We start from the raw sequence: 72,089 nt of genomic DNA, 5'->3' as shown, positions 1-72,089 counted from the left end.
GTACGTGGTAAAGTGAGACAAATAAATATTTGGGTGGTAAAGTGAGAATCAACTCAAACTTTTAGTGGTAAAAACACAATTAAGACATTTACAATTTGCCTTTCTATGTGGATACTCCAGGATCTGGGTCCTACACATTATGGGGTTATTTTGATTTTTGATTTAGAGACCGTTCGTGTTGTTGATCGTGGAGAAGAAATTTATCATTTATGGTGCAACACATGGATTGGCTTAAGATCCATTTATTTTCTTGGATTTTTCTTATATCATTATCATGATTAGTCATCATTAGATATTCTAAATGTTTAAATATTTAATATTGTGGAGAGAAATAGCATTATACCAATAATGCTTGAATAATTCAATGTAAAAATTTAAACACAAAGTGGGAAATGCAAATGATTAATTAAAAAACCAAACATTCTTATTCTAAAAGATCCCCAATAATATTGGAGTTAAAGCAGTATAGCACCGAAAAAAAAAAGAAAAAAAAAAGAAGAATTTATTCGATTTTTTTTTGTGTATTTTTTTAAACTTTTTTAATATTTTATTTAAATTATTTGAATGGGTCGTTGAATTTAGAAAGGGAGTATAATTTTGACCCAAAAAAACAAGAAAAAGAGAAATGGAGTATAATATAGATGTTATATAAGATGTATCATGCATGTGCTAAATAGAAAATTACCAAAAAAAAAAAAATTTCAACAGTCCAATCCAATCCTGTGTTTCCACCAAATATGGGACACAGTCCCATGTTAGGGCTTTCCATTGTCTTGTCCTGTCATGTCCTGTCCCATGGGACACAATCCTGTCCCCTGCAGTCCTGTCCCGTCCTCCAAACGAGTGTGGGACTCCGATGCAATTGAGACCTTGAGGAAAAAAAAAATTGAATTAGGTTTTGATATTTAATATTATATTAAAAATATTAGTTAAATCTTATCAAGAATGTTTAAGGCTTTAAGCACAAACCTATAAGTAATTAAATATATTTAGATAATTACAAATAAGTCAATAAAACATTTCAAAATTACAAAAAGGTCAATACCAAATTTTCTATCACATTTTAGTCAATCATATAATTTCATAAATTACGTTTTGATCAATAGCCCTGCGGGCCTCAACCCATTACTAGTTTTTCTTTGAATTTTTTTTTATTTTAATGGCAGTGGCGATAATTTCTATTATTTGCTATGTATTCTTTTGTATAATGCATAATTTCATTTAATTCATTTTAATCAATGGTTATTATTTTGCGATTTAGGAAATGTTTATTGACCTATTTGTAAGTTTGAAATGTTTTATTGACTTTTTTGTAAATAGCCCTTAACTATTACACCTACCATTCTTTTATATTTATGTTTGACTTTGTATTGCAAGAGCTAGCATATGGCGGATTTTACAGCAAGTTACTATATTATCCATATGCATTAAATGATAGGCTGAATTTGAAGATCACCTTTGATCTTCATTTGCTGCTACCCTAATAGGAATATGAAAGAAAGCTTAAACACTACTTTAATGGGGTTTGATTAAACTAAGGCATAAATTCAATTTAGACACATAACTATATATGTCATTTTAATGGGGTCCACGAACTTTAAAATATTTCAAATATACACCCGATCTGCTATCTAAATTGAAAAATGGATTTCCGTCCATTGATTCGTTGAGAGATAAGTTAAATATCAACTTGGCTTTTGCTGACCGGGATTACTTGGCGATGTGGCGCCATCTCAGCAAACTTTTCCTGCCAAATGAGTTACACAGTGATACATGTTCACCTAACTCCTGACACGGGCCCACAAACTCATCATCTCTTTCTCGCTCGTCGAACACATGTGGAGGATTTATATTCGAATTTGGGAGAAAACGTGATGTTTTTGGGAGACTAAATGGTCAGGAGAGCGTTCGACGAGCGGGAAAGAGGTGATTGGTGTGTGGGCCCGTGTCAGGTGGACATGTGTTGCTCATTTGGCGGGAAAGGTATGTTGAGTTGGCGCCACGTCGCCAATTAATCCTCGTCAACAAAAACCAAGTTGGCATTTAACTGATCTCTCAACAAATCGATGGACAGAAGTCCATTTTTCAATTTAGATAATAAATCGGGTGTATATTTAAAATATTTTAAAGTTCGTAGACCCCGTTGAAATGACATATATAGTTATGTGTCAAAATTGAATTTATGCCTTAAAACAATAAACACAGCAGTTGCCTGCTGTTGTGCTACTACTAGTTGAGGGTTTCAATGTCAGATTTGGGGACTTTTGAATTGGGAACCATTGGAAGGGAATTGACGCTACAACATTATCTAGCAAAGCTCACCAATTTTTTTTTGTAGGTATTGATGCAACTGCCACTATTGCTGGTTTGTATTGCCCATTGCCACCCTGCAGTCACTATAGAGCATGTTGGAGGTTGTTGTTGGGGTGGCAAAGGAGCTAAGGCCAGCCAAATGTAGGAATGGTGGAAGAATTTGACAAAAACTGTCATGACAGTCTGACAAGGCAGCTGCTCACTAATGCTACAGTTAGTTGGATTTTTCCCTTCACCATTAGATATAAGGTTGCTGTATTGGTGTTAGAATTGATATCATTAAACAATGTCTCCATGAATTTTGGTGACTAATTAATTAAAATTCAAAATACATTTTCCCACCAAACATATCCTGCAGTGGAATTGAATCTTACATTAAAACTCATTCCATGCAACAAAAGCTGGAAGGGGGCTAGCTATTGTGCTAGGGACGGACCTTCTTTGAATCACAAAGAAGAAGAGTAAAAACGTACTTAGAAGTTGGAACCAATTTTCTTCAATATTCACTAATTCTAACAAATACAACCAAACATTATTTTACAGGAATAATACAAGACAATAATTCAAATAAACAAAACAATACTAATATTTCGGGTTTGTGGGATAAAGAACAAAAAAGAAATGAAGAGGATGAGGTTGTTGATTAAAAAGGTGAAGGATGGAAAGGAAGAGAGGAGAAAAGTGCAAATGAAGAAGGAGGTTTCGCACTTTCAAGCTACTAGAGGTCCGGTCCTCAATCTTCTTCTCAGCTTCTGGAGGTCCAGTCCTCTCCCATGAGGTTCAGTCCTCAAGTCTTCTTCTTGGTCTTCTTGTCCTACATCACAACCAAGCAAAACCACAAAGTATAAACTCACAAGGGAAATAAACATAAGTTAAAAAGGAATTTTGTTTGGTCAAAATTGAACATAAGGAAAACCATATTTTGGAGTTATAAACATGCCATAATCGAAGTTATAATTAATAGAAGTGAAAACATACCTTTTGATCATTACCATAAATCTGCAGCAATAAAGGAGAAAATAAAAAATATGAAAGAAGCTCACCAAAAAACCAAGTAGCATATCAGAACATTCAACTTGTTGTATAGACTCAATCAACAAGATAATATTTAACACTAAATAAAATCTAAAGTTGGATATATTAGTGATACCAAAGAAATACAACTAACAAGATAATATTTAACACTAACAATATAATAATAAATAAGGTGAACAATCATAATACAAAGAACTTGAAAAATAAATGGAATTGATACCAAAGGAATGACCAAAAGTGGTTGTAGATACTTTAGGGTTTGATTTGGGTTTTTGATTCATCCACAATCGGAGTCATACATGTGCACCAATGGAAGGGCCATGATGAGAGAAGGAAAACCTAAAGAAGATCGCTGGAATCCGCCGCCCATATCGCCAGAAACGACGGAGGAGCGCGGCTGTTAAGGTTTCGAACCACCACGTGCAATGGCTGGATGGGCTAGGTATTTACACCATTGAACTCAACTCACCCATGGAAGATTTCGGGACCAACTCAACAGCAAGAGGTTGCAGGAATTAGTGACCTATCGGAGAAGAAAGCCGGATCAGGTTCGGTTTGAATCCATGTTTTCATTGGGTTGTTAAGCAAACAAAAGGCAGGGATAGAGAGAGAAGGAAGAGACTAGTTGATTGGGGTCCATGTCGCTGGCGTTGGCTGCCAGACGACGAAGAGATGGCCGAAGAGGGCTCACGGCAGATGAGAGATAAGAGAGAGAAACAAAAGGTTATGTGCATCTGCTTTTGAAGGCAAATGAGAAAAAAAGATGCTGAAGTTAGCTTTTTATAGTAAAACCCTATCTGACGAATTTACAAAATTGCCTTTTAACTTAAAATACCCAAAACTTGATGGTCGTAGCTCCGTTTCACGTCTTATTCGTGTCTACGCTCTCGTAGTCCCGAGCCCTATCCAACTAGACCAAAAACTCATTTAAAATCTAAACATTTAATTTTGTCAAATTAAAACCTTAAACCAATTTAATTATAAAAGCATTTCTTTTTAAAACAAAAAATTTTATAAATTCATAGAAAAATAATTTTAATGAAATATTTTATAAATTCATCCCTAAACCCAAAATGTCAATTGTCACTTTTTCAACTTTAGTTTCAAAGAAAAGAGGTCTTGTGCACAACCACCATTATAAATTTAGTTTGGGTTAGAGGTGGGAAAAGAAAAATTATCCCACTAATTTTCCAATTTGGTTACTATGTTTATAGAGCTACCAAAAAATCAACTATCTTACAAATTAGTGGGTCCTAAGGCAACTATTATCTCCACCATAAACATAGTAATCACTAACAATAAGTATTAGTGACCACCTCATTTGTCAATAGGCACCCTCTCATCTATGGGTGCAAAAAATAGAGGCATTTGGCCATATTTGTTGTAGTGTGAGAGTGGTTGAGGGCACATGGCTGGGACTTCGAACTCGCAATGTCCTCCTTTACCATCACTAACAATCCTCCTTCACCTCATAGCACCAGCACCACCTACACTGTAATCGACTCCAGTAGTGCCGATGACCAAAACTCTAGTTATGGAATGCTGTTGCGGTCGAAAAGATGGGTGGAGGAGGGGGGTAGGGTTCCTGATTGGGTTGGGGCTGATGGGTTCCTCCACTTTTTTTGGGTTTTTGATTTTTTGCTTAATTTTATTTAAAGGAAAAATAAGACTAAAGATATTTTTTATTTTTAGTTTTTTTTTCTTTTATAATTAACTATAGTTAACACCTATAACACGTGTCAATCTTTTAACATGGTGGTGAGGCTCACTACCTAAATAAGGCGGTAACCAAATTTGCTCTCTATTGTCTTCCTTCATATTCCTATTACGGTAGCAACAAATGAAGACCAAAGGTGATCTTCAAATTCAAGTATTCAACCAATCATTTAATGCATATGAATAGCATAGTAACTTGCTGTAAAACCATATGCTAGCTCTTGCAATACAAAGTCAAACTTGCTGCATCTTTATTACCTTGTGGGTCCTCTAATAGTGCATGAGATTTGAACCAATCTCAACAACTAGTTCACTTTATGTTTTACTTTAAATATATCCCAATAGTAAGTTAGTTAAATTAATATTTTTTTGTCTAAAATAACAATTATTAATCTCTTATAAAAAATAAATTCTAAAAAACCTATGTTGAATTGCTCTACAAATTTTCAGTACTTGCAAGCATTGCTCTCTTTGAATGTAAACTATTGTTTCCCTAAACAATGGAAAATGGTCTCGATGAGTTTGAAGGCTACAAGTATACATTAATAGGGGTGGGTTCGGTCCGGTTACCGAACCGAGAACCCCAAACCGGCAACCGACCGGACCCCCCTCGGATGGCCCTTTTGGTTATCGAGATTGGAACCGAAATGCCGGTAAACCGGCACTCGGTTGACCGGAATTTTCGGTCGGCTCGGCTCGGTATGGGCCTTGACCGACACGGTGCAACGAATGGGTGGCGAGAGGGCAGCGAGACAAAGAGTTTTCAGTTTTAAGCAACAACCCAATCCACTTATATAATTAGATGGAGAATGAAGAGAGGATAAACTTTGATACTTGGGTCGACGGAAAATACTGCCAGAATTTGAAGAAATCCGGCGAGGAAGGCACGGCTTGGAGCGGTGATTCCGTCGCGTGGGGAGGCCGGCTGAGCTGGGTGGCGGCTGGGTTGTGTTGGCGCCGGCTTGGGGAGTCGACCAATGGCCTTGGATTGCTGGGAGGTGGCCGGCGACGGTGAATCTTGGCCGGGCAGGGTCGCGCAGGGAGAGAGTGACAGAGAATGAGAGAGGAAATGGTTTTAGAGAAAATAAAGAGGAAGGTGGGGCATTGGGCAGTGCGCAAGCACAGAGAAAGAAAAAGGGGTTTAGATGAGGGCTATATAGGTCTGTTTCTTTTAGAAGTGAGCAAATGTCAATTTCTAGTTGTAGTTGTATGTGTCAGTAATCTTTATGGGAACAAACCTTTTTGGTTTAGAGAAGTATAAAAAAGAATGGGGAAGAAAGAGAAAAGAAAAAAAATTAGTATTTTAGTAATTTAGACATTAGGGTATTTTGGGGTTTGGAATTTGGAGTTTTGAGTTTTTACTTTGTATTAAATATATTTTATAATTTATATAAAACATATTTTATATAATATATTTCTATACTTTAAACATTTATATAGATTATAGTTATTAGTTATAGACTATTATCATATTATACCATACTAAACATCTATATAGACAATAGTTATTAGTTATATACCAACTATAAATTATTGAATTATTATCAATTATAGTCTTATGGTATATAGTATATCAGTATAAGATATAATAAGCCTTATAAGATATAAGATTTGATAAAATACACAATAGCGTTTAGGGTATGAGATATAAGAATAGGATATAGGGTTTAATATTTAGTTTATAGTTATATGATATAAATTGTTTAGGATATGTTATAATATTAGTTTAGGGTATTTTTAATTAGTTTTTATATAGAAATATATTATATAAATTAAAAAACATATAAATTATTAATTATAGGGTTTAGGGTATAGAAAGGGTTTACGGTTTAGAGTTTATAAATTTATATATTTTTTATATAAATTATAAAAATGTATATAAATGTATATAGAAAGGTATTTTAGAATATAGAAATGTATAAAAATGTAATATTTAAATTAAATGTTATATATTCTCGGTTCGATTCGGTAAACCGACGGTTTTAGGATCTGAGAACTGGAATCGGGACTGAACATACCGGTTCGGTTGGCAAACCGATATCTAGGTACGGTTTCTTTCTGGTATGATTATTTTCAGCATCAGTTGAAACGATTTCGGGTACAATCTCAATTTTTCGGTCAAACCGATCCAGCCCTAGTATACAACAAGCAAGGTTGAAGCAAATTCAAATTGCAAGCATTGCTTTTTTCCAATGATATTTGTGTCGGTCTCGACTCTCGAGTCCACTACTTTAGTGGCGTATAAGCCGTTGTAACGAGACCCCAAAAAATGAGACCAAGAAAAAAAACCCAGACCCCAAAAAATCAGACAAAAAAAAAAAACAACCAGATCCCAAAAAAAAAAAAAAGTCGTTGTAAGTTGTAACCACGTCATTAACGTCAATTGTGCAGCTGTGCCAGTCCAGTCGAGTGAGTGCTCATAGTAGCTGGCTAGCTGCTAGTCCACCGACTGCTTCAGCATATAGCATATTATAGTACGTTCAAGTACTTCTTGAATCTTGATCATGCTCTGGTGTTTTTTCTCTTTGATTTTAATTTTAATTTTAAAGCAAGCAATTAAGCTCATCAGAAAAACTTCTTTAACCATGACTAGTGGGCCCTCCTCCATCTTGTGGCTCAGATGATCGTGCGGCTGTGATGCAATTAGAATTAAGACCAAATCTGTGCCACCGCCGTGGATTTCCTTTTTTAGATTAGATCTAGTAATGCTTTGGTGCTTGGATTGGTCCGATTGGATCTCACTCCCAAAAGGCAAAAACTATAATCATATAAAAAAAGACAAATTTAATTTAAAAAAAAAAATGAGATTTGGGAAAGAGAAAGCGTCGGTGGTTAAGGGGAAAAGACCAAAAGAGTCTAAAAATATCTTAAGGACATACAGTCAACCAATAAAAAAGAGTAGTAATGATTTTCTTATAATTATTATATATAAAAATTATAATTTAAATTATCAGTCATTTGAGTTAAATAATTAAATTTAAATGATCAAGAAGCATAATAGATCTTATATATTAATTCAAACGTACATATATGATTTAAGGAATAAGATGCTATTATCGAAGAAGTCAATTTATTTATTAAATGGAAAATTCATAATTTTGATATTTTCTCTGTAAAAAAAAGCGTACGTGATAAATCGTGAGGACGTGAGGTTGTCGGGAGGTCCCGCATAGAGTACTGAGAGTAGCAATAACCTGATGGAGAGGAATATGAGCATGTGCGTGATGGGGTTGTGGTGGGGAGTCACCGTGTTTGTGTTTTATTTATTAATTAAGAGTTGAGGTATTCCTTCTTTGCCAAAATAAAAATAAAAATAAAAGAGTTGACGCATTCTAGGCCCAAAAAAAAAAAAAAAAAGTTGAGGCATTAATTATTAGGACAAATTACAAATAAATCAATAAAATTTTTCAAAATTACATATTAGTCAATGCATTTTTTTATAATTTAATTTCAATCACCATTGACCAAAATGAAAAATGATAAATTACAATAGATCAATAAACATACATTACTATGCAAATTTAGATGAGGATTGCTATTTGCACACCTCTCCTAAAAGAATAATAAAAACCCAAGAGAAAAGACCTAATACCTCATCTTTTTTTCTTTTTGCACACCCCTCATAAAAAAAAAAAATTAAAAAAAAACACATCACACTTACACACCCCATCTCCTCCCTCACCCCGACTTGGAAATTTCCAAGAAAAACACAGGCAAATTCCTTGGCAGTGCCAGTGGTAGCCTAAGCCCATTATGATTTATGATGCGTTCATGTGGAGGTGTACACCAAATAAGCTTTTTGAGTAAATTAGTACAACAAATAAAATTCATAACACCAATTTTAATGGTCTACACCCTATCCCCTCCCTCACCCCGACCACCTCCCTCCCCACCTCTTCTCTTTCCGGCACACACCCCATCCTCAACTATGCCGAGCAGCCTACCATCGTCAAATCCCACCACCACTGGCAATCACCCCACCCCTTGCAATTTTTTTTTTTTTAAGTTTTCGGCTGCGGCTTGGACGATTTCAGCGGAGCAGTGCCGAACTGTCACACCCCGAACTCTGGGTATGCAACAGATGCACCCACCTTGAATATCCCAAGAGATTAATGTCACTAATCAAGCATTAATCCACAAAGACACCCAAAGCAGGTTGAACATTTTTAATTAATGGGACTGAGTTGGATCAGAGATAATAAATAACGGAAATATGTGAAGTAAAAATAAGACTTTTTTATAAAACCAACCCAAAGGTTACGGTAGTTCATTGTAACATTGAAGAATTAAATAAATTCAAAATACATAACAAGCGTAAAATAAAGGTTTCAAAACTACACAAACATATAATCAAAGTAAACAACTCAAAACCATCACCAATCAATGGAGGAAAAATCATCATAACATACTCGATACGAGATATCAATTAAATAACAACACTAATGGAATCTAGGAAGTTGACAAGTCTCAAGATGCTACTCTGCTCGACCCTTGTCCAAGTTCGTCTCTTTACTGTGTTCGTACCTATAAAAACATCTAATAAATAAGGAACAAACAAACAATGTAGGAGGTAAGCATTTTATACGATCATAGCTTTCCTTAGGGAGCCTTGCCAGGTTTGAAAACCACAAAACCTTTCTCAGTGAAAAACATAGTGTAAATATTTTTTCGTCGGATTCTTAAATCATCCAAAACAAGTTCTTCAAACATTTCCTTTGAAATCTTTTTGTTAGTTTTTAGGATTTTGAATTGACTTTTCCTTACCAAAATCAATGTAATTATTTTTTTAATTATTCATTCACAAGCTCTAGGCTAGAATTAAGGTTAATAACATTTGAGATGAAGAAATCAAGATTGAAGTTGCAATGCAAAAGGCTCTAAGGTATAATGCATTTCATACATTTCACGAAATCAGTTTTATGTCTATTTGACTAGCCATTCACTGATCATAAGGACAGTTTTCTTCACACGAGCACTGCACATGCATTTTCATCACTTAAATGACTGTTGATACTTCAAAGCCCATTTCGTGAATTGGCTTTTAAAGTCCATTTATTTTTCAGCCCATTACATGTGTTAAATTGTGCTGAAGTTGGACCAGTCATACAATGCCATATCTGCAAGCCCAACTTCTTTTGAATAAGTCATGTGACTTGCACATGTTCTCACTCACATGTTTTTAATACATCTCACATGCACTATTCATCATTCTCTTCACACACTCACACACACAGTTGGAGACACTCTCACAGCTGAAATTCTTGCTGCCCAATGTTATCTTTTCTCCACATTATCATTCTTATCAACAACCAACCTAGGATTCTATTCTTGGATATTCTATTTGCTGTCATTTTGTTTTTAACTCAAACCAAGTAGAATCCTCCACGTGTCCAAGAGTTGGTGAGATTGGTTTTGATCAAAACATTGGGTACGACACACACTTCTGTTCACCTATTTCATTTCTGAATTTATGCCTTGGGCATTTTTAGAGAGAATGTGTTTTTGATATACCAGTGAGGAAAAATCATTTTTCTTATGAAAATTGTTTTCTAAAATCTGGGTTTTTGTTTCTAAAATCTGAGTGGATGTTGAGTGTTCTTTATCTTCATCAAACACTCATATAGATTTTACATTTTGGATTCTCCATCAACTTCTCTAAGTTTTGTAACTTTAGGAGGCTGATTTTTAAAGAATCCATACTTGCATTTCATAACATTATCATTAGAATCCACTTGCTTGGTTGCGACCGGTGCCGTGCGTTGAAGAGCTCAAGGAAGAGCTACCAATGACATAAATGATTGATTGCTAGCTTCAAGTTGTTTGTACAAGGATGCACAATGGTAAGAAGCTGCCACTTAGTATTATGACTAGAGTGATTGAGTTTGTTGTGTGATTGTTTGTATTAAAACCCTTGATAGTGGATTGCTTGATCAGTTGAAAAAGACCCCTAGTTTTTTAACCGTTAGTAGTTTTTCTGGGTGAACAATCTTGTGCCTTGTTCGTTGTTTATTTTCATTGTGTTGCTTATTATTAATCTGGAAATTCTATCACAAAATCACACACTCCACTTTAGCATGTTAACTTAACCTTTTGAATGCTAAATGAAAATTTAAAAATCTGCTCACACACCACTTTAGTTTTTGATAGCATTGAGATGCCTACACTGATGGATCCTTTGAGTGCATAAGTTGTCACTTAATCCTTGTTTGTGTTGGTTGAAAAATTTGTATTTTTTTTTCGAGTGTCAATCTGTAGCTTTAGAGTATTTCTTGTTTGATTGGTCGTTAGGTGCACGAGTAGAATACTTTCTGTTGTGGTCAGTTAATCAAAAATTGGGTCTCATCACTAATCGTGTTTTTAAGACCAATCTTCAATTGGTATCAGAGCACTACTTTAAAAGCAAATAGAGAGATCATAGGGTGTCATTTGGTTTTAGGTGAGTCTAGATAGAAAGAGATCGAGTTGCAGGGTCTTGTAACCCTTCTTTGATAGCTGCAACTACGCTATTTGGAGAGAGAAATTTGAAATTTTTCTTGATGCCAATGACGAGTTGTCATATGATCGAATACCTCACCATTGAGTGGATTCCTCCCACCAAAATTGTAGATGGAGTTGAAATTTCTAAGCTTAGGTCCGAAGGGTCTGTACCCGAAGTCACAGCCTCTAGCTCCAATAAAAAGGCTAGAAATCTATTGTCACTGCACTATCTTCCTCACAATTTGCACACATACAACATTGTGTCACGGCTAGGCAAGCTTGGAACAAGCTTAGGGTTGTTCTTGATGGGGATAAACAAGTTATGTCACTTAAGCTTCAAATGGTTTATGCCAAATTTGAAGAAATTAGGATGAAAGAGTCTGAGCCCTTTTCTGAGTTCTATGAAAGGTTGGAAGCCCTTACAAATGAAGCCATGTCCTTAGGGAAACCTTATGATGAGTCTACCATTGTCCAAAAGATCCTTACCAAAAAGGTTTCAATTTAAAAAACATGCAATTCAAAAAGTCAAAAACTTAGATGAACTTAAAATTGGAAAATTAGTTAGAAAACTCAAGATTTTTTAGATGGAGCTCAAAATGGATGAAAGGAACAGCAAGAAATCTAAGGATATTGCCTTGCATAGTGTAAAAGAGGTAAGTGAAAAAATGGCTGAAGAATCATCAACGTCTGATGATGAGGTTGACTTGTTTGTCAAAAAGTTTAGGCGAATTCTTAGGAATAAAGAGAGAGAAGCTAGGACTGGTGGTATCAATTCCAAAGACTACAAGTTCAACCCTCAAGGAAAGAATTCATTTGAGAGAAAACAAGAGAGGAAGCTTAACTTTAGAGAAGGTAGAACCTCCAAGAGAGATGTGAAATGCTATACTTGTAGTGGGGTAGGTCACATGGCGGTTGAATGTGCTAATAATAGAAAGAATTACTCCTCAGGCAAGAATAAAGCTATAAAGATCACTTGAAGTGATAGTGAGAGTGAACACTCAAATGATTGTAAGTCTTTATTCGACAATGAGGGTGATGAAGTTGCATTTGTTGCATCAATCAAGGAGATTGATCATGTTGAAGGTGTGTCTGACTCAATTTTGTTTTGTCGAGTCCTTTCTTATTCTTAGAGAAGGTTTTTCGCTGACTTTTTGTTAATAGAGATGAACTCTAGCCAGTTTCTTGTTGTTATGTTTTCAGTTGTTTTTAGGCTAAATGGTGTTTTCGATCCCATTTTGGGGGTGAGTGGTGCATGTACGATTGTTCATGACGGAGAGGTTGTAGTGGTTATGACCCTCCCTCTTGGTCGTATTGCTTCCTCCCAACAAGTAGAGATTGACGTTTTTGCACGGGATCTGATTTGTCTTGGGTTTTGGGTTTTCTTCTATTCTCTTGGAGTTCATTCGATTTCAGAATATGAAGGAGGATTTAGCTCCTGACGAGCACCTTTTGGAGGAGGCTAAGAGAGTTTTGGATTCAATTGTTTGAGGTTTGTTGTAGTTAGGTATGTGTCTATAATTGTAATGGAACAATACATGCTCTTTGCCTGTTTTGTTTTACATTGTGTTGATCTTTTTAGTTGGGTGGGGAAAACTCTTGTATGACTTCAACAACATCTTCAATTTGATTGTAACTCTGTTTAGTTTTCTTCAATAAAGTATTTTTTATTAAAAAAAATAGTTAAATTTAAATGATATAAACTTTTCATGTAATTAAGGCACATAATAAGACACAAATTTGAGGATGCATAATATTTTTCCTTATAAAAATGATCTTTTATTACGTGTAATTCCATGTGAAAAATTAATACATGCACTTAAGTTTTATAATTTTGTTTGAAACTTTGTTAAAATATTGTTACTTAGGGACTAACAACAATATTATGTCAAAGAAAAAGGAAGGGCATATATATCACTTAAAAGTGGACGGTACAGGAAGTAATATGTGTCTTTAATTTGTTTTTTTTTTTTAATAAAAATTATTGAGGTTTGTTTTAATGGACATTTACAAATAAATCAATAAAAATTTTCAAAATTACACATTAGTCACTTAACTATTTACAAAATCTCATAACACTAACCAAAAGGGAATACATGAAATTATAAATATTACAAAACATGAGATAAGAAAAGACAATATTATAGCCTCTGCCACTACTTTCTATGTTGTTGATGACGTCAACAACATGTGGAATTTATCAAATTCCAAATAAGTCAAAACCTACCATATGCTGACACGTGTCAAAATGTAATAAATTTTTTTTTTTAAAACACCATTATTAGTTACTTTGCCTTGTTCGTCCATTTTTATCTTCATACATTTGCAACATTTTTTTTAATGTGAATCACATTGTATGTTGCAATATATACATATATATATATATATATATTGTCTTATCTATCATGATTGCATGACACTTACTGAAATGACAATCATTATTTGGGCATTTAGCATATATTGTAATTTTTTACTAAGCCTTATTTGTCTCTTATGATTGCAGGACACATATTAAAGTAGTCACCATTTATTTTGTTTTTTAGAAACCATATACTACATAAATTTAGATATTGTCAGATAGTCACAATTATAAATTCATTTCACATACTATATAAATTCAGACGTTGTTAGACAGTCACAATTATAAACTTATTTTTTTCCAAATTAGTGACTGCATCACATTGTATCTAAAACTAGAAAGAAAAAAAAAACTACCACACAAACTTTAAAAATATTAACAACAAGTCGTGACTGTATAAAAAATACAAATTCTATTTCAAAAAAATAATAGTAAAATCAGTGAAAAATTTAAAGAATCATCTAAAACTTCATTTATAAAGATAAACTCATTAATTAACTTTTCAACAGAGACTAAAAATTTCAAATCATAAAATTAATTCAACACTACTAAAGAACATGCAAAACTAATACTGCACAGTTTCATATATATAAAACTAATTCAGTAACTTGCAAAAGACACTGAAAAATTCAAAAATTCAACCAAAACTTCATTTCTAAATACAAACTCATTTAGTAACTGTGCAAAAGAGATAGAAAATTTCAAATCATAAAATAAATTCAACACTAATAAAGAACATGCAAAACCAATACTACACAGTTTCATATACATCAAGAACTAATTCAGTAACTATGTAATAGACATTGAAATTCAAAGAATCATCCAAACCTTCATTACTATATATATACTTAATTAGTAACTGTACGACAGAATATGAGACTATGTAAATATAAAACCAATTTAAAATGACAATGAAAACATACTATATATTAAAAAAATGAAAAGAGAAGAAACAAACCAATTCTATTTCAAATAAAATCCAGAGTACAAAACACCATTGTTAAGAAACCAATGTAATACTAGAAGGCATGTAAATTTTTGAATTTGTGACTGTACAATAATATTTGTTTTGTGTTTGACTGCTACGCAGCAAAACTGCTTAAGGTTTAGCTCCCGGGTTATGGGCTCCCGGGACCTAAACCCTAAGCCATATGCTTCAAACCCCAATCTAAGTCCTAATCCTCATTTCTAAACCCTAAACGTCATTTATAAACCTTCAACCCCAATTATAAAGAGACTACCATGCATAATTAAATTTGTACTAAGTTTGTGTTTCACCTAAACCCTAAGTCATAAGCTCCAACATGGAGTTATTTACACTTACATCTCCTGAGGTTTATCGTTTTTTCACATACACCTCCTAGGTTTCAAAAATTACACATACACCCCCTGAGGTTTCAAAACTGTTGCACATAACCCCCTACAGTGAGACAAAAATGATGAGAAGGTATGTAAAAAGGCATGCTAAGGGGGTGGAATGACCTAATAAGATTACTCAAGGTATAAGGTCCAACCTCAATACAAATATCTTATTGTTTGTTTATTTATTGTTTTCTCTTGCATGGGGTTATATGCAACAGTTTTGAAACCTCAGGGGGTGTATGCAAAAAGACGATAAATCTCAGGGGGGTGTAAGTGTAAATAACTCTTCCAACATGCCTATTCTATACCCTGCACAACCTACAACCACCCTTAAAATTCTTATAAACTCAAAATGAAGATAAACTGAACTTAAAATAAAAAGAAAGAAACAAATTAAATCTGAATTACAAACTAAATAAAACAAATATTATCCGACAGTCATAATTATAAACTCATTTCTTTCAAATCAGTGACTGTATCACAGTGTTTGAAACCAACAAATTAAAGAGCACACAAACTTCAAAAACATTAATAACAAGCCACGACTAAATAAAAAAAACCAAAACAATGATTGTATGATAGTGCACGAAAACAACGAAATCAATCTGTGACTGTGTGACAGTATGCGAAAACAACATAATTACACATACACTGTCAGATAGTCACCAAAGGTTAAATAGTGGCTAACAGACAATATTTGCAAAAATATAAGCTTTGACATGCATATTCTACACCCAACACCACCCTTAAAACCTTTATAAACACAAAATCAAGATACATTGAATTTAAATTCAAAGTAGCAAAACAAAGTAAATCAAAATATGTAAAATAAATGAAACATATACTATTAGACTGTAAACAATTTAAAACAGACACAGTCAAACAGTTTTTGTCTGAGCAATCGATCATATAAAGTTCATTCTAGATCTAACTCCAACCATCACCTACATAACAGAACCATCACCAAATCCACCAAATTAGGCACAAAAAAACATACATAAATTGTTTGATATAAGGCAATCGATTGAAATCCTAACAAAAAAAATTGAAATTGAGCTATAAATATAGAAATTACACCAAAATAAAAAAAAAATTAAAATCTTGCTGAAGTGGATGATCAAAAGTAGGGAGGGTAGCAAAAGTAATTAGTCAATAAAATAATACATCAAGCAGTTACCTTAAGGGTTCGTTTGGTACGTCGGACTGTACTGACTAATTTCTATCGGATAGTATTAATCTGTTCCGGAGAGTACTGACTGTTTATTCAGAATATTATCAGGTGTTTGGTACTGTTCTGGATAAATAGTCTGAATAAGTTGTACTGTGTTTGGTGTTGTCGGATAGCAAATTAGACTATTTTTTTTTTAAATTTTTTTGATAACTTAGTGGAAATTGAAGAAAAACACTGCCCAAGAAAAACTTTGAAGAAAAAATTGTAACCTAATTTCCAAAAAAATGTAATAAACGGATCTATTGAATAAATCTAAAATAAAGGATAAAAAAAATAATCAGACACCAAGTATAAAAAAGGAAATATATAAAGAAAGAGAAGATGAAGAGAGAAGAACAAAGAAGAAGCAAGAAGAAGCATATTGGAGAGAGTATGAGAGAGAGAGAGAGAAAGAGTGAGAGAAGGATACCTAGAGAAGAGTAAAGAGAATAACCTGTGGAGAATATAGCAGAGAAGAACCTTAGGGAGAAAAGGATGAAAAGAGCATCTGTTGGTTTTCAGCGTGTTTTTGTTTTCCCAATTTTTTATAATTAAGCGTGTATTATCTAATCCTAGGTGTGTGAGTTGTATTAGTTAGTCAGGTAAGAAGAGTATTAAAAGCCCAGTCCAGTTTACATAGTTAGGTAATTAATTAATACAAATTGACACCAAACAACTAACATAGACTATTTACTCCTATCCATAGTCTAATACGAAGTACCAAACATGCCCTAAGTGTCTAAAGTGTCCAAGCGTGCAAACACACAACGGCACATATACTCTCATATGGAGAAATGCATATTAACTGTCTGAGAATTACGAAAAAATATATAAAAAGAAACTAGAAACGCAGAGAAGAAAAGAACTGCCTTTCTTCATCGTAAGTAACGATCCATCAACTACATGAGTTCAAATAAAATTAGAATAATTAAAGATTGCATTACCAACTCAAATTGCTAGTTCTCTACTTCATGAACTACCAATTTTTAAACAGATATTCACGGCTGCAGGTGTTACCACACCACCAAAAACCATCTTTTTTCAAAATTTAGGTGACTCTTCCTTCTAAGAAACCACAATAAATTCGACGCAAAAATGTCCTTGATTTATATTATGCGAAAACTATAATAACATCTAAGGGCATGTTTACTTATCCGTAATCGGAATGGGAAGAATGAGAAGAATGTGAGTAATTCTCATTCATGTGTTTACTTACATTTGAGAGTCATTCTCATTCCGATTCTCTTGTTTACTTACACATATTGGAATAAGAAAGAGTGTGAGGCCCACATGAAATAAGGAATTGAATTCCTTCTCTTGGAGAAATTGAATTCCATAGGGGGTCCAGATTAGAGAAGAGAGAATGATAATAGAATTTTTCATGCCAAAACTACCCTCACCCTTACAAAATTGCCCTCAACCTTAAATAATTTTAATTTTTTTTCTTCGCCATAAATAAAAGGGAATTGAGGGAATAATTGAAGATAATTTTAATTTTTTTCTTCGCCATAAATAAAAGTATGAAAAATATTTTTTATTTAAAAGTTTTGCAAAATATTTGAGGTAAACTTTATTTTTAGGCATTTTAAAAATTGTGAGTATCATAAAACATATTTAATTTTGTGTAAGGGCATTTTAGTAATCAAACTGGTTTTGATTATGATTCCTACAAATAAGTAAACAAGTGTTTGGAAATCATGTTGTTTCTTATTCTAATTCTTGACAGTTAATAAGCACGTTAATAGGAATGTCTGACTCTGATTCCTGCTCACTCCGATTATTCTTCACTCCGATTCTAATTTATGCCCATTCCGATTACGGGTAAGTAAACGTGCCCTAAATGCCACACCATGTTAACCATAAATTTAGAAAAATATGTAAAATTTGTAAACTATGACAATACGACCAACTACCGAAACAAATAATTTTGAGCTCCTTAAAACTACTAATTACTTTTGCCAAAAACTACTAATTATGGAGGGTAGCAAAAATTGAAATTGAGCTCTAAATCTAGAAATTTCACCAAAATAAAAAACATTTTAAACCTTGTTGAAGACGAAGATCAAGCCCTCACTGAATCTAGAATTTTGATTGCCTTCCGAGAAATAATAGGAAGAAAAAACAAAAATTTGAGCCCTAACTTTCATTTTCTTTTCTTTTCCTATGGTTTTTCGGCAATCAAACGAAGCTTATGGACATGCTCCACCAAGTGTTACAGAGATCGTTGTTGCCGACGACGACTCTGAAGCCCTCCGGCAACTAGGTAGTGAGGTGAAGGAAAGCAGTGTGTGAGAGAGAGAGAGAGAGAAAAGCGTAAAATTTCCGGTGTAAAAATAAGAAAAATAACATAAGGGCAAAATAGTAATTGAACACAATGAATATTTAAATTAACTAAAGCAATGGGCTAGGCCATTGAGTGTTATGTAATTTATGATAATATGCAATTGACTATTAAGAGATATCAAATTAGGTATTGACTAATATATAACTTGCAAATTATTTGTAATTTTCCATTATTTTAATAATCTTGTATATTTATTTATATTCCTGCATTCCTTGAGGAGTAGTGCACAAGCTGTATAGTCTGATCTGTCTTCCCAAAAACTCTTAGAAGGGGTTGGTGTGTGTTTGGTGAGGTGCGGTCAATGGTCCAATCCTCCTATCACAGTCCACTCGTTTGAATAAACAACTTTTACTTTTATATGCCAAGAAAACATAGTAATCAATAATTAAATAAGAGATAAGATTTGGTAATTATAGGTCATCATTCTAATTGAAAGTGCACTCACACCCACATCTACAAAAGCTGTGGAAAGGAAATTATGTCCACAAAACCACATCTATTGGGTTGGTATGCATGAAATGACCAAGTTGCCCATCACCAACCCACAAAGGAACAAACCTCCATCTCCCCAAAACTCAATCTTTTTTCTTAACCAATAACCAATATCTCCTAACACTCACCAACGCCTACAATGACATGGTGACAACATCATCATTTCATTCATACCTTCGCCCAAAAAGAGTTCTCTTCTTTTTACACTGATAACACTTAGAGCCAGTTTGGTATTATTGTGAGGAAAAATAGCTGTGAAGTAAAACAGTTGTGAAGTAAAGTCAGCTGTGAAGTAAAGCAGCTGAGTGTTTGGTAAAATATGTTTTCAAAAATGCTGTGAGTGCAAAAAACAGTATCAAAGTGTTTGGTAAATGTTAATGTAAAAGTGATGTGACTGTGTATAATTATTAAAATAGACATGATACTAAACGTGTTTTTCACTTATTTGTTTGGTAAAAATAAAATATTTTTTACTTGTTTTTTAAATTTTTGGCTACAAATTTTTATTAGCATTAATTTTTCTAAGAACAACATTATTCAGTAAGTATGCCTATTATTTTTTTAGGTATATTATAATTTTAATCGTACAAATAAAATATCATAATTAATTATTACAATATAAAATATAACTAACAATAGACATATTTTTTAATTTAAATAAACAAATTAAAAATATAGAAATCAATGAGGGTATTATGAGTAAAATAAAATATTCATTGTTGCTTTGATTCACTGCAGCTTTCAAAAGCACCTAGAAACCTGCTTTCTGTTTTTGTTGTGGGGAGTTGAGAATTGTGGGAAAAAACAGTTTTTAATTTTTTTACCAAACACCAAAAATGCTGTAGGTGATTGAGAATTGTTATCCACAGCAGCTTTTGGGTCCTCCACCACAATCCCAAACGGAGCCTTACACATGTTAGTGCACTCATGGACTACCAACTACAAAATCATACCTTTTCTCCATAGTCCAAAAGACATGCTCCCCTTGATCGAGAAGATCATGTGGCATTCAAGACGTCAAGTTTGGATTTAATTACGAGATGTTGGAATTGAACCAATCTCACCCATCTGTCATTTGCTTATCTCACGTACCCTAAGTTATTTTATTATGTGTCTTTTGAGTATCCTTTAAATGAATTCGGAAGTATGTCGTTTTGTATTTTGACTTGAGAACTGCTGCCTTTTAATTTAACAATTTGTGTTTTTGTATTGGGAGGCGATTTTTCGTACTTCATTTTTGTCCTTATGCACTCTTTCTAATTTTTTTATTACATTTTATATTTTTAATCACCTATATTTCCAAGTCTACCCTTTTAATTAAATTCATCATTCATTCATCTTCTTCCTCTTTTCTCACTCACGAACTATATTTCTTCTGCATGTTCCTCAAATATTCCCCCTCTTTCACTTTCTCCTCTCACAATCATTTGACCTCATAAGTGTTTCTCCCTTCAAATTTAAGGTTTCTACAACCAAATACATGAAAAAAGAGGAGGGGTTTTTGAGAGAGGAGAAACATGACCCACCCACACCCACCCAAACCAGGAGAATTAACTCATCTTTCAAATGATTTTTATTTTTCATTTAATCAAGAAAACAGATTGGATTTTTCAACAAAATAGAGAAGTAACATCTTAACCAGAGCATGACTAGTTATATATATTACTTATTAACATTGAATGATATGCTCAGATAGGCATGCATGTCAACGAAAGCCTTCACCAGTTAACATGTAAATTAAAACCCATCTTCACCAATGATGGAGTTGCTTTTGTAACTGATTATGAGGTGAGACAACGTAACAAAAAAAAAGGGTAGACTTGAAAATACGAGTAGTTAAAAATATAAAAAATAATTATAAAAATTAGAAGGGAGTGTAAAAGGAGAAAAGTGGAGTGCAAAAATCACCTCCCTTCATATTTTATAGATGATCGTAGAGGAGTTAATGGGTTCTTGTAGGCTTATGAACAAATATTGAAAGAGAAGTCGGAGATTGCAATTGAAGAAGCATTGCAGACGCACATGAGCCTTAAATATGAAAGAAATGAGAAGTCCCATAATAAAGTAAAATCAATTTCGAGAAATCAAAATTCAAACCCACAAGAGAGGATCACAAAATACATTTGGAGCAAGAAGAGGAAGAGGTAAAGCTTGGAGCCAACCACATGATAAATCCAATGTCAAGTGTTTCAATTGTCAAAGATATGACCATTATAAAAATGAGTGCAAGTGGAAGAATTCTGAAAATAAGAATTTCCAAGCCAAGATTGCAGAGAATGATAATGACAAAGAGGATACTTTTTTGCTGGCATACAATGCGGTGAGTGACAGTGAGAAAAATTAGTTGCTTCTTGGATACAGGATGCATAAATCATGTGTGGACACAAGAAGCTATTTCTTGAACTGAAAAATAAGATTACGTTTGCTAATGTTGCAAAAATGCCAGTCAAGGGAAAAGGCATAATTTCTTTCAAACTGAAGGATGGGGCATTCAACACCATATGAAATGTGTATATATGTTCTCGGTCTACGCCACAATTTGTTGAGTATGGAGTAGTTGTCAGAGAAAGTGTATGATATGTAAATTATCAGTGTTGTATGATATGGAGTAGTTGAGTATTAATGCTCAACAATGTGCCGTTCCAATTTGAAATTATCACAGCGGCACCCGTACTAAGGTTTCCCAAGAATATATTACCCATAACTTGAGCGTTATATTCCCAAAATTTTTATAGAATAGTTAAGCTTTTTTGTTAAATAAAATACGGGTTGGATTAGAGTTAAATTGCACACATGATCTAATATAAACGCTCTTCAAAATATTTTACATTAAAAACCCAACCTGTTAGGGTAATGAGTTTACAAAACGACCCTAACAACGTGATGTCTTTAAAGATCATGTTTAGAAAATATTTTACAAAACAAAGACACCAATCACAAGTACTAGAGATGTTCGAAATATATTACAATTTAACAAGAGGCAATAAACAACAAAAGAAAAGAAAGCAAGGACCCAATGACAGAAGCAAAAGAACATGGTAAAGGACTTAGAGACCTTGTGGATGCCAAACAAGATGTGAGAGTGCTGCGCTTAGACACATCAGTCCTGTAACGACCCGACCCAGATTTCTTGGAAATTTAAATTTGTTCATTTTAAGAAATTTTATAAGGAAATGAAATTTGAAAGACCTCGGAAAAAATTTTACTAAATTACTTTGGAAGTGTTTTAAGAATTTATTCGGTATTTTCACTGGAATTGATTTACGCTATTCAAAACTTATCAATTAAAGGTGGTATGTTTTTAAATTGTGAGACCCCGTATTTTTTTTCAAGATTTATTTTCAATATTTTGAGAATTTATTTTAAAGAATTAGAGACTTGATTTGAGAAATAAAAAGATTGTGTTTTAATTTTTAATTTTCTTTTAAAATTTCTTTGACCCAAAAGTTGAATTTTTATTCTAGTGGGCTTTCGCTTTTGACTTTGGGCCCACTAGAAGGTCTCGAGTCCACAAGTTCGTAGACACGTAGCACGCATTGATCCGAGTTACAGTTTGAGAGATATGGAGATATGTAGTGAAGGGCAATTTTATAAATTTACAGAAGTGGGTTTTAAATACCCAAAAATCAGATTTTCTCACTCTCTCTCTCCTCTCTCCCCGTTTTTCTCTCTTTCTCTCTCTCTCTCTCTCTCTCTCTCTCTCTCTCTCTCTCTCTCTCTCTCTCTCTCGCCGCCCCTCCCACCGGCGCGTAAAACCAAGTCTGACGGCGGCTGGTGTCAGGCTTTGGCTCCCTGCCATTGCCGCATTCTCCTCCCTCTACCCTTGGTCTCCATTTAACTCAGAAAAGCCCTGAAACCCGAAACCTAGCCCTGACTCGATTCAAACCCTTGCCGTCGATCTGACTTTTCCAATTAGATTTGGGCGGTCAGACCCACTGGCTTTTGTTCCTCTCATCATAGCGAGTTTAGCCGTGGTGTCCTCTTACTTCGATGATGCTTCACGACAGAGCAATGAGCTCGAGAAGTCAAACTCAGTCGTCGGCTTCCATCATCGATTTTGGCCATTTCCGAAGACTTTTGGCCGTCGGTCCAGTTTTGAAAAACGATCCTCTAAGTTTTGTTGCTGCTGCCCCCGTCGGAACCACCACTTGTGGCAGCGGGTTGGGTGGTTTCTCTTGTTAATCAGCCTCCCTAGGACTCCTAGAGGCCAATCCCAGGATCCCTATTGCGTATTGGTGCACGGGTTTGGAAAATCTTATTCCCAATGACATCATGCTGCCGGATTAGAGATCCGAGCAAAGGCGCCTAAAGGGTAATTCTGTCTTTTCACAAGTTGGACGGTGAGTGAAACTTATTGGATTGTATTGTAGAGTACCATGAGTGAATTGTATGTTTTGTGTCATTTGTTGTTATATGTTAAAGGAGGCTAAGTGTAGGACTGGATCATGAGAATCGATTGATGATGATTTTGAGTCTAAAGGATTAATTGGGAATTATAGAGATGCCCTGAGATTAATTACTAATTAGATGAGAAATGTCTATTATCGAGGTTATTGATTGATGATTAGACAATCGTTCGGCCATAAGGATCTAATTAATTTTTGAAGAAGTATTGGTATGATTTAAGGATTATTATTTATATCTTGGTATTATTATGATTTATATTGATTATGAAGAGAATAAGAAATGTTGGTTTAAATTGGTTGGGAAACTGAAATTGTTATTTGAGGAAGATATTAAGTCTTGATATTGGTGAGTGGTGTTGACCAGATTAGAAATTTTTATTGAAACAAAAACTTAGACCCCGTTCGATTATAAGGGCATAACGATCATTTTACCTTGTTACTCGAAATTCGTATATCTAATTTCCCAAATTATTAAAGTAGACGTGTTTTTATATTAGGTCGATATAGTTTCATCTCTCGGCTATTTTAGTGACAAACAAGTGAGGAGTCGTGAGTAGAAATCAATTTCATAAAGGATTCAGTGTAGTTCGGAGTAAACTGTGAGTGGACTTCGTTTGATAAATGTTTTATGCAATTTATGATTTATTTATTTAAAGAAAGTTATTTAGTTATTACATGCTAAATTAACTGAAGGATTTAAACAAATTAGTGCACGTTTATCCATATTGAAAAGAGGAAAATAAAAATGATTTACTATTATTGTTTGGAAGCTTAAATTTATGATTAACTAGCTTGGTATTTTCGATTAATGATTTATGAGTTGTTTTGAGATTTGTTGGATTGCATAAGTTTGAAAATCATTTGTTACTTAAATATTTTGATATGGGTAAATGATGAGTTTAGGGTTGCATTACATGGTTTTCATATGGATAGTTTCTGGAAATGGTTTTTAGCATTATTTTGGGGAAGTTTTATCATTGAATTTCCGTCCTTTGGAAATGATTTGGATTTAGCAGTTTTCATGATTTGAGAATGATTTTATTTTAACGGATTTATTGAAAGAATTATATTACCAGTTTTTATCTGGATGAGTATTCCTGAGATGTGGTTTATTGAGATATCCAAAACCAGTTTCAAACTGCCATATTAGTACCCTCCTCAGTAGGTATAGAATTGCTCTGCACTCGCCTAAAGATGACTCGACGATGTATGACCAGTATTTGCTCTGCACTTGCCCAGTCGGCGGTGTATGACCAACATTATATATTGCTCTGCACTCGCCTCGAGATAACTCGGTGGTGTATGACCAGCATTTGCTCTGCACTTGCCTAGTTGGCGGTGTATGACCAGCATGACATATTGCTCTGCACTTGCGTAATCGACGGTGTATGACTAACATCACATATTGCTCTGCACTTGTCTAGAGATAACTCGGCAATGTATGACCAGTAGTTTCCCGGATACTAGTGTGGTGTGATTGAGGTTTCAGTTTGTGGAGTATTTTGAAAAATGAATTTACTTCAAAAATATTTTAAATGACAGTTTTAGTAGAGCATTGTGTTTTCTTTAAGATATTTTAACAGTTTTACAACTTGAGAGTACTATTCGTTCTTCAGAGTTCGAATTACAGTTTTGAGATGATTTAAAAATAGAGTTGAAAAATGGTTTTAAAACTGGGGGATCTTTAAGAAATGAGTTCAAAGTAAACGAGCAATTTTACAAATGGTTTTCAAGGGTTTTGTTTCAAAGTTTATTTTTGTCCACTCACAGAGATTATTCTCACGTTTTATTTTTTTTTACGTTTCCCCCAGGTTTTAAAGATCGCTGAGGTCGGATCGCACCACGTCGAGATATCAGTTTTTCCCACCATTTGTTCGTCAACATTGTTGGCATAATATTCTCGTCCTATTTGATTTTTATGTATTTGATATTGCAAAAATTCTATTTAGTTATGCTCTGTTTAAATTCAGATATAAATTTTGGATTACAGTGGAGATTAGCGGGCCTAACACCCGGTTGGTGTTGGATTTCACAAGATCACTCCGGGTTCCAGCGTGGAATTTGGGGGCGGTCCTGTCAAGTCCAGATCGACAACCAAGGAAATATGCAAGAAAGCAAGTAAAGGGTAAGCATCACATACATTCATACCTTCCTCTTGGGGGACCCTGGCTAGGTTTGAAAATAGTAGGTTAAAATATTTACTATTTATATGGTTAGTTGAGAAAAATAGTTGAAAAGATTCACCACGAAAGCCAGCAACAATAGTAATAGTTGAATTCCTACATTCTTTAAGTATGAGTATGCAGTCTTTTGCAAAAAATTGTGAGTACTTAAATTCGAATCTTACCTAATGATCGAACACATTAAAGGAACAACTACACTTACCAAGGAAAAGTTTGGTACTATAGTGAGAGTAGCCTTCACTAGTAAGTGTCTCATAAGCTAGCCTCCCAACCTTACAAATTGACTAGTTCGTTCGTACAAATCTATTCCATAAGTTTAGTTAATCAAACCCATGGCCATAAAAATACAACCCTTTACTCTCAATTTGTCCATCAGTTATCATGATAAAAATTCATGCGATATGACAATAAAAAAAAATTCAGTTTTGCAAGAAATAATATTTATTATCATACATACACACATAAAAAGTCTCAATAGACAGGGTGTGAGGACTCTCCCTATTTGGAGTCCAAGCTTAACCTGACGATGCAATTCCACATCATTGATGCCTTTGTTTTTTTCTCTAGGTAGCTGGAACGTCCAAGATTCGACAATAACTCAATCAAAGTACATTTTGACAGAATTTACCGCATTACCTTTCCTTTCGGTCATACTTTCCCAGAAACCAGTCTACTAAGACTATATCTTTATACTTTCTAGGTTCCCTTAGGGTTTCTACTTAAGTGTGTCCAATTTTAATTCAAGTCTAGAGGTTAACTAGTTAAAGTCCAACAACATGACTAGGTTAGGGTGTGGAAGGCTGGGGGAGCTCTAGCCCAGTATCCAGTGTCCGTATGCTCACGCACTGATCTCGACATCACATCGTTCGGTTACTTTGAAAAGGTGGCCTCAATTTGTTATTAAGTTAATTAATTAATAGATAAGTCCGGTTTAATGTACAAGTAAAGTAAACAAATAAATCCAACGTACTCATGCTATCTAGATGTCTAATTAGATTGTAGCAATTCTATAATTCAATTTATCATGCATAATTAGTTATTCTCTCATAAATCCAACTTTAACTAATCAAGCTTTTTAATCCAACTTGACAAAAGAGGTTTAACTTTTTAAGAGTATTTACTCGGTTGTAGACCCTTTTAGCTTAATCTTCAACAAAGGAATTTTCTTAGCTTAGCTTAGAACTAATCACAAAATTAAAGCCTAATAAGTAAATAACTTAATTAGAATAACTAAACCAAACTTAAGGATCTAAGGAATCTTACCAAATACCTTACTCGGGGCGGATCGGGAAACTGGAAAAGTTTTCCTACATTTCGAAATGAATTGAAAGATGTGTTGTATGTAAATTGGAGTGTGTATAATAGTAACAGGAAAAGTAAAAAGCCAAACTAAGTAATTCATTTCATTTTATGAGAATTTTGAGAATCCTTGTAGAAAAATAAATATACTACAAAACTTTGTGATGAATCTACTCCACTCCATACAACAAGCCACATCATCCACCAACTACAAAAAAATCACACAAAGGTCATAATGGTAATTACCTACTCCACTCTATCAGTTTGCCAATTTGCCTTTGTCATCACCACTCCACACCACAACCCCAACAACCTCTCTAACTCATTTTCCTCCATTACTTCTTCTTTTCTTATCCAATCTATCTCTCTCTCTCTCTCTCTCTCTCACTACTTGTCAGGTCATGATGATATTATATATGAGGTGTTGTATAGCACTGATAGCCATTGTTCGAAAAGATCTCTGGAGCGATAGTTTGATCATATTCGACATCTTGGTTTTTTGTGTTTGATGTGACTCCATAACTGCATGTGATTTTCTTTGGTTTATGTTGGATTTATGAACTTTTGACATGTTTATAAAAGAAAAGGCAGAAGGTACATCTACAAGGTAGTGAGAGCTTCTCATTATAAAATAGGGTTGTCCTCATTATGGATGCTCGAAGGCGAGTTGTCACATTTTTTGTAGGAGTAGCATTTGTCATGTTACTTGGGTTACCTCCCAATGGTAGTATATTTTAGACATACTTGTTGTGAATGAAGAGTTAATGTTCGAGGATGTGTTTGGCTTGAGTGATCGATATGATTGTGGGCCCAAAGTAGTAATTAGTATATTTGATTCAGTAGAAAACTTGTAGCTTCTATTGTATTACAGTATGTAGGGTATGTTTTTTGTAAGGATAATTTATATGAATTTGCCGGTTTTACTCATATTCTCTATATTTATTGTGATATAAGAGTTTTTCTCTTAATAAATCACATGTGAGTTCTTTAAGCCTAAACATAGGTTTCAACTTAGTTTTACATGACTGTGTAAGAGAATGTAGAGTATTGTCCCATATTAAAAATTTATAACCTTGCATAGTGACTTATAAGGAGTTGGGCCTCTCCACACATTCCCTATTGGTTTTTGGATGAATGTCTAGATTCTTTCATGGTATCAGAGCAGGTTCACTCACGTGCATTAGGCCAAGTAGCCACACGTGTTTCACGTCACCCAAAATATGAGTTGGCTACGTGTTTGGCTTAAGTGAGACCACACGTCCGGGGGCGTGTAAGAGAATGTGGAGTGTCCCACATTGAAAAATTATAGATTTGTTTTAAATGTTTATAAGGGTAGCTAGGGCCTCTCCTCCTACTACTAATTGGTTTTGGGATCGATGCCTTGATTCCTTCATGGTATCATAGTAGGCTACCAACATGTTGGGCCTAAAAGCCACAAATGCTCCCACGTCATTCAATATGAATTGTCCATGTGTTAGGCTTAAGTGATGTCACATGTGCGTATTAAGTGAAAGATCTCGCATTGAAAATGTGAGGCCTTGCATAGTAGTTTATAAGGGTCTTGGGCTACTCCTCCTATTGCCAATTGGTTTTAGGATGGATGCTCCAATTTTCTTGAAAGATAATCTTTCTCTAACATGCCCCCTCAAACTTGGCAGTCGGGAAAAGACAAGTTTGGAATGAAGGAGAAGAAACGCTCCTTTTGGAGACCTTTAGTAAGGATGTCGACGGGCTAATCAATGGAAGGAACATATTGAATGTTATGTGTGCCCATCTTGACCCGTTCACGAACAAACACTACAGCAAATAAGGCCTAAAGCCACTTGAAAATAAACTATATTAGAGTTAGTCACAATTGACATTTCCATTGTCGCTAATTAATAATTTGGTAGTTGTAAACATTATCCACTGGCCGAAAAAGTTGCTTTATATCCAACTATTAGTAATATTAGTTGACTAATGTGTATTAGACCTCAAAAGGGAACCCTATATGGTGGGCCAGTGAGTAAATGGAACTAAAAGAGGAGCGTTAGGGTAGGGGAAGGAAACCTTACCTGTCCAAAATCCTTTCTTCCCACCACAATTACAAGCGAAAATTGGAAGGGTGAGAAATTTGTTTCACTTCTTACAATGGCTGGCGCACGAAACCCCATTATTTTGTTTTGCAACGCCTTCAGCCACCAAGTAAGTCTGTGTTGCTGGCATGATGCTGGGATTTGAGTGTTTAAGGGGTAAATATGTAATTTCGCTACTTAGGGTTGATGGAGGATAAAAGCCTAACTCCATAAATTCATTCTTCAATTTCTCCAAACCCCAAACCAGCCACACTCTATCTTCTCTCTCAACTCTCTGTCTCTGTTCGGACCACCACCGTCCGGTGGAGGATTCCGGCGAAACTACCACAAAACTCTTTGTCTCCTCCTTCTCTCTATCTCTCCCTTTGATCTTTGTCTTCCAAAAAACCCAACCATGAAGCTAGATTGAAACCAGACAGAACTGCCATCGTCTCTGACGATTTCACTATCCGGCGGCGGCGGCGAGTCGTACGACCTTTATCTCCATCCCCTTTTTGCTCTGAGATGACTAGTGTCTTTAAATCATTTTGACAACTATAATAGATGGCGATTCGAAGCCCAAACACCCCTAGCAACTCAGACAGAGGATGACAGCGATGTTGGTCGAGTTTTTCTTCTCTTTCTAATGGTATCAATGCTTCAGTCATCCACCACCAGCTTTTGGTTTGTCACCAGACCTTGAACTTACACTTGAAGCCCAGCAATTACACGTTCAACATGGTAATAACACTGCGAATGCTAGTCCAAGGTAAACAAGTTTGAAATGCTTCCTTAATGATTGAGAGCTTTTTCCTCCAATTATTTCAAGTTTTTATTTTTATTTTAACACTTATTGAACCGTTCATAGTAGTAGGCTTGATCTTTTGAATTCAAATTTGCTAGTGATATTGCCAAAATTAGGGTTTGATAAATTTCAATTAGCTTTTGAATTTTTGAGGATCTTTTTACTTATGAAGGAAGAAAATTGAGGTTTTTTACAATTTCAACTAATTACAAGCACAAACTCCTCAGTGAGGTAGCCTTATCTGGAGATGCTTTCTGTAATAATATTATGTGGCAAACAATATGAAACATCAGTTGATGTTATTTTTAGTTACCAAATGCTTTTTGATATCCTGACCATCCCAAGTGTTGGTTTGGTTGAATTGTCTAACTTTGGAGCTTATGTAATGTAATTTGCACCCTGTTTGCAGTGTGTTAGTGAGACATGTAGCTTCCAAGACTAAGAACTTAACTGGTGATGGCACAACAAGATTTGTTGTTCTTGCACAAGGTCTTTGTTTGCATATCTATTGTACCCTCATCTCTATAACTAGAGTGATTTTGTCCAAACCACTTTTGTTAACTGAGTTCAATTTTTCAGGTGGTTGCAGCTGGAGCGAACCCTGTTTTAATCACACGCGGCATTCAGAAGAATATGAAAGCTTTAGCTAGTATATAAGCTCACGATCTTGATATTTTTAAGTAAGTTTTGTTGACATTGAAGTGTTCATTTTTTTGAATAGATTTTGCATTGTGAAGTTGGCTTAGAAACTCTCTTTTGTATTGTGGGTATGTTGGTGATGGTTGATATAATGTAGATGGCAGGCTGGTATCTTCATTTGTATTTGTAAATCAATTGTTAGAATACTCATATAGTCCCCGGCTGTGTAATCAATGAAGTTTAATATATGAATGTGATGCTCTTTGTTGGTTATACCCTACTAAATTTCCATTTTATCATTAAGTGTAGCACTAGTGTTTAAGATGTATTAGATGCAAGCCAGGAAAATTTAAAGGATGACTAATTATAATAGCTCAATAATCATGCAATGAGTACTGCAACTGCAAGATTTAATGGAATGCAAAATTGCTTTGTAACTAAATGGTACTGGAATATTTGAACATTGGTGAGAGAATTGCTTTGATTCACTATTATACTTAAGGTCCTAAAATCCATGGCTAGTATTTGTTTAATCTTTTACTAGATTCACCAATACATCAACTATGTGCAACAATGGTGAGCCTTTATTTGCAAGTTGCAACTACCTGCAACATTGGTGGAGAAATAAATTGTCAGCAGTGTTAGACAGTTCTTGTCTCCAAACTCCACCATTCCAAAAAAATTGGTTTGGGCAGCCACTTTGTTACCCCTTTCTTTGCAACCTACTGCCTAAGAGTGACTGCAGGGTGGCTATTGATCCTTCGAACCAATCTTTAGTTGTTTTTGCATCAATAGATAACATAAACCAATAGTGGATTTAAGCAGCAAATGGTGTAGTGAAAGTGATAGACAAGTTCAATATGTTTTGTCCAACCATGAAAAATGGGGTTAGCGGCTATATAAGTTGTACTTAAATTGTAACAATAGAGAGTGATGGGCTGAGAGACAGGCTTTCATAAATATATGAAAGCCATATTGACTCAGCTCAAGCATGAGCTAGGGCCCGATACTCGGACTCATCACTTGAGCGAAGCTACTTAGAAGAGCTACAAGAAATAAGATTTGGCCCATTAAACAATAAATAACCTGAGGTGGATTTTCGTGTATCGGCCAACTAGCCTAATCCACATATGAAAAGACACGAACACATTATGAGTCCAAAGAAGGCTGAAACAAAAGTCCCAACTCTAAAGAGCCTTTTATGTAGCGTAGTATCCTTTTGGTAGTAATGAGCTCAAGCCAAGCCTGCTACCATACCTCTAGTTCCTGTCATTCTTCATGCGGTTGCTCGGCCACTAGCCATGCTGCAGCCGCCACAAGATGGATGCCTAGAGTCCTTCATACTTAAACTTTTTAACATGGTGTTTGCAAATTTCCACTCTCATTGGCTTGTCAAATAAAATTCACCTTACTCTTTAGGACTTAACGTGCTCGGATCCAAACCGTGTTCTTCTTGTGAGATTATTAAATGGGCTTTGCGGATTTAATCAATGAGGTCTTTGGATCTTTGCATGTATGAGCCTTGCCATGGAAATGTTTATGAAAATCTTAGATTTTAATGGATTTTAAAATTCATAAAATTTAAGGAAAATAATTAGAATTCTCATAGAATCTGTTATGTGTAAAAAATCTATTAAACTCCATCCAAATCCATTAAAATTTAACATTTAATGAAATCCATCTGTTTTTTAGAACAATTGGATTTCTAAGAAATCCATTAAAATCCGAATTAAGGACACCTAAATTTTTATAGAATCCATTAAAATTTTAATTAAGAACAGCTAGATTTCGTTGGACTTTTTAAATCCGTTAAAATCTGAATTGGAGACCGGTTAATGAAATATTGAATTTCCTTATGAAATCCAAATATAAAAAGAAAACTTTGTGATGAATCCACTCCACTCCACGCCACACCACAATCCACATCATACACCAACTACAACAAATCACAGAAAGGTCAGAATGGTAATTACATACCAAAGAGAAGTATTATAAACCCCAACCGTTAGTTTGCCACCACCACTTCACACCACAACCCGCAACAACCTCTCTCCTTTTCCTCCGTTACTTCTTCTTCTCCAATCTCTCTCTCTCTCTCTCTCTCTCTCTCTCTCTCTCTCTCTCTCTCTCTCTCTCTCTCTCTCTCTCTCTCTCCAATGGATCCAGTAAACGATTGGGGCAACTCCACCCTGGAGAGCGTGGACCCCGAGATCCACGACCTCATCGAGAAGGAGAAGCGGCGCCAATGCCGTGGCATCGAGCTTATCGCCTCCGAGAACTTCACCTCCTTCGCCGTCATCGAGGCCCTGGGCAGCGCCCTCACCAACAAGTACTCGGAGGGAATGCCCGGCAACCGCTACTACGGCGGCAACGAGTTCATCGACGAGATCGAAAACCTCTGCCGCTCCCGCGCCCTCCAGGCCTTCAACGTGGACCCAACCAAGTGGGGAGTTAATGTCCAGCCCTACTCGGGCTCCCCCGCCAACTTCGCCGCCTACACGGCGGTGCTGCAGCCCCACGACCGCATCATGGGGCTGGACCTGCCCTCCGGCGGTCACCTGACTCATGGGTACTACACCTCCGGAGGGAAGAAGATCTCGGCGACCTCGATCTACTTCGAGAGCCTGCCGTACAAGGTCAATTCATCAACTGGGTACATTGATTACGACAAGTTGGAGGAGAAGGCCTTGGATTTCAGGCCCAGGTTGATCATCTGCGGTGGGAGTGCGTACCCGAGAGACTGGGACTACGCCAGGTTCAGGGCTGTGGCGGATAAGTGTGGTGCGCTTTTGCTCTGTGACATGGCTCACATTAGTGGCCTTGTTGCTGCTCAGGTATACTTGTGCTTTTTTTTTTTTTTATGTGTTTTGTGTTGTGTTGTTTTCGATCTTTTGGGTTCTTGGGTTTGCTGCATGGTCTCAGATCTAACGGGTTTTGCGTGATCTTGAAGTTTTGTGAATGGGAGTTGTGTAAATTACGTGATTTGGTGCAGTAGGTGTTAGTTTTTATGTGAATTTGTGCAGATCTCTGCTTTTTTGGCTTGGGTTCTTATTTATTTTCACTCGCATTTCTTGATCTTTTTTCTTGGGTCATGATCATTTCTTAATCCATTGCAAATATCTTGGAATATTTTCACCACTATGTTTTGCATTTTTTTAGATCAAGATCTGGGCTGTGAAAACTTTGTTAACTTTGATCTCTATGTTGTGCATTTCACTATTTTCACTATGTTTCCCTCATTTGCCTTTTTTTCTTTTGCTCCTTCTATTTATAGCTCAAATTGTTGTATTATATATCACTAGTGCAATGGCACAGTTCTTTTTTCTTGGTTTGAGACTTAGGTCCTATCATGACGGGCACATGTAGTGTGCATGCAGGTTCGGATCAGAAATTGTGTTCTTGGGGGATGAAAATGGATACATTAATTTTCGTTTAGTTGATTAAATATGAATTAGATCTGAGACTACACAGTTAGTTTGTTTGGTTTTGTTTTCTTGCTCAATTTTCAGATCTGCTGATAGGGAGGGTTAATGTGAATCGATATAATAACTTGTATTGCCTTCTTGTATCTGCTTTTCCTTTTTCTCTTTGTTATTTCTTTAAATAATATGATAAAGTCTCTTAAAAATGTAACTCTTGATTTATGAATGTGTATTTTAACATAAGGTCTATAGCAGGCCTAAATTTAATTTTCAAATCTTAAGTGCATTTAGGTAATAAGTAACATTGTTATTCCTGCACAGCATGTAATGAGTGCAACTTGTTTGCAGTATTGAATTATTGGCATTGCCATCTTTGTAATAGATTGTGTGTTCTTACTTCTTACTCTGTTTTTCTTTTTCTTTTTTCCCTTGGGTATAGGAAGCTGCAAATCCCTTTGAGTACTGTGACATTGTCACAACCACAACCCACAAGAGCTTGAGGGGTCCTAGGGCTGGTATGATCTTCTACAGGAAGGGACCCAAACCAGCCAAGAAGGGCCAGCCCGAGGACGCAGTCTACGACTTTGAAGACAAGATCAACTTTGCTGTTTTCCCCTCACTTCAGGGTGGTCCCCATAATCACCAGATTGGTGCCCTTGCTGTTGCTCTTAAGCAGGCCATGACACCCGGGTTCAAGGCCTATGCTAAACAAGTGAAGGCCAATGCTGTTTCCCTTGGAAAGTACCTGATGAGCAAGGATTACAAGCTTGTCACTGGAGGAACTGAGAACCACCTAGTTCTCTGGGATCTCAGGCCTCTTGGTTTGACTGGTAAAGTGTTGAATTTTTTCCATCTATAAATGTGATGTTCACATGCATTTTTTTTTATCGATACAACTCTGAATTCTTGATGATGTCTTCAGGCAACAAGGTTGAGAAGCTTTGTGACCTATGCAACATTACTGTGAACAAGAATGCTGTTTTTGGTGACAGCAGTGCCTTGGCTCCTGGAGGAGTAAGAATTGGTAAGAAATGCAATACTAATCAGCTTTTCCCTTGTGGTTAAGAATTATTATGTACTTTGTGAAAATGATTTTGAGAGGAATTTCTTGGGGTCCCAAGATTTGACTTTCTATCATTCAATCTATAAATTGTATAGATGCCCTTACTACATTTGTCCTGAAGTAAGTTATGGGATGTTTAACAACAGGTACTCCGGCGATGACTTCAAGAGGTTTGCTCCAGAAGGACTTCGAGCAGATTGGTGAGTTCCTCCACAGGGCTGTAACCCTCACCTTGAAGATCCAGAAGGAGCATGGAAAACTACTCAAGGACTTCAACAAGGGTTTGGTGAACAACAAGGACATTGAAGAACTCAAGGCTGATGTTGAAAAGTTCTCTTCCTCATTTGACATGCCCGGCTTCAAGTTGTCCGAAATGAAGTACAAGGATTGATTAGGTATAGGTATCCAATATTTTTAATATTGTCTTAAATATTTCTGGGCCTTTGGAATTAAGTCACCCCAATTTATGTTGTTCAGAAAGGAAAAAGAGAAAAAAGCTGTCTTTGGAATTCAGTGTCATAGATTAGTTGTATTTTTTTTTTTTTTCAAATCCCATTTCAAAGTTTAAGATGGTATATTGGTATGTGTTACGAGATTGAGATAAAATCCTCTCGGTAACTAGATTCCCTACTTTTGTATTTTCTCTTGTTCATCCAACAAATAAACAATGGATTCTTGTTTTATTAAGTTTTAGATAGTGAGAAATGAGTTAATTGGTTTTGTTTAGGAGCTTTCATTCCATTTTGTTTCTTTTTATTGGCAGGTTTAGTTCCTTTTGCGTTGTCATGCTTGGTTTAATCTATAATAATGACTTCTGGCAACAACAAAAAAAGTGAGAAAGAAAAATATTTATTGGTAATTGGTGTCCAAAATAAAAGTGCCACTATAATCCATACAGCACGGAGGCCTTGGATTTCAGATTCAGTTAAGTTTTATCTTCATAGAAGTAATTGTTATTAGGTGGCATATAATAAGTTGTTCATTGTGAGTGTCGTTCAGTTACAACTAAATTTGAAGTTGTGAGTGTCGTACAATCACAACTAAATCTGAAGTTATGAGTGTCGTACAGTCACAACTAAATCTGAAGTTGAGACTACATTAACCAACTTTCAAGACAATATAAAAAGCCTCGAGGGTTATTTTGACAAAATCTTATAAATTTTAACTAACACCTATTAGATATGGGCCAAAGGACAAAAATGTCAAATGAAAAAGCTCAAATTAAAGGGGTCAACATGTTTATGATATAATTTTAAAAAGAGCAAATTACAATTTAGTACCTCAATTTTACATGTTGTTTCAACTTAGTATCTCAACTTTAAAAACTTGCAAAAAAATATCTCAACTTTCATTTTGTGTCAAAATAGTACCTCCGTTAGTTTTTCTGTCAAATAAACCGTTCTCTACTGACGTGGCGGAAATATTTTTCGTCTTTTTCTCCACATTTAAAAAAAAAAATATTTTTAAAAACTTTTGAATAAAAAAATTTCTTAAAAATTTTTAAATAAATATTAAAATAAAACTTTTAAAAATTATATTAAAAAATATTAAAACTTTTTAAATAAATTTTTGAATAAAACTTTAAAAATTAAAACATTAAAATAAATATTAAAACTTTTCCCCCTCCCCCTCCCCCTTCCCCACGCAGCCCCAGCCCCAGCCTCATCCCCACCCCAACCCCGCCCCACCCCCACCCCCACCCCCTTCTCCCTGACCGACCCACCCTCTCCCCCCCACCCTTAGTCCCGTCGCACCCCCTTCTCCCTGCCCGACCCACCTCTCTCCCCCCCACCCTAATCTCGTCGCACCCCACCCCCACCCCTACCCCCAGCCTCCCAGCCACCCACCCCACCGCCGACCCCACCCACCCCTCTCACTCACTCACTCTCTCTCTCTCTCTCTCTCTCTCTCTCTCTCTCTCTCTCTCTCTCTCTCTCTCTCTCTCTCTCTCTCTCTCCTCGAAATCCCAGCCCAACCCCAGTCTCGAGCTCTCCTCCCTCCGCCTCCCTTGTGTCGACCACCCAACCCACCCAGCTCCCTCCCTCCTTCCCCACCCATTTCCAACCACAAGCTCCACCCTCTCGCACCCCCCACCCAACACTAGCCCCTCGACCCTCCTTCTTCCTCACTCAGAACCACCCCCTGCCTCTCTCCCCCCAACCCACCCCCCTTCATACAGCCCCTCCCCCTCCCCGAACCCACCCCCTCACCCCTTTACCCAACCCCCAACCCACCTCCTTTACCCGACCCTCCCTACCCATCTCCACCCCCAAATTTTTTTAAAATTTTTAAAAGTTTTAATTTTTTTTATTCAAAAGTATTTAAAAATATTATTATTTTTTAGTATTATTTTGACACAAAATGAAACTTGAGGTACTTTTTTGCAAGTTTTCAAAGTTGGGGTACTAAGTTGAAATAACATGTAAAATTGAGGTACTAAATTGTAATTTGCTCTTTAAAAAACTACATTTAAATTTGGTAGTCAAATTGAAATATTATATGGTCTTTATGTTATTTTAAAAAATTATTAAAATTTGGTATTTAATCCTAATTTTCTAATTCCCATTCCTAAAATCCCAAAAAAAAAAAAAAAAAAAAAAAAAAAAACATTAAGTGACCAAGAATTGTGGTGAATGAATTTCTTTTGAGTGGTACTATTGCCACCCCAAATCTGTTTCCCCATCCGCCAAAATACAAGTTCTTTATTGAAATATAGAAAAAAGAAAATCAAATAGAGAATAAAGAACCCAATGGAGCCAAACGGCAATACAAGGAGAGTTTTGGTCCCATTTTGTTACTGGTTTTAAGATTCTGTTAGTAGTTGACTGCTCTAATAGCTCTTGTTGGCATGGCCTTCTTCAATTTGTATTTTGTTCTCTTTGCCTGTTTTGGGCTCCGTTCGGTGGTGTGTTGGACCTTCCGGTTAGGCTTTACCCTTGCTTAGGTGTTAATATATTCATTCATTTACCAGGTGATGATTAGGGATGGCAACGGGGCGGGTTCGGGGCGGGTTTGCCAATACCATACCCGCCCCGCCGGGTAATCGGGTCCCCATCGGGGGTATTCGGGGCCCCTATTATTTTTAAAAAAATAATTTTTTTTATTAATAACATATCAAATTAATATAAATATATAATATAATAGATGAAATACATTAAAATTCATCATATTATATTACAATAATACTAAATCATAAAGAGAACACTATTAAATTTTAAAGATATGCAATAAAAATTAAGAAAATAAATTAAAATATAATTATGTAATATAATATTTTTATTAAACGGGTATACGGGGCGGGGTGAGGATGGGGATGGTATTACCATACCCGCTTAATCGGGGCGGGTCCCCACGGGGATTTTCAGGGGCGGGGAATTTTGCCATCCCTAGTGATGATGTTGAAAAGCACAGAACCATTGATTCTTTTTATTTGTTGACACTGGCAAGAGTTGGAAATGCATACAAACTGTGTTTAATTTCTGAGGGTATTGTACTAAAAGATATTAACAGCTTTGTTCAAACTTCACTTCCATCTTTCATGGATAAATATATATCATACTCAGGCGGTTATTGCCATTGGTTGATGATTAATTTGATAACCCAGATGTGAACAAAGCATATTATGTAGGCGATGTTATATCGAACCATATAACCCCCATAATCATTCACACATGAAATTTCGCTTCAGCTCAAATAGATTTCCCTAGGGTTGACCACAAGGAAAAGAACCATATGCTTGGACCAAAAAGAGCATCATTGATAGCAGCTACGTTCTAAGAAACATTGCAAGTTAAATAAAGGGGGAAAGAGAATTTTTACCCAGTGAATATCAACATATTTCCACTATACAAGGTTACAAACAACAGACTGAATGTTGGGCTTGGGCATGTCCCAGTCACAGTTTCCAATGTGCTTGCTTCATTTGAGTACAAGAAACTTGAGAACAATACTCGTTAGAGAGCTTCAATCAAAGATCTCCTGGGCTTCAATTATGCTATGCTGGCTGGAAAAAGGGAGCTAGATAAGTTAGAGGGACAAACAATATAACAATGAAAAGGAAAAACAATCAAAGATGTAAAATAAAGTTATTGGCCATACTGGTCGTCCTTTGCCACCCGATAATATTTTTCTGCATGCTGGCGTTGGCCGATTAATTGAGCAAAACGCTCATCGTGAGTAATTACTATCAACTGAAAGTTCTCCTGGCCCTTTCGGTCCTCCATAATTCTGCAGAAAGAGGAAAAAATGGGTAAATACAATAGAAATCCAGTAATGTCTCGAATGAGAATGTAGTCTTGCTCTCATACCTAAGTATAGCAGCAGCAAGACTCTCAGAATTTGGGCCATCCAAGTTTGTAGTTGGTTCATCTAGCGCTAGTATTCCACAGTTGAGGCAAAAAGTTTCAGCTAAAGCCAACCTTATGATAAGGGAAGCAAGGACCTGACGCCAAACAACTAGTCAGTTAGCTTTCCATTTCTCCTAATATGGTAGCGTGTCCAGTAATGCATTCAAGGATTAATTACCTTCTGACCAGCACTGCACCTCCCTCTCATTTCTAGTTCTGCATCACCAGTCTGCATGAGAACCTGACATTATGCAGTGGCAACAATGTAAGAATGGTTAAGGAAACTAAATGATGTGCACGAAGTTTAAAAGGAAAAAGTTCATACCCTGTAGCTGTAAGAACGAGTCCCAGCACCTTCAGAATCTGAATGTATACTGATATAGTCTATATCTTGTCCTCTGTATGTTTGCTGCCACAACTCCCTTATAATTTTATTTATTTCCTCCATTTTCATTGTGTGGAAGCGCATTAGCGCCCTGAAAAAAGTTGAAAAAATATCAGAGGTAACACAATAAGTTGATAACACTATAAGTGCATTAGCACCCAGAATTAATCCTCAATTAAATTAAGATAGTTCTTTTTTGGGTAAATAATATAATTAAATTAAGAAAGTTGATCTATGGTTAAAAGTCATCATTAAATCTTATTCTAAAAACTCACTTGTCAAGCGCATTGTAGTATCTGTCCAGGTCCTTGTTTGCCATCTCAGTTGTCTGTGTCACAAAAGATTCAGTCTAATAATAGAAAGATAAGAGTAATAAGGAGAAACATTCACAGGTTTATAAAGATCCCATACCTTTAGCTGGATTAGCTGATCATAGTACCGCTTGTCAATGTCCTTGTATTGTGGCTGTTTGAGATCAATTTTATTCTTTGAAATGTTGCTCTGGTAAACAGACAATGTTCCATGATACCTGTTTAACTGCCATAAGGAAAAATCATGTAAGTAAAAATTGTAACTTCGATACAAGGAAAAATCTAGAACCAGCAAAGATGAGTTTCTACCAGAGATGCTACATATAAAATTGTAAACCCTCTTCAGAACATGCAACAATAACCACGTTCCATCCATTTCCAGCTATTGAACTTCGTACTACTCTGGTATAATTTGAATGGAAGACAAGAATGGTCAACCTAAAATCTCATTATATGGTCAAACTTCCGGATAAGTGAAGGCAATATAATGGTGGAGATCAAAATTTATTAACTATTTGTAAAAGAAATTCAAAGGATAAATCAAGTCCAATCTGCTATTAATTTTTTTCTAGAAGACTTTATATTTTTATTTTCTGGGCCTGCTAGTATGTTGAACTGTTAAGCATGACCTTGTTTCTCCACTCAAATGCGATCTAAATCAAATTAACATGAAATCCTTTTGCTTCAGGGAAAGAAGATCCAATTTATGCATAATTCACAAGAAAAAATCTGTAATACAATACTTGACACAACAAAACCAAAGCCAATTGAAGAGAATATGAACTGGCTAATTTCCCCAGCAACAGACCAACATAACAACTATTCACCATCACTTGTACATTGAACCCCAGTAAATTTTAAATCTTTCCTCCTAATAAGATTCTCAGACTTCTCAAGGACAGTTATTTCAATGGAAACCAGCTCCAGTAAAGACAACATACTCACCAGTGTAGCTTGGCAAAAGATAAGTATTAAAGGCAACGCAAAAAGGGCAACAGAAGGTTAAGAAATTTAAGGCAATGGAAAATTAGACTATTAATAAAGAAAAATATATGTTTTTATAATAAGAACAATGTGCAATGTGCAGAAAGATACCATATCCATGCAAATATACTGCAGTTTCAAAATTTCTGTCTTTCTACACTGGTTAAATAAATTCACTTCTATTCATTTTTTTATTAAGATAAATCCAGTTCCATACTTCCATTCTTTGACAAGAAATTTTAGAAAGTACGCCTGTAATTGAGATGAATATCACCTAAAGTTTACTGGGCATGCTTTATGTGTCAAGGCAACCACAGAATGATATGTGAAGAACTATCGAACCTCTGAAAGAAGTCTCTCTCTGTCCTTTGAGAGCTTTTGAAGTTCATCTTCAATTTTCTTAATCCCACCAATCTCCAGAATTCTGTCTTCCAGTGATGCAATCTCATGGGCAAGTTCATCGACTTCAGCTTTCATTTTCCTGTAATTTAAATTGTCCTCAATATTTCGTCTTAATTGATCTTGGTTCCGCATTAAGTTTTTACTTTTTTCTAATTCATCTAAAATTTCCTTCTTCCTAGTTTCGCAACTTTGAAGTTGAGATTCTAATAGATGTTGCTTTTCTTGCAGTTCCTGCAACCTCTCTCCTTTCTTTAAATCATTATGCCTGGTAGGAAAGTAAAAGTTAGTGAAAAAGATCAATTGCGTACAAGAACCTTATATACCAAAATCAGGTGCACAAAACTTACTCTTTAATTTTAGAAGTAGTTGCACGGATTGCCTCAACTTCGCGCTCGTAAATTCTTTTTTGTTTAGCTTGCTCCTCATATTTGCAGTTAAGTTTAACTGTTATTTCATCATAGTCACTACGTAATTTATCTTTCTCCCTTGATAAAGGGCCAAGAGCCTCTGACAAATGCTGAAAGTTCAAATATGTGCATTATGGATTACAATATACAAACCACAAACCTCAAATAAGGAAAGAAAACACAGAAAATTGATAAAATATAAAAAAACAAGAGCTATGAACTGTTGGTTATTAAACATGGTAAAGTCTCATCCCCACAACAAATGTTACTTATTCAACCCATCTTTGTATCTATGCAATCTACATTATCAAAGAATTTAGTGGACCAGCAAGTGACTGTGTGGAATTAGATCAATCAGCAAAGAGTCAAAATGTATTTCACAACTTCTAGCAATCTAAATTATCATCTGCATTTGACCTTTTCCAGACTCATTCAAGTAACCACAGAAACAATCACGATTCAAGAGTACCATTAAATTAACTCTTCATTGACGTGGCTATTTTATAAGACATATGAAGCACTGATGTTCATCTCAAATGCAGATATATTTTTTTAAAAAAAAGTCTCAAATGCAAAGCAAAATCACTTAAACAAGCTTCATTAACACCTTTGGCAATGGCAACATATACTTAATGTAGCTGTGATAGCTCAATCTTGAAATGTATGTCTTTATTTTATCAAGTAGATCAATTGTAATAATAAAAAAGAGGAGCAAGAAAACTTTTTGTTATCTATGAACTCTTTTTTTTTGCCTGAAAATCTTTTAACTCTAAATATCTACAGCAAACACTTACATTTCTAGTATAGGACAAGTCAAAGAGAAGATTAAAAGCATATACCTTTAACTACATAAAGTAAACTGATTTATCCTCAAAAATCTGTCCATCCAATAGTTAACAGCTCAAGAATTTGAAATTTCAGAAACTTAAAGTGAAAAGAGCCATCACCAACAGTTTTGATGCAGAAGAAATGTATCAATTAAGGTCCCAATAGTGTTTCTCTGCAAAAATGTGTCTTTGCCTGTTAGTGTGGTATTTATTTATTAGATATTTTGCCAGTAAAATCCTTGACCCCACCAGCTTTTCCATATTTATATACAAAGATAATGAAATAACCTTTAAATCAAGATCAACTTGACTCTTTTCCTCATTCAAACGCTCCAACTCTTCTTCTGTCCTTTTGAGATCACAAATTTTATTAGCTGCTTTAACTTTCTCTTCCCTTATATCGCGCCACCGTAATTGAATGCCTGATAAATCAATTTCCATGTACCTTTGTTCATCCCTTAACTTCTCCAGTTCATTATGCAAATTATCCCTGTTGCCACAAAAAAGATATAACCAAAATTAATAAAAAATAAAGAAATTGTCTATAATTAAGTATTTCCACAGGTCAACATGAGTCTGATTTTCTAAGTGAATATGCTTATTATTTTTTTATCAAATATGCTGACAACAAAACAAATTATCAAATGACGAGTAGATAACTAGAAGTTATACTTTTTACTATCCAGACTATTCAGTTCCGACTGAATATCTTCCATCGATCTCGCACCAAGCCCTTGATAATCAAGCTTATACACCAAATCATCAACTTGTTTCTGCCATGTTTGTATATCTTGAAATAGTCTGTCAGCAGTTTCAATGGGTTGCACCAGGGCCTCAATTGAGTCCTTATCAGCCTTCACCTGAGCTGAAACAGCTAACACCTACAAAAGAAAAACAAAAGGCTTTTTGTTGAAAAGATTTCATACAGAAGAAAATATATATTTCTATTTTTCAAAATTATGAATTCATGCAAAACCTCGTGAACAAATTATTATTACATCCAAGTGACAAAACCTATCTTCAACTCATCATCCCCTCTTCTATGGACAAATTTCCATGACCTTAATGAGAATCAAAAAATAAAAACATATAGAATAAATAAAGTTAAACACTTTTGGGCATATATACCCTTTTCTTTTTTAGCCAGTAATCTAATTGTCACTCTGAAACTGCTTTCAAAGATATTGAAGTGGTGACCAAGTAAATACAAGGCCTGAATAGAGTTGGAATCTTATCTGAGTATTTTCAGCTCAATAGCCAACACAATCAAAAGTGAAAGCATGGGACTGACAAAACAGTATGTCATTATGAATGGAGTCCATACAGATTTGAAGACTTTAAAGTTCATACATGATGGCCAATGTTTTGATCCCTTATGCAGTAATGGATGAGCAAAATTCATGGTTTCATTTGATCCAGTTTTGACTGTATGTAATGGCTTGAGCATAGCATTGATGAGGCAAAAGTCGTTGGCTTCTAGAGATGATTACAAGGCTCTTGAGGTGATTCAATGTGTAAATGAAGGAGGTAGATTTGCAGTGGTCTTTGAGTTTCAAAGTGGTGCTTGCAAGGCCCCAAATCCAATGAATTCATGTCAGTCCAAACTCAAAAGTCACTCTAATATATTTCAAAGCTTATCCCGAAAGGTCTGACCTAAAACTGGGATAAAATTCACAAGAGAATCTTCCAACTACACCTATATGCAACAAAATCCATATTTATTTTACTTCAGAAAATGGTTGACATCAACAGTTTATGCAGCAGTAGCATATGTATATAAACAAGGGAAAAAAACATTTTTAGTCCATGTGTTTTACCTTCAAAACATATTTGGTCCCTGAGGTTTCAAAACTCCACATTTGGTCCATGTGTTTTATGTTTTTTGCAATATGAGAACAATTTTAACAAACTCAGAATTTCAACTTTTGTTCAAAAATCAAATTGAAGGTTACATACATGATTTTTTGTCATTTTTGAGTAAAACTCATGAGTTTATTAGTTTAATTTGAGAAAAAATTTCACCTTAGTTATAAAATGTCCTTAAATTGCAAACAATATAAAACACAAGGACCAAATGCGGAATTTTGAAACCACAATGACCAAATTTGTTTTTGGGGTAAAACACAGGGACCAAAATTGTTCTTTTCCCTATAAACAAATACGACTATCTTCCTTACAGTTTTCACGGAAGGAAAATGCTTTCAGAAAAGAAAACATATGGAGTAAACAATTGATGAATTCTTATAAGAGTTCCTACAGAATCAATTATATGCAGAATTTTTTTTTTAAGGAAAATAAAGGAGTACATTAGCGAGGACAAGATGTTCACTGGCCTACAAATCCAGGCTAACAAACTCTAAGATGTTATAAAACCCAGCAAAGAAAATACATCAAAATAGAAGAAACAACAATAACAAGACTCTAAGACACTACAGCATTCCAAACCAGACTCTACCACAAAATTATCAGACTCCCACCCTAACATCATTAAATATCCTTCTATTTCTTTCCACTCAAACGACCCTAAAAAAACAGCCATCACAGCACACCTCCCCAGCACCACACCCCTATTCCTTCAAAAAAAAACTGATACCTCTCGGGCAACAAAGCAGCACAGGACGTGAAGAAGCAACTCAAACCACCCTCAACCACAACGACAATGCAATTGGACATGAAGCACATGGTCCAAACTTTCAGCCCCACTTCTATGAAGCATTGTTGCACATCCAACATGTTGAGCAGCATGACTTACAAATTAATGTGTGACACCATTAGCAAGACACATACACTAGCCACTTGATTTCTTTTCATACAATGCAATCTGAATGACTACATATAGAAGAGGTATATGCAGAGCGGTAAAAGCAGTGTTTTCATATAATGATCTTCCGTTTTTTAGGGTCAAGGCGACGCTTCTAGAGAGTTGGCCACAGAATAAATGGGTTCAACTGTGATATTTAAAAGCAAGGTGTACCAGAATTGATATTTACATCATCAAGGGCCTGAGACCTTTGTTCCATCTCTTCAGTAAGCTCATACAGTTCTTTCTCTGCATTAGGGATTATTTCCTTGCCAATTTTAACATATTCTTCATAAACCATACGAAGCTTGTCCACTTGCTGAAATAAAGAGTCAGAGCTGAAGGACTCTGCTGCCAACACTTTTATTTGCTCAGAGGAACTTGCAGCCTTCACTTTTTGCTGTAAATTAATTATTAGCCAATTCAGCCAAATAGATAAGAAATTCAAAAAATCCAATCCATAACCTGCTTAGAAATATGAATAATGATATATGCCAACCTTTTTAACAAACTCGTCTTCCTCTTCTGGAGAGAAAGGGCGTTCACAGCAAGGGCATATATGATGGGCCCGGGCAACTCTTTCAAAAGGATCAAACATTTGTCGCATACCATCTGCAAAGTTGTATTTGCTACAGACAAGACACCAAATATAGTGTCAACAATCAAAAATATGATGAACATGTTTGATACAGATGTTCATGTTTAATATAGCCTATTATGTAGAAATAAAAAATGAACCTTTTCTGGACATCTCTTTTCTCCTTAGCTGAATCCAAGAATTTGGTATAGGAATCAACAGTATAAGATTGCTGATCGAAGGCCTGAAGTTGAGATTCAATATATCTCTTCCTTGCTATGTTAAAAAATAAAAAAATAAAAAATTGTAAAGTGACATTGATAAAAGGAAATAATGTGTGTGTGTGTAATCAATGATGCAAAGTTTATGCTATGGTTGGATAAAGGATATATGACTGTATCCTGAAATTAAGGACAAATTAAAATATCATCATATAATGTTTTATGTTCTCAAAAAAATAAAATACTCACACTCCATATCTTTACGATGTTTGGAGAGGTTATTGTTAACTTCTTGCATTTTCATCTGGAACATATTCACCTCCTTCTCCACTTCACGAGATTTGGTGCTCAAGTCATCAAACTCCATGGTAGCAGCCCTGCAATGAGAACATAATGAAACAGATTTCTAACAATGAAAGCCTCAAACAACAGTCTTGAAACCACTTAAACAAGCCAACATTTTAAGTTTATATATGAACCAAGTCTTAAAATCTGAGAGTCGAGAATCAGTTGCTTGGTCTTGGATTTGCAAGGAACAAAAATTGGCAGAAACTACAGATGCAAATATGAATCTGAAATGATGAAAAAACAATGCCTAGTGGTATCACTACATTTCTTGTCAATATATCATGAGATAATAAAGTTTCAGGCTTCCGTCATCAATTTGCATGTTTGTAGTACAGTAGTAGAACCTAATAAATTGTTCTCCACATATAATACTAACATTTATGTGGCAAAATTCCCATTACTTTTAACACTGTTTCAGACATTTGTATCCTCCTCTAAAGTATACCCCATGTGTTCACAGAAAAGGCCATTACCCAGTGTTGGTGGCACTATCTAATAGACTACTAGTTATAAAAGCTGTATGGCTTGATATGAAAATAAAGAAATAAAGAATATATTTTCTCATCAAACCATTCACGGATAATAAAAACAAAAACACCAATAGGGAATGAAAGTTCCTTTACACAGCATGCTGATATCCAATGACACCAGAAACAAAAGAGGCAAAATTGTGACTTAACATCCAAGTGCATGTTGAACATAAGTACACTTATTCTTATGATTTCACATCTGGGGTCACAGCAACAGCAGACTTTTTAAAGATGTGATTAAAAATAAATGAAAGAATAAGTTAGGACAACCTCAAGACTTGAGTGATTTCCTTTTTCAAATCCTTGTCAGGAGGAAGCCTCCCTTTTAGCACTCCTTTAATTCTTTCCCTGTATTCATCAATTCTGAAAAGTAAAATAAATAAACGTCATCATCTTTAAACCATCAATACATGCTGAATAATACAAGAAGGGGGTGGGGGAGAGAGAGAGAGAGAGAGAGAGAGGAAGAATAGATCTACATTTTCCTGTGTTTCTTTTTGTGCTTCTCCAGTTCTGACTTCTTCCAAGACAGTTGTCCTCTTTCATCCAAGTCAGCAACCATGATGTCTCTCTCTCTCTTAACAGCCTTGATCATTTGCTCAATGCTATACAGCTCATTCTGCTTTAGACGTATGGTCGATTCAAATTCTCTTCCAGCAAGCTGGTTTGACTTTCTCTCAACCTCAATTCGCTACAATAACAAAGAATAGTATTTGCATGTACCTTAATACTGTTACTTAAACCAAAGATTGTGAATCCAATCAAGACCGCTAAGTAGGGTCATCCTCACCATGTTTTTTTCTCTCTCATCAATGTGAGAAAGATCAAAATTTGAAACTTCAAGTTCAAAATAATCACGCTCATTTTCCTTTTCCTCAATGCGTTTCAAAAGGCCATTCTGCACGGACCGCAATTAGGAAAGACTACACAAAACATGAGAAAATTCAAATTTGGGGAGGCTATCTAGTGTCCATTCTTAAATGCAAACCTTTATTTCTGATTTAGCTTGTTTCTGAGCCTCATTATCCTTCCAACGGTCATTTGCATCCATGTAGCGGTCCCATGCTGTCTTAAGTTCAGCTTCATTTGATTTCTGAAATAACATCCTTTTCCGTCAGTGCTTCTAATTACGGTTTACCAAAGAAAAAAAAAAAAAAAGGACCCAGTACATTAAATTTGCGTGGAAACTTCACTTCGAGGTGAACTAATAATTATTTTGGTACATAAAAAACCAATTTGAGGACAGCATACCAAGCAACACATGCATACATACATCATAGACACTCACACACACAGACATAAGATCATGTGCACATGCACATCACATTGTGTCTGACAAAAAGGTTTATTCTACAAAACACTAGTTTATTAAATTTTAAAGTAAGTGAAAAAGAGAATAGGATTTTTTACTTTTTTGCTGGGTAGCTAAAGTTTTCCAGTGAAAAAGTGTGACTTGTGAGGGTCAGAGAAAAATAGAAATTTCCTTAATTAGTAGGGTGTGTATGTGTATTATACATAAAAACACAAATGCCCTTATCAAATATCAACTAAAACACCCTTAATGAGATTTTAGAAATTAACTTCAAGACGAAGGAATACAAAGGTAAGTAGTCAAATTCAATGATAATTTATATATGAGATCTATCATAGCCACATCAACATGTTTAACTGATATAAGGGTTTTTGAAATTATAATCACAAGGATGCTTGGTTAAAGTTTTTTTGTTCCATGTGATAATATTACATTTTTCATAAACTTAGCTAGTTGGTCTGAAAGTTCATGAACAATGGGGGCATTGAGCCATATTTTGTCATATGGCTATTGCTGTAGTTTTTTCTAGTTTATAGGATATATGGTTTGGCTACATGTAGCCTTGGTTGGTTTGAAAGGATGCATAACCTTATGGTTTGGAGTAGACATTTGGCCAGTCATGGTTGTTAGTTTGGTGAGTTGGTTGGTTATGGCCCTATGGCCAAAAAATGGCTTTGGGGTCAAATAGGAGTTCATGGTAATAGATGGTTGGTCATTCATCCTAGGGGTCTTTTGAATGATGTTTGACAGTCATTCTTTCTTGGTAAAGGAGGAACCCACCATGTAACTTGGCGCCTAGAGTAAGCATCATATTATCACCTAGTGTTCAGTCATGAACAGAAGAAGACTTTTCAAATCTTGTGCCTAGATTATTACTGCAGGATCTTTGCAGGAAACCTAGACCCTGGCCTAAAATCTAGGCACAGGGACCACAAAATCTTGGATGTGCCTAGATTTTAGGGGCAGGCTGTCTTAGCATGCAAAGGAGTCTCCAAAATGGAAACTCCCTGTCACATCCCATGTTGGAAGAACTCTGGAAGTCTTTCCCCATGTATATGATTGAGCACAGCTGGGGTGAGAACATTCCTCAATCCTAGCCACAAAAATCCTCTCCTTTTCACATGTGCAGCAAAACCCTATGAAGGGTTCTCTTGGTTGTTTCACTCATCTTGCATCTGCACCATAGTTCCACACGAATTCTCTGGTGAGGAAATCATTAGATGCTTCACAATTCCTTTGTGATCCCACCATCACAACTTGGAAGCTTTCTTGAAAAACATAGGAGGGAAGCTCACTTCAGAGAACTTCACAAGCCCAACACTTGATCCTTGCATGTCCAGCTGCCTGTGGTGATTATAATGACGAAATTCAAGCCTTTGGTGGATCCATACAAGCATGGAAATGCTGTTTGACTCGTTGGAGTGGTTAGTGTAAAGGCATGCTTGGAGGATACAAGCTTGAGGAGGCCACACCTACCAAGAGCCATAGGCTAGCTTCCCTCCATCAAAGACCAAACATTTGTTGGTATAAACCTTAACTAGAGGATCTAGATACTACGTAGTAAGGTTGAAGATCCTTAAAAAATATTGAAACATATTTCTGCTAAGAATAATGATTCCAAGTTTCAAACAAGTAAATATGTATATATGAGGACAGAATCAAAAAATACATTCATCCATTAACATTAAAAAGATGACAGGGGAATAAAAAATAAAAAATAAAACGAGAGAGGAAGAAGTCACCTTGCTATCTTGCAAATTCTTGTCTAGATCGTACAACCTTGATTCTATTATATTTGTGAGGTTCAAAGCAACTTCATGGTTGAATGGGGGATTTGGAACAGAACCTAAATTGTGCCGTGCAAAAATCTTTTGAATGGTAGAATCTCTCTCATTCTTCAAGGACAAATGAGCCTGAAGTGAAAAGTTATAGACTTAGCTAGAACCATTTCCCATGCAAATTGGATAAGGTTTTAGAACTTCAAAAAGTATGTAATTCATTTACTTCAACTTCGTTTCCAAGTTTGCTAATCTCCCACATAGATTCATTTATTGTCTTCGTAAGGAAAGTACTTTTGATCTCTGTGTCATTCATTTCCCTGTCCAACTTGCTAACTTTAAGTTCCAAAAGTGAAATCCTTTCTTCAAACTTGGTTTTCCATTCCTTCAGTTCTTCATCAGTGTCTGACCAATGCAAACAGACCAAAAAAGAACAAGGTCAAAATCCCTATCAACAAAGTCCTCCATATAAATAAAACATGAAAAAGGAGTACAGAGAAAATGAAAACAAGTATGAATCAACCAGAGATCTAAATGAAATGAATGTGACATGAGTATCCTACTACTGCTAGGCAGCTAGAGACCTTCATTCTCCTCTGCAAGAGCTGCATACTGTCTCTCCTTCTCCTTCAACAGAGTGCTTCTTTCAGCATCCTTTGTTGATATATGGTCCTTCAGCTTCCGCAAATCCTTCAGTGTTGCTTCAGTATAACGAATTTTTGTATCCAAATCTTGGATGCTTCCCTCCAATTCCTGCATCTGACTTTTCAAAGATTCTGTTTTTTCTTGATCTTGAGCAATGCTCTCACGTAGCTATTAGAATAAAACCTCATATCAACAAAACTAATCCCTTTAAAGTTTACATATATCAGATATTAAATGAAGAAATTTGTTGTAGTTTCCCGCCCAGTTGAAAGAGTAACTAAGATTTCTTACAACTAAATCAAAGAGAGAAACTACAGCATCAATGTGGCACTTCTGTCACATTCACATATACCAGCCTTTTAAACAGAGTAATAGAGAAGGAAGAAGAAGAAGAAACTGCTGCACAATGCAACTGACAAATAAGACTACAGCAGGATGGTCACACAGAGCTAGGATGTAAGACTTGTATTTAAAAAGACAAATAAGAGACAGGTGTTTAGCCAAATGGACATCGATTGTGTCGATTACATCCATATACATTTCCATGACACATAGATAAAGCATGTATGAAAATGACAGGTGAACAGATTAGGCTCCTGTGCAGGTGCTAAGTAAAGAAACTGGAACTCAAACATGTAAGCTTTCAGGAGCTTGAAAATCCCACATGGTACATAAAGAATCCTACATAACATATTTTGAATACGAAGGAATTTCACAAATAAAAAATAAAATAAAATAAAATGCAGTCCAGAGGATACGGCCAACCTGAATCTTAATGGTAACATTATTCAGAGAGATATGGCTTTCATGAAGACTTAGAAGGCTAATGCAAGGCTAGAAGTATCTCCCCATGAATCCTAGTTGCTACTATTTACTTTACTTGGTTTTAGTGCTTTTAGATTAATTGAATCAGGATTTGTACATGAAAAAATAATAATAATAAACTGCAGACTCATGGTTAACATATCAGCATTATCACAATAAAAAACGGGAAACAAGAACCTTATATGCAGCATCCTTCAAGGTTTGAAGATTCTCCAATTTTAGCTTGTAGGTCTTTATCTCTTGAGCTTGATCCTTGTGAAGTTTTTTAATTACCTCCAATGCCTTGGTATATCTGATTAGTAGAGGATACCCATAATTAATAAGTTTGAACAATCATCATCCAAGGGTAAAACTAAATCAAATACAGTAAGCACAAACAGACTAAAACCAGTAGTGTCAAGAAATATTAAGCATGCATATGGGAACCCAAATAAATCTACAACACTTATGAATGGAAGGGGACACAATTTCAAGATGAAATAGGACAATCAAAGAGGAAAATTGTGAGCAATAAGCTGCTGATATTAAGAGCCGAAATAAGTATAAGAACTGAGCTGTTTAGGTTAAGTTTTAGAGAGTGGAAGAGTATACTGACTAATGTTAGGAAGCAGGATTTTAGAATTCTTATTATAGAAACATATACTGGTTGTGAATTCATTAAAAACAATAGAGCAGGTTGAACAAAAACTAATTTGCAGGAAGAGAAGAACAAAAGGACAAAGGAACTCCCAGATTTCCCTTATAGAGCTTACACTTTCATTAATTCAAAGTCTACCTATCATTTTCATGCGGAATTACTAAAGAAAAAAGGTTGGTCTAGAAATTTCCTAAAAGTCTTTACTGGCCTGGTTGGCAAAATAGAAACTTGCTATAAGCAACCATTAGCTCTAAGAATAACAGAAAGAACATGCCTACTGAACTTCATTATCCAATATTTCTAAAGTATAAATCTTCAAGCACACAAAACCTTCTCAATCTCCATATATTCACATGCATATGGGAACCCAAATAAATATACATTAATGAAAACACTCATGAACAGATGTGAACTATAAGTCGCAAGGTTCACTCTCACATGTAACCATTTTCTTGAATTGAATAACGACTCAAAATAGGGGAACAAGGCCTTTCCATACAGACCATTAAATACACACAAATGGGATGAAACATTCGTACACAAATTTTCCTATCAACAATGGAAAAGAAAGAAAAAATGTTGAAAGAAGGGATACTCGGATACCGGGTAGCAGAGAAGATATCATCAAATTTTTTCTTCAACGTGGAAGGATCTTGCAAAGGCCAATTGGCTTCATCTTGGTGCACAAATATAACATTTTCCAGAACAGCCTTTGACACACCCATTAAGGCAGGGATTTCCCTATCCATGTCAGCACATCTATAGCTCAGACAAACCTTCTGCATCTCACAAACAAATAAATTAAGAATACTGAAGCACCATTTCGCAAAAATTAAAATTAAAAAATAGAAAATAAAACCCAACAAACAAACAAAAACAGAAAATTATCAAAACCCTATTGCTTCAATAAACGAAATTGAAATTTTGATCGAAAAGCAGCTGTACGGACCTCTCCATTGTGAGGGTTGATAGTTTGAAGGACGCTCTCGATGGCTTTGTACTCCATTTTGGAGGCTTTTTGCGTGAGCTGAAACGACCTAATGCACACCACGTCCTTCCCAGCTGCGGTTTTGAACCGGAGCTTAATCTGACCCTTGGTCTCGGTTTCTCCGGCGACCTTGGGGTCGTGGATGAAGCTGTGGCCGGACCTCGCGTTCGGAGGCAACTCGCCTGTGCAGGAGAGCTTCAAGCACTCGATAATGGTGGTTTTTCCGGCGCCGTTGGGGCCGACGATTAGGGTTAAGGGCTTGAAGAAGGTGATGACGTGCTTGTTCTCCGGGTCGAAGCTCCGGATTCCCTTTATCAGCATTTTATCCACCGTACTCATCTTGTTCTCCGGGTCGAGCACCGAGTCGAATACCGAGTCGACGCTGAAAACGCATGCAGAGAAGAAGAAGCAAAAAGGGTTCTCAGAGTGACGGAGTCGGAAGGAATGTGAGTAGAAAGGGCGGGAGTGAGACACAGGCCGAGTCTAAACTGGGCAGGGCTAAATATGGACTGGGCCATGTTTAAACCCAAAACCATTACCCCGGGCCCCACCTTCTAGAAAATGATTTTTTAGACTTTCTTTGGACTTTTATTTTATTTATTCGGGAGAGAGAATTAGAATTTGAGACATTTCCACCATTATCCTAAATTTCACTTCTCGTCTGTCAAGTTTGGACAATTAGTTGCGGGAAGGGTAGAGGCTGTGATGGGTGTGGAGTTGATGATGATGCATTATGGTAATAAGAGTCGTGAGAAAGATAGATTGGTAGAGAGGAATGCTGGTTGTTGGTTGGGCGTAATTTGTGAAATTCATATAAAGCTTGAGAGTTAATTAGGTTTTCTTGATTTTTCTTTTTCTTTTTTAACAATTGATTTTTGTTTTTTAATTTAATTTTATATTATTAATATTACATAGCATGGTGTCAAGCCATGTGGTATTTTTGTTAAGCTATTTGGCATCCAACGGTTTGCCACATCATCACTTAACGGGGGAATGGATGGAGGAACTAACAAAGGTACCTTAAAGCCAACATACTTTAGTTGAGATACCTTAAAGCCAATTTTTGATCTTTGAGGTACTAACTTTCAACATACCCAAAGTTGAGGTACTAAATTACAATTTGACCATAATTTTTTATTTTGAGAACTTTCGCGTCATAGGATCACCTTTCTCAAACTCCTTCCAGTCCCCCAAGTCCTCAATCAAGAAGGACATCGAAGTTGTTAATGAGTCACTTTGTATGTCATTGCCCTAATTCATTGTAGCGCACCTCGCGGAGGCTAGAATAGGCCTCATCATGCATTTAACAACCTGTCACATGAATAAAAAAGCAAAAGATATTAGATTAGTCATGTAAGTTAAACTAAATACCCATCTTGGCGAATTTGTTTCCTTTTTTATTTTGTTGTAAGTGAATAAATAAAATCGAGCCCAAGCGTGGCCGAATAAAACAAGCATCTCTATTTTCCCATGAGCACAATAGCCACATTGCCACCTTTGCGTATTATACCAATACTTGAAGACAACTTGAACTCATGAAATAGGCTCAAAGAAGACATGGCCCATTTTGCAAAGATATTTTTTCTTTTTCATCTTTACCTTTTATCTTATTACTCACTTTTCTTTCCTTTACTTCAACTCATATTTCCAAATAATTAAATAAAAACATTCCTCTGAAATTATAGGCATCCCATCATATATATCATTTTCAACCTCATTCCCGCATAGCACAGAGAACAAAAAGGCCTAAAACCCATATCCTCTGCCTCTAGCATTTTCCGACCACAGTCTCTATCTTCGCTGCACTTGACCTCCGCAAGAATCGGCCTTGGTTATAGCACTAGTGAGTTAGCTCTCTGTAGTAGAGATCTGAGCCTCGGTGACAGAGCCTCTGCTCATGACGCATGACCTCAATAACCTATACCCACCTCTGCTCGAATCGAGAGATTCGAGCAGAATCATTATCAGGACTAAAGTAAGAGCAATATTAATATTTGGCTCAAAATTAACCTCCTCTACATGATAACCAACCTCCTCATTGCCTATTTAGCGGTAATAAATAATGTTCGTATAATACATTAGTTCATTTGAAACTTTGAGCCCAATTATGAATAATAGGTTCATATTCTTGATTGTTCAAATAGATATTGAAGATCGTTTTTAGCAATGTTTCATCAATCAAATAAGGTCTAAACTTGCTTGATGCATATAATATATTAGTTCAGACAATAGTTTATAAGTGTATAAAACATTATTTCATACAATAGTTTATAGGCCTGGGTATCGGGTTGGGGTGAGCCCAACCCGCTAACCAGACTGAATAATTGAGTGTTAAGAAAATATCAACTCAAACTGCTCATTTAATATGTAGGGCAATCAGTTTGGACCAATAACGGATTCACAATTTATATGAATCGCTTTTGGGTTTGGCCTACTCCATTATCACATCAACAAATTTTATATTTAATTCGGTCTCATGGATAAAAAGCCCAGCTCGATCACAAGCATTATCTTAAGTGGTTGTATACAAGGGAAACATGAGAATGATTTTATAAGAAGAATGAGGGAGTTGATTCCATATTCAACAATTATGGACTTCACCTATCTAACACCAATTTCCTTCTATACAACAAGGTGCACCATTGACTTAATGTGACCATGACTGAGATAGTTGGCGTTACGGTTAGTAACTATAACTTACTCATTTTCTACTTTCTTCATCTTTCTAACATTTGCAAACATTATAGCATTTTTAACGCCGCCACTCAAGGGCGCATTAATCTTCCTCTTCTACATTCACTTTCAATAGTGCACTCCCTGCAATTCTTCACAAACTTTAACAATGCATTAGGCTCATTCATAATGACTACAAAGTCCTCCAGCTACATTATAATCTAAAACTCAATCATCGAGAGTATCGTCATACCATAAGATTGCCTAAGATTTGGGGTGATAACAATTTTAAATTAAAGAATTTTAACTTAGGGATGGGTAATAGGATTGTATGGATGAAAATAGAAGTTGATTATGCTCATCTCTCTTTTGATTCTCGTACTGTACATCAACTTGTGTCAAAAATGCTCTATCTGTATTAGTGGAGTTATCCATTAGATGTGTATGACTATTACATTAGTGACGTATACATCTTGGACCCTTCAAGATATAAAATGACCCACCAAGATGTACCAATTATAAATCTAATAAAGTGCATGTCGTACAAAATGTACCACTGACAACGTCCCTCAATGTCCTATTGGTAATGAACCAATTGTACATCCATATCTATCACATCACATGCAATCACATCTTTATAACTTTTACCGATGGATAAAGGGACTTGAAATACCTCATTAAATTTTGTTTCCACTTCTCTTTTGTTCCAGCTAATTTTGTAGGGAGTAGGATGCTTTTTCAGTTGGTAACTGTAGCTTCTTCACCAATCACTTAAATTTTGTGGTCACCTGCCTAGTGGGGGTGGCTCCTCCGTTGTCAGTAAACGGGAAACCAGACTCTACCAACCCAAGGAAAGGTTGCACAACAGTAGTAGGGGCGTTAAGACCAGAGCTTTTTGTAGTGCTAGTAGGAATGCAAGTGAATGAATCTCATCCCCTAGTGAGTGAAGTGCTTACGTCCCGGGGGGCGCTAGCGCTTTAATAATATAATACTAGAAAGGTTAGAGGGCTGAGAAGAGCTCGTTATGTACTTCGTGAGCCTTCATTGTCCCGTTCTATAACTTCCCTTCCTTCATTCGTCCACGAGGCTGTAAAAAGAGAGAAAGAGGTGGCTATCTAGCGGGAGTCATTTCGATTGTATGCCACGATGCCCCTATGGACAAAGGGACAAGTTAATCATCGCTTTTGGATGTGGGCAGCCCTCTACCATCCATCCCATTGCATTCCATCATCTCGTATTGTACTGTACTGTATCGTATCAGACCAAATACATCTATTGAGTGAGAGAAAGGGAATTCTCCACACTACCATTGTCAATGATAACATAACAAATATTTTGCTGAACTGTGCAACAAATTCTGAAAAGGTTGTGCCTTTGATCCTCAATTTTTTCTTAACAAAACAATAAGACCTTTTGAGACACCAAATTTAGAGGATCATTCTCATCTCCAGCAGTGATTTCAACATCTTCTTCATCTTCTAGTGGGACATCTTCAATCAATACCTCTTTTCCATTCTCTTCAACCACAACAACTCGAGCTTTATGGGAAATTATTGGACTGAATACTCGGTTGTCCACATCTGAAACCTTTATCTCCCTTTGGCCATTGGTAAGGATTATAGGCAACATTTTTCTGAGGTATTGTCTTAGTATGATTAGTAGCCGAAAATGCTTTAAAATTATTGCCTTGCTGCTGATTTGGGTCTACTTGTTGTGAGCTGGAAGCTTGAGACTTTCTTTTATCTCTAATTTAAAGAGAATTGGATCTAATCGATTGTGCCCTAGCCCCTGTTTGGTATCTGTATCCCGCATTCAACTGCTGCTCCACTTTATTTGTCATATTTATAACTTCAGAAATTGTCGCAATATCACGCATACATAGGTCATCACGGATACTAGGCTTCAAACCTTTAAGATCACGAACAACCATTTGATCTTCAATTTCTTTTATAGTATTGCGGATTTGAGGGCTCCCAACCTATTGAACTCCTCTATGTAGTCGTTCACGATCCTTTGGTACTGCCTACATTGGATGTATTGCTATTAAAACATCTGCTCATAATCTTTAGGCAAGAACTTAGCTTGAAGATACTAGTTCAGCATATCCCAAGTATGGATAGGCAACCTACCATCAATCCTCTCTTGTTTTAATGTTTCCACCAGGCTAAAGCTCCTCCTCTCAACCTATACGCAACATATTTAACCTTCCATTCTTCAGGAGTATGCATATAATCAAAGAAATTTTCAAGTTGCGAAACCCACTCAAGAAATCCTTCTATATTCAATCTCCCATCATATGTAGGAAGATCAATTTTCATCTTGAATTAATACCGAATAATCCTCTCCATCATCTCCTTGGAATCCAAGATCTCTTCTTTGTTGATGACACATGCCATATTTGACAATACCTTGTTGTCCACCACCTCTTTCATTATTATTTTGAGCAAAGTTACAAACTTACTCTATATCTTCAATATCCTCGAATCCATGAGGATGTTGATAGTCTTCCTCTTCGCCAAGGGCTCTTGGAGAAGCCCTATAAGGGTTCTGATTTTGCACATGAGGTTGTTGAAAATTACCACCTCTGTTGGTTTGCCAACTAGGAGCTTTAGCTGGACAAAACTCATTATACCTTATACCTCTTTGCATGCCTCGATTTCTAATTGGACAGCATGGATAATCAAAATTTTGCCCAAATACTAAATGCATATCTTCTTCACTGATTTCTTCTTATAACCTCTCAAATTCTCTATCAACATGGGGTGGATTATTGGCAACTCCAATTTTCGGACCTTGCTAACCATTAATTATGGATTGATTAATTGCTTGTAAGAGTTGGGTAAGAGATTCTTCAATTCTTCAACTTTTCCAAGCTTACTATCAAGTTCCCAACTCGACATTAAAGAGCAATGAATCGCTCTTGACTTACTCCCAAAACTGTTGTTAGTTTCCAGGATTTGATATATTGGCTTTTCCTTGTCAAAATCATTGTATTTATTTTTTAATTATTCACTCACAAATTTTATGCTAGAGTTAAGGTTAAGATCAATTGTGCTGAGGAAATCAAGAATGAAGTTGCTATGCAAAAAGATCCAAGGTATACTGCACTTCATGCATTTCACGAAAAACAGTTTTGTGTCTAATTGACTAGTCATTCACTGATCATAAGGACAATATTCTTCACGTACAGTTTTAACACTTAAATGATTGTGTCACTTCAGTGGGCCATTTCGGGATTTGTTTCTTAAAGCTCATTCCATTTAAAGCCCATTTTCTGTTTTTATAATCATGCATGTGCATAGCACATGAATTGGTTCCTTCATTGAATCAATTTGATCAGATCTTGCTTCCTATCATTTTCACGCCTCTTACTCACACACCTCAGCACTATTCATCTTCTTCCTCATTTCTGAATTTTGCAAAATAAAGAAATAACTGATTTTACAGCTCCACATTCTTATCCTCAGCTGTACCAGGATACCTCTCTAGGACAAAAAGAATATGCATTTTATTTGTCTCTTGCGGACAGCCATTGATTGGCTTCCATGTGGCACGGGCAGACATGGTGAGTGTGTGTGTTGTACGGGGTATATGGGTGTAATGGTCTAGCTTTTTCTGTGTAGGTTGATGAACATATTTTCTGTGGGTATTCTTGCTGCGTTTTAGCTTAGGCTTTTTGGGTATGTGCCCATCCTTTCAACTAAGAAAATGCTTTTGATTTTCAAAAACTAAATGATTTTCTTAACTTGTTTTTCACCCTCTAAAATCTGAATGGGTTTGAGTGTTCTAAATATTTTCACATATTCATAAACACTATCATTTAGATTTTAGATTAAGGATTCTCCATTAGCCTTTTCATGTCTTTTTCTTGAGAAGGCTGATTTTTAAAGAATCCAAATTTGCATATCATGTTCATACATTGAAGAATCTGATGTGCTTGGTATGAATCGGTGTCATGGATTAATAAGCTTGGAGTTTAAGCTGCCTTCTTCATGAATGACTGATTGTTTGGCTTTTAGATGTTGCACAAAGGGGTAAGAAGCTGCAACTTAATTTAGGACTTATTGATTGAGCTTGTGTGCTGTATGTTCCCTTTGTATTGAACCTCCTATATAATGGATTGCATGATCAGCTGAAAAAGACCCCCAATTTTTACCCTTTGTGGTTTTTCTGGGTGAACATCTTGTATGGCTTTGTGTCTATTTTGTGTTGTTATGTTTACTGACTCACTTAACTTTAAAACACAAATTTGCATTGAATTTATATGCTTGATATTGCTATATGTCATATGAAATTATTTAGTTAATCACACACCACTGTAGTTGTGGATAACACTGGGATGCCTACTGTGATGGGTCCTCTGAGTGTATAGGTTGTCACTTGATCATTTGGTGTGTTTGATTTGTGTTGTTTACAAAAGTTATATTTTGATTTACAAGTGTCAATTTGTGTCTTCAGATTTTTGTCACTGTGTCGTCAGAGTTTTGTCTGTTTGATTATTCACTGAATCATCACATAAACAAAAATTGGGGTCTGATTACTGACTGAGGTTTTATCAAGTTAATTAGGTAGATAAATCACCTAATAAAAACTTTTAATTGGTATCAGAGTGCTACTCTAAAAGCAAATATAGGGATCCTAGGTTGTTGTTTGTTTTTAGGTGTGTCTAAATGGAAAGAGATCGAGTTGTAGGGTCTTGTAACTCTCCTCCATTCTTCGATTACTAACTGTGGTTTTATCAAGTTAATTAGGTAGATAAATCACCTAATAAAAACTTTCAATTGGTATCAGAGTGCTACTCTAAAAGCAAATAGAGGGATCCTAGGTTGTTGTTTGTTTTTAGGTGTGTCTAAATGGAAAGAGATCAAGTTGTAGGGTCTTGTAACTTTCCTCCATTCTTTGATGGCAGCAACTTCACTGCTTGGAGAGAGAAATTTGAAATTTTTCTTGATGGCTATGATGAGTTGGCATAAGAATATCTCACTTTTGAGTGGATTCCTCCCACTAAAATTGTAGATAGAATTGAAATTCCTAAGCCTAGGTCGAATGGTCTATAGCCGAAATCATAGCATCTAGCTCCAACAAGAAGGCTAGAAATGCTATTGTCACTGTACTATCATCCTCACAATTTGCACACATACAACACTGTGTCATAGCTAGGTAAGCTTGAAACAAGCTTCGGGTTGTTCATGAAGGGGACAAACAAGTTAGGTTACTTAAGCTTCAAATGGTACATGCCAAATTTGAAAAAATTAGGATGAAAGAGTCTGAGTCATTCTCCGAGTTCTATAAAAGGTTGGAAGCCTTCGCAAATGAAGCCATGTCCTTAGATAAACCTTATGAGGAGTCTACCATTGTCCAAAAGATTCTTAGATCTCTACCTAAGAGATTTCAATCTAAGAAACATGCAATTCAAAAAGTCCAAAATTTGGATGAACTTAAGATTGGTAAATTGGTAAGAAAGCTTAAAACTTTTGAGATGAAACTTGAAATGGATGAAAGGGACAGCAAGAAATCAAAGGATATTGCTCTGCAAAATGTCAAAGAAATAAGTGAAATCTTGAGTGAAAAATCATCAATGTCTGATGATGAGGTTGCCTTTTTTGTCAAAAAGTTTAAGCGAATTCTTAGAAATAAAGGGAGAGAAGCTAAGACTAGTGGTAACAATTCCAAGGACTTCAAGTTCAAATCTCAAGGAAAGAATTCTTTTGAGAGAAAACAAGAGAGAAAGCCTAACTTTAAAGAAGTAAGAACAACCAAGAGAGATGTGAAATGTTACACTTGTGGTGGAATAGGTCACATAATAATTGAATGTGCAAATAATAGAAAGAATTATTCTTCTAGTAAAAATAAAGTCATGAAGATCACTTGGAGTGATAGTGAGAGTGAGGACTCAAATGATTGTGAGTCTTCATCCGACATTGAGGGTGATGAAGTTGCATTTGTTGCTTCAATCAAGGAGATTGAACAAGTTGATGGTGGATCTGACTCATAATTTACTCCTGATGATGAGTCTTACACTGCATTCTGTGATAAGTATGACTTACTTTTTACCGAAACACTTGGCATAAAGGAAGAAAATCAAAAACTTAAGAATGCCAAATTGAAATTGAGTGAGAAGATTGAGTCATTAGAGAGTGAATTAGAAAGTGTGACTATCTTGAAACAAAATCTAGAAAGTCAAGTCAAAGTGCTCAAGGAGAGCAACATCTATTTTAAATCTTCGAATGAGAAACTTCAAAATGAAGTGGATGATGCAAATGAGAGCATTGTTGAGCTCACCATTGGGGCTGAAAAAGTTGATAGGATGCTTAGGATAGGGAAGCATCATAGGGACAAGACCGGTTTGAGTTTTAGTGAAAATAGTCATAGTGTATCTAACACAAAGACCATTTTTGTCAAGTCAAAATCTGATCATAGTGTCAAAAAGGGTCTAGGTTTCATTGACATTGGTCTACATGCATCTCATTCTAAGTCAAGTCAAGCCTTACCAAGTGTCACACAAATTAATTGTTCTACTTCACACAAATTAATTGTTCTACTTCACATCCTTGTCAAAATTATTGTATTTATTTTTTAATTATTTATTCACAAGCTCTATGCTAGAATTAAGGTTAAGATCAATTGTGTTGAAGAAATTAAGAATGAAGTTGCAATGCAAAAAGATCTAAGGTATACTGCACTTCATGCATTTCACGAAAAACAGTTTTGTGTCTATTTGACTAGTCATTCACTGATCATAAGGACAATGTTCTTCACGTACAGTTTTAACACTTAAATGATTGTGTCACTTCAGTGGGCTATTTCGGGATTTGTTTCTTAAAGCTCATTCCATTTAAAGCTTATTTTCTATTTTTCTAAACATGCATGTGCATAGCACATGAATTGGTTCCTTCACTGAATCAATCTGATCAGGTCTTGCTTCTCATCATTTTCACGCCTCTCACTCACACACCTCATCACTATTCATTTTCTTCCTCATTTTTGAATTTTGCAAAATAATAACTGATTTTACAGTTTCACATTCTTATCCTCAGCTGTACTAGGATACCTCTCTAGAACAAAAAATATATGCTTTTTATTTGTCTCTGGCGGACAACCATTGATTAGCTTCCATGTGGCACGGGCAGACATGGTGAGTGCGTGTGTGTGTTGTACGGGGTATATGGGTGTAATGGTCTAGCTTTTTTTGTATGGGTTGATGAACATATTTTCTATGGGTATTCTTGCTGCGTTCCAGCTTGGGCTTTTTGGGTATGCGCTCATCCTTTCAAGTAAGAAAATGTTTTTGATTTTCAAAAACTAAATGATTTTCTTAACTTATTTTTCACCCTCTAAAATCTGAATGGGTTTGAGTGTTGTTCTAAATCTTTTCACATATTCATAAACACTATCATTTAGATTTTAGATTAAAGATTCTCCATTAGCCTTTTCATGTCTTTTGCTTGAGAAGACTGATTTTTAAAGAATCCAAATTTACATATCATGTTCATACATTGAAGAATCTGCTGTGCTTGGTATGAATCGGTGTCATGGGTTATTGAGCTTGGAGTTTGAGCTGTCTTCTTCATGAATGACTAATTGCCTTGCTTTTGGATGTTGCACAAAGGGGTAAGAAGCTGCCACTTAGTTTCGGACTTAATAATTGAGCCCTTGTGCTGTATGTTCCCTTTATATTGAACCTCATATATAGTAGATTGCCCAGTCAGCTGAAAAAGACCCCTAGTTTTTACCCTTTGTGGTTTTTCTGGGTGAACATCTTGTATGCCTCCGTGTCCGTTTTGTGTTGTTATGTTTACTGATTCACTCAACTTTTAAACACAAATCTGCATTGAATTTATATGCTTGATATTGCTATATATCATATGAAACTGTTTAGCTAATCATACACCATTGTAATTATGGATAACACTGGGATGCCTACTGTGATGGGTCCTCTGAGTGTATAGGTTGTCACTTGATCCTTTGGTGTGTTTGATTTATGTTGTTTACAAAAGTTATTTTTTGATTTACAAGTGTCAGTTTGGGTCTTCAGATTTTTGTCACTGTGTCATCAGCGTTTTGTCTGTTTGATTAGTCACTGAGTCATCACATAAACAAAAATTGGGGTCCGATTACTGAATGTGGTTTTATCAAGTTAATTAGGTAGTTAAATCACCTACTACAAACTTTCAACTGTGTCTGTGGAGTTTGTGTCAACAATTTCATTACAGGCCATCAAGCCAAGAAAGACAAAGCTTTGATACCACCTAATGTAGCAAAAACACTTAATAGAACAAAACTCCTTAGAAGACTAAGGATGGTAGAGAAATCCTCTCTAGAAGGATCTTGAAACTCAAGAGAAATAGAAAAAGATAGATGGAAAACTTTTTGAAAGTTGTATTTCAAAATAATGATAATCTGGATGCTGATCCAAGTTACAATATGACCTTTATATAGGCTAAAAATAGATACACTCAGATGCATATTCAAGATGCATTAAAGCTAAAAATAGTCATAAATGACAAATGCATGAACAACATGTATTAATGACAGATGCATGAACCTATTGTGCTACATCAATTAAGATATTGAATAACTCAATAAAAAAAATTGAATTTAAATAATTCAAACAAATATATAGATGTGCCAATTACAAATAAATCAATTAAACTTTTCACAAATTACATATTAATCAATGCACTTTTTCATAATTTAATTTTAGTTACTATTGAGCAAAATGAAAAAAGATAAATTGCAATAGATTAATTAACATACATTACTATTCAGATTTAGTTTGTATTAGATTTGTGTTTGATTGTTACGAAACAAAACGACTTAAGGTTTAGCTCTCGAGTTTTGGGCAAACCTAAACGCTAAGCCATAAGCTTCAGAACCCTAATTCTAAATCCTAAACTCTATTTATATATTATGCACCCCATGTATATACCCTAAATCTCATTTCTAGACCCTAAACTAAATCAAGGACAAAGTTGTAATTTTACGCCTATAAGTAATAAAAAAAATGATGGGCAACTTGGTATTTTTCCATACACTAAAATATATGATATCATCAAGTGAATTGAGTTTAGTGACTAAAGTGAGATATATTTTCAAAATCAACATTTATAATAATAAAAAAAAAATTTACATTGCCCATTATGTAATATTGAAATATTTTATTGATTTAAATGTAATTTGTTGTAGATAGTTTTAGTCGAAGTGTTAACTTAATTTTCTCAATACAATTTCTACTGTAAATTTAAGGAGTTAAATTTCAAAAAATTTGTCAAAATTTTTATTTTTTTGGACTATGGAAATTTTAATACAAAACCAACTAGTTTTCTACTAAATTTCGATAGTTTTGCCGAAATTTCTGAAATTTCAGATGGTGGAATTTATGAGTTTTGGGAAGGCTGAGTTTTGGGAGATTGAGAGAGAAAGAGAGAGACTGGGTTTTGGGAGGAGCTGAGGCCATGGAGAGAGAAAGAGAGAAGGGGCTGGGTTTCGTCAACAGGGGGCGAGATGAGGGAGAAAAAGATGAGGGTGGGCTAGTGGTTGGCGCCGGTGGGCTTGGCTGGGGATGGAGATGCCGAGAGAGAGAGAGAGAGAGAGAGAGAGAGAGAGAGAGAGAGAGAGAGAGAGAGAGAGAGAGAAGCACGGATGGTGGACTAATGGAGCGAAAATAGAGAAAAGAGAAGAAGAAAAAAAAAAGAGGGAGTGAAGTCGAGGAGAGAGAAAGAAAGAGTGACCAGAGAGAAGAGAGAGAATGAGTGTGTCGGGGGGTTGCGTGAATGTGAATGAGGAGAGAGAAATGAAGATAAAAATCTGATTTTGGGTTTTTAAAACTCATGTTTGCAAATTTACAAAAATGCCCCTCGCTTCAAATGCTTGTATCTCTCAAACCGTAGCTTCTGATCGATACACAATTTGCGCCCACGTGTTCGTGTGTTTGAGACCTTTCCAACAAGCCACAAATCGAAGTCAAAAGCCTAATAGTTCAAAAAGTCAAAGAACGGGTCAAACTAATTTTAAAAAAAATATAAAATTAACCCAAAACATTTTATTTTTCAAATAAATTTCTAAAATATTTAAAATACTTTTCAAAATAAAACTTGAAAAAATACGATATCTCACAATTTAGCCCCTTAAAACTAATGAAAGTAATAATAGAATAACTTTAAACAAGTACAAACAACAACAATGCAAAGTTCTAAAAAGTTATTTTCATTTATGAAAAAATAGAAAATAAATTACACAAGCTTTGAGGTGTTTGTTCAATAAAATTTATGTAATTATTTATTAGCGAATCATTTTTATTTAACAGTATTTGTTTCCGGTGCGCATTATATTCACCTTATATCACATGAAACCTATTATATAATTTGATTTCTTCATATTTTTGATCATGTAGTAAGATAATACGTTAAATAAAGGGAAAATGTTAGCAAAAGGACTATAACTATACCCCTATTTTCAGTTGAGGATCCCGTTTTCACTTTGATTCAATTAAGGACTATTATTTTTCAAGTGCTTCAATCAAGGATATTCCGTCAATTCTGTTAAAACTTCTGTTAAAATCAAGGAGTAAAATTTCGGTTTCGAGGAAATTTTCGATGGAAATTTCGACGGAAATTTTAGCGGAAATTTCGATTAAAATTTCGATTTCGACAAAATTAGACAAAAACAACGGAAATTGTTATCAAAATACGGAAATTTTGAATGAAACTTGACTATATGTTTATTTAAGATATTATCTACTACATTGATAAAAAATATTAAAAAAATCAAATTATATAGTAGATTTCAAGTGATATAAGGTGAATATAATGCGCGCTGGAGGCAAATACTGTTAAAAAAATGGGTTGCTAATTAATAATTATATAAATAACACTTCAAATTTATTTATATTACAATATTAAATCATGAATTAAATAAATATTCAATAAAATAAATATAATGTGTGATTGAAGTAAATACTATTATAAAATTGTTTATTACTTAACAATTACATAAAAATGACCTATTTTTAAAGAATATAAATGTATTAGGGTTTAAAAAAATTAAACGAAACACAAAATTTTTTTTTTTTTTTCCAATTGTCCAAACTACAGAGAACCCAAACCTCAATCAACCCTAAACTTTTTTTTTTCTTTTTTTCTATTTTTTTTACTTTTTTTTTGTCTTTCCTTCATTTTCTTTCACCGTGGGTCTATGACTTACTTCTGTAACTCTAATAAGTCTCTTAAGTTGTCTTTCTCTTTATGACTTTATCATGTTTTTTCTTTTTTTGCCCCAAAAGTCAAACTGCTCCCTTTACTTTAATGAAGAAACTTTAGATGAACACAGTATTTATCTTCTTGTAAATTTAGAAGAAGATAAACTGCTCCCAGTCCCAGGCTCCCACTCCCAGTATAGGCGTACAGCAATACTCTTCTTTCTCTCATTTCTCTCACAGACACCACCCCACCCCATGGTTCTCTCTCTCTCTCTCTCTCTCTCTCTCTCTCTCTCTCTCTCTCTCTCTCTCTCTCTCTCTCTCTCAGCATCTCCATCATAAGCCCACCCTCACCCTCACCCTTATCTCGCCCCAAGGAATGGTGTTGGCTAGGTAGTTTCCGGCGAGTGGAGGATGTTCGGCGAGTGGGGGATGCGCCGGTGGTCTTGGGTCTTGGAAGGTGAAGTCGGGAAGGTGAAGAGTGAAGTGAAGTAATGGGGGGGGGGGGGCTGGGTGTACAGCGAATTTCAACAGGTACAGTGAAATTTCATCAAAATTTCGTCAAATTTCGTCGAAATTTCGCTAAAATCTCGACGAAATTTCACATAAATGCACTTGGAGGGGGATCGAAATTTCGTCCGAAATTTCGAAAATTTCGCCGAAATATTACCGAAATTTCGTGGTTATGTGATAAAATTTCGGGATCCCAAAAAAACGAAAATTTCGCCGAAATTTTCGAAATTTCACTCCTTGGTTAAAATTGATCATGTGACCAATTTATAAAGGCAAAAAAGTCTTTTCTCATAAAAAAAAATAAAACTAAATAAATTTAAACAAATTAAAAAAAAAAAAAAATTCCCTCCATCTCCCACCTTCGCCACCCCCTGTACCATGTCGACCCAACATTCCCCCCACCCAGCCCAGCCCAGCCCCACCCCGCCCCTCCCATCCCATCCCCTTCCATCCCCTCTCTTTTCTCTCATATCTCTGCCTCTCTTATCTTTTTCTGGGGAAGGTGGCAGACTTGGATTCTTCAATCCTTCTTTTTTTTCCTTATTTTCTTCAGTCATTCTTTTTTTCATTATCTCCTCTGTCGTGTGTATCACCTATAAATCTGCAAATGGAAATGAAGATTATTATTCTAATTGTTGGATGCTAATGGAGAAAACAAATAGAAATTACGACTCCTATTAGTTGCCATCAAATGGAAAAAAACATTGGACCGATTATCAATTTTATATATTATATAGAAAGAGACTTCTAATGGCTTCCACAATACCAAAACCAATAAAGCATATACACTAACAAATCTCTCCTTTACACTAACCAATAAACCAGTAAAGCATATACAATTACTGCGCCAATTTGCAACTGTGTTATCTTCAACTTTTGCTTTTTTCTCATCTTGTTCTTTCAGAAAATCAGAGCTCTCCCCAGACATATCCTTGTTAAGTTCCCCTTCAACAGTCTATTATAGATAACAAAGCAATCACTACAACAAAAATGTCGATAGATATCAGTCGTGGACTGATATCTATTTGGGTAGCCGTCTGATATAGCGCGTCGTGATATCTAATGTTCACATTTTAGATATCAGTTTTAAACTGATATGTAAACGTTGTTTATATATCATTTTTCTTTTTAACCTGATGTCCTAAATACAAAATGGTTATCCAATTTGATATTATTTCGGATATCTATAAAATCCAAGTATCAATAGTATTGGTCAATAGATATCGTATTGGATACTAATACTGACATATAACCCGATATCAATATCAGGTTTGAGATAGAATATGATATAAAACTATGGTATCAATATCAGGTCTATGGTAGAATCTGATATATATAATTTTGATATCAATATCAGGTATGGAATAGATCCTGATATCTAAACATTGTTTTTATATCAGATCTGAGAAAGAATATGATATCAAAGCGTCATAAAATATCAATTATTAGTCCAAAACTGATATCGTTTAGTATGTCGATTTCACAAAAAAAAAATTGGAATACAACTTGCTATATCAGTTTTTTTTCACCTAAAAAATGATATCAATACATAAATTTGAGCCTGTACATAAATTTGGCCATAAATTTGTGCACCCATAAAATCTTATATTCTCATTTCATATATTTCAATAATCACCAATAACAATATTCAAAGCTGCCTACAAATATCCAACAAGATAACCATATATATATTTTTTGTTTTGTAGAGGTCTAAACATACTATGCCACCAGCCTAATAACTAAGGCAATATTGCCTAAACCCTGCTTGTTAAGACCTTTACAAAACCAAAACAAGTTGTAATTAATGTACCAAACGCTGCCCACATGTACAAAATAACATGACAGCACCTAGCCTAATTAATCTGCAAATTAGCACTATGTCTAGCTAGCTAGCTAGTTCTATCTTCAATTCTACCATCCTTTACAAAATAGTCATGGCAGTATGTATGATCTAATTAAAAGCACCAAATCTTCAATCTTCTTTCATGCTTTACAAAAAATGAGCATGCACGACAGCTTTCTTCTATCCACAAAAAAGGCAAAACGCACACCACCTACCAATTAACTTGTCGGTCTAAAGATAATTGTTCACAAAATCTTCTCATTCCACACGCACCTCATCTATTTGATCTTGTGTGTATCTGCTTCGCTTGGTCTTCATATTGGACCACTGAAAACATCAAAGGAACATATATTCTTTAATTTAATCACAAATTCATTGATCTCATAAGTTCTATATACTGAATACATGCATGCTTTATTAATCTCAATTTTCAACTAAACATGCATATGCATAAAGAATAAAAGCAAGTCATAGTTGTTGAATGGAACTACACAACACTACAAAATGAGTTACTGCCTAACAACCCTCCCATTTCCCTGCTTCATGCATATGTGTGCTTTTAAGAAAATTGCTTATCCTTGAAAAGAGACCACACTATAAGAAAAGCACCAAATCCTTGTCCCTGTAGTTGCAACCCTGTTTCAAATTAATAATATATAGTAACAATATGACACAAAGCACTAGAGGTTCTCAGTGGTTCTCCACTCTAACTTTCACATTTCAAATACCTCTCTCTCAAACATCAAAGATGCAGTTTCTCCAAGTTGAACTTAGTCAAAAATTTGGGTATGCATGCATGTAGTTTCTACATTGTTTATTAAACCACTTAAAGGACAAAAGGCAGATCAGATTATTCAATTGCATATATTACAAACCATACTTTAAGTATTGAATCCAAATGCATGAACAACACAAACGCAATACAATCTTGGGTAGATATGTTTTTTATTAATTGGAAATCTGACCTTGGTCGCATAGTCAAGGTTGGTATCCTTAATAATTTCCTTCATGTACTGCATCACATAGTAACCACACTCAATACCACCAAGTTGCTTTGGACACTATGCATGATCCGAAAAAATGGCACATAGTTAATATTCAAGCCATATGCATATGTGGACTTGTCAGACAAATAAAATTAAGGTTAATGACATTAAAGATCGAGGACTTACGAATAGATGCCTCCATTGGGGCGTTTTCTTATTTGTCCTACCCGTGAGTCCATTAAAGTGTCTTATAGCACTTAATCAACAAAAATTGAAACTTTTAATTATATGTCTTGAAACAAAGATGGTATATAAATCTGGGGAAAAAAAGAGTGGTTACAATGAATCAAATAAAAGTAAAGTCTTACTTGTTGACAATTGCCATCCACTCTTTGTCATGGGTTTGCTTCGGAAGAGGGTCCATGATAAAAACTGCATCTTTGTCTTCATTGATAATGGTCAAAATCCAGTGTGCCCTTGAAAACGTTAACATTAATCAGCAAATACAATCTGATTTGCCCATATAAAAACAATCTGCTTAAAATTAATCAATAGTTAAGTAATTTCAGAAACTTACCCAGAATTGTATGGAAGTAAAAAAACACGATCTGATTTGCCCATATGAAAGAGATCTGCTAAATATTGGACTTGGCTGGTGATGAGGCATTTTTGGCCTTCCACTTGGCTGTTTTAACAATTTTTTTGACCAGCTGTGTTGAGTTCGCCTTCCACTTGGCACTCCTCTTTTTCCTTGGTGTAGCCATTTCTGTTTCGCAGCTGGCTCCTGTTTCATATGAATAACGAATAAAGTCAGTATTAAAAATAATTTACTTAACAATTAAAAATAATTTACATATGAATAATTTACTTAACACAACCAGCAACAGCAGTACTATTACACATAACATTCTCTTTATTACATTTTATGCAAATAATGCACAATACCAGCAGTACCATTCCACATAAACAAATTAAAAGATCACAAATACAAAATACACATATAACTGATTTACTTAACACAACCAGCAGCAGTACCATTACACATACATTCTCTCTATTACATTTTTTGTAAATAATGCACAATAGCAGCTCTATTATATTCTCTCTATTACATTGTTTTTCTTTTTATTTGCATGATGTATCCATATTCCCTCACAATCAGGCCTCTTGTAAGTGGTGTCATTCTCATTCATCAGCTCATCAAATTCCTCAACAGATGGAAGACCATTGGTAAAGGACTCATGATCAATCACATTGTTCCCTAAATCATCCTCTTGAGAACAGTCATAATAGTCTCTATTAGGGGCTGCAATCACGACTGACCAGCTCGAATCAAGTGGATCATCTACATAAAAGACTTGCTTCACTTGGGCAGCCA

At 35.4% G+C, this 72,089-nt stretch overlaps 2 protein-coding genes across 3 annotated transcripts; one reads left to right on the top strand and one right to left on the bottom strand.

Moving 5' to 3' along the window:
* The first annotated feature begins 32,724 nt into the window (after positions 1 to 32,724).
* On the top strand, positions 32,725 to 35,912 carry LOC147292524 (serine hydroxymethyltransferase 4). Its single transcript, XM_086230686.1, has 4 exons — positions 32,725 to 33,525; positions 34,553 to 34,943; positions 35,036 to 35,137; positions 35,323 to 35,912. Exons 1-4 carry the CDS (start codon positions 32,848 to 32,850, stop codon positions 35,565 to 35,567), a joined length of 1,416 nt encoding a protein of 471 aa, XP_086086812.1. The 5' UTR covers positions 32,725 to 32,847; the 3' UTR covers positions 35,568 to 35,912.
* A 3,054-nt stretch (positions 35,913 to 38,966) lies between these two features.
* RAD50 (DNA repair-recombination protein (RAD50)) lies at positions 38,967 to 53,947 on the bottom strand. 2 transcript variants are annotated; one of them, XM_086232073.1, is made up of 25 exons: positions 53,461 to 53,947; positions 53,115 to 53,290; positions 52,052 to 52,166; positions 50,989 to 51,217; positions 50,631 to 50,809; positions 50,369 to 50,539; positions 48,303 to 48,407; positions 48,105 to 48,212; positions 47,794 to 48,005; positions 47,585 to 47,677; positions 46,686 to 46,813; positions 46,377 to 46,491; positions 46,138 to 46,267; positions 45,829 to 46,038; positions 43,511 to 43,719; positions 43,127 to 43,328; positions 41,952 to 42,121; positions 41,545 to 41,869; positions 40,319 to 40,444; positions 40,183 to 40,235; positions 39,848 to 39,998; positions 39,701 to 39,763; positions 39,484 to 39,617; positions 39,275 to 39,403; positions 38,967 to 39,179 (listed from the first exon to the last, which is right to left on the bottom strand). In XM_086232073.1, exons 1-25 carry the CDS (start codon positions 53,836 to 53,838, stop codon positions 39,140 to 39,142), a joined length of 3,951 nt encoding a protein of 1,316 aa, XP_086088199.1. In that variant the 5' UTR covers positions 53,839 to 53,947; the 3' UTR covers positions 38,967 to 39,139. The 2 variants fall into 2 exon arrangements, with proteins under 2 accessions (XP_086088199.1, XP_086088200.1); XM_086232074.1 differs by having other exon boundaries at positions 39,701 to 39,751.
* Between the last annotated feature and the right edge of the window lie 18,142 nt (positions 53,948 to 72,089).

This window comes from Dryas octopetala, chromosome 2 (genome assembly GCF_963921425.1).
Source record: "Dryas octopetala chromosome 2, drDryOcto1.1, whole genome shotgun sequence".
NCBI lineage: Eukaryota > Viridiplantae > Streptophyta > Magnoliopsida > Rosales > Rosaceae > Dryas > Dryas octopetala.
The sequence above is the reverse complement of the archived record's forward strand: the minus strand, read 5'-3'. Positions and strand labels throughout refer to the sequence as shown.

Excerpts from the sequence above, each read along its gene's own strand:
- LOC147292524 (XM_086230686.1), top strand. The coding sequence starts at position 32,848 with ATGGATCCAGTAAACGATTGGGGCAACTCCACCCTGGAGAGCGTGGAC. Across the intron at positions 33,526-34,552 it reads GTGGCCTTGTTGCTGCTCAG|GAAGCTGCAAATCCCTTTGA; the intron begins GTATACTTGTGC and ends CCTTGGGTATAG. Across the intron at positions 35,138-35,322 it reads TCCTGGAGGAGTAAGAATTG|GTACTCCGGCGATGACTTCA; the intron begins GTAAGAAATGCA and ends GTTTAACAACAG.
- RAD50 (XM_086232073.1), bottom strand. The coding sequence starts at position 53,838 with ATGAGTACGGTGGATAAAATGCTGATAAAGGGAATCCGGAGCTTCGAC. Across the intron at positions 48,006-48,104 it reads ATGAGAGAGAAAAAAACATG|CGAATTGAGGTTGAGAGAAA; the intron begins GTGAGGATGACC and ends TTGTTATTGTAG. Across the intron at positions 39,764-39,847 it reads CTCGTTCTTACAGCTACAGG|GTTCTCATGCAGACTGGTGA; the intron begins GTATGAACTTTT and ends GCATAATGTCAG.